This window comes from Rhea pennata, chromosome 5 (assembly GCF_028389875.1).
Source record: "Rhea pennata isolate bPtePen1 chromosome 5, bPtePen1.pri, whole genome shotgun sequence".
NCBI lineage: Eukaryota > Metazoa > Chordata > Aves > Rheiformes > Rheidae > Rhea > Rhea pennata.
Window position 1 is genome coordinate 60354267 of NC_084667.1, and position 72089 is coordinate 60426355.

At 42.3% G+C, this 72089-nt stretch overlaps 1 protein-coding gene across 1 annotated transcript; it reads right to left on the minus strand.

Moving 5' to 3' along the window:
• Window positions 1-10144: 10144 nt before the first annotated feature.
• On the minus strand, window positions 10145-18624 carry TMEM179 (transmembrane protein 179). Its single transcript, XM_062577574.1, has 4 exons — window positions 18323-18624; window positions 14990-15127; window positions 13369-13447; window positions 10145-10418 (listed from the first exon to the last, which is right to left on the minus strand). Exons 1-4 carry the CDS (start codon window positions 18622-18624, stop codon window positions 10239-10241), a joined length of 699 nt encoding a protein of 232 aa, XP_062433558.1. The 3' UTR covers window positions 10145-10238.
• Window positions 18625-72089: the final 53465 nt, after the last annotated feature.

The window sequence follows — 72089 nt, forward strand, 5'->3', positions numbered from 1 at the left end:
GGATTTCTCCTTACTCTTGTTCAATGCTGTTTTTCTGTGGGTGACTCCTTTGAGAGTCCATGTGGGAGAGCTAGGAGAAGCTCTAAAATTACATTAAATTGGCCATGCTGGGCAATATTTACTTTATTGGCCAAGCTAGGCAATATTTCCCTTCAGTATAACTCCAGAGAATTGCCCATAAAGAGGAAAAAGGGAAACGGAGTATATAATTTATTACAAATGGTCAGGATGCTCACATGCATTTAATCTAGTGCCAGGGTAGTGTAACTCTTTAAAAACCAGGATACCTGAAGACAACCAGCTCTGAGTAATTATTTAATCTGTCTTGGAAATGGTAGGATTATGCTTCAAAGGACAGAAAGAGGAGTAGTGTAGGACAGGACTCCTGCAGCATTTTTTGAAGCAGACAGCGGATAGGTGGGCTTCCCGGGAGCAGTGTGTCTGGGGTGGCCAGTGTCAAAGGGCCAGAAGACAACAGAAAGAGGTCTATGCACGTAAATGGGCTAGTGAGAGGGCCTAAGGGTGCAAGGGTAGAAGTGCTACCTAATATCCCTTATGCAGTGGGTATTAAATTCAGGCACAATAGAAACCAGCAGACCACAACAGCATGGGATACTTGCTATCTGACAGCGTGCAGCACATTCCTGCAGCAGGAATGGAAGGCAGCTGCCAACACCCTCTTCAGGGAGGCTCACCACATCAACAGCACCGGCAGGCGTATTCACACCCCTACAGTGGGAGGGGATAGAAAAGACCACAGTGAGACAACACTAGATTTTTCTGTATTAATCTTTTAACGTACCTAGCATTAGTGCTGGCAACAAACAATGCCAAACGCTTCTGCTTCTAGTCTTTCTTCCTTGTTTTGTCTCTCCCATCTGGCTAGCCTGGAAGCAAGCTAATGGAGCAGAAGCAGCCCATAGCTGCAGTTTTAATTGTCATTTCTACCTTTTGCCACTTGGAAGCAAGTACAAAAGCTGAAGCATGTGACTAGAAAAAGAATATTACCAGATTCCCTCAAGGAATAACTCAGAAATCACTAAGATAATAGGTTGCTTCTTATTAATTCCCTGCTCCAGGATAGCTTGGCTCACCCATAAGGGGAAAGGTTGGTGCTACAAAAAGAAAAGTTGCTAGTTGGCATTTGGAAAATGAACTTTCCCATGCAGCCCATAGTACCCCTCTGCACTGGGTAATAAGCTGTTTCACAGCTGCATATTGACATTGCGGCACCTTCTACTTGTCTGCTACAGTATTAGGACTCACCACTGGAAGATGGTTCCCAAAGGACTCAGGCAGATGAAGATGGTTGTTGCTATCCTTGGCCATGCAAGCTATGGCATGAGGAGGCTCCTGTTAAATCTGTCCAGCATACATGTGACCTCAGCAGTGCTGAGAGGGAGGTTCTCCTCCGTGACACGAGTCCTGACAGGGGATCAAGTCAAAGTCCAGAGGGTCTGCATCACTAGGAGCATTCCACAATGTATCTGCAATGCATTAACTACACAAGTCATGGTTCTGAAGAGGACAAAAAATAGACAGCAGTAGGACCAAATGGGGAATGAATACAAAGAACCAAGGTACCACTGCTGACTTTGGGGGCTTTTTCTGCTTGCATTGTAACAATTTCAACTGGCTTTGAAAAGATAGGCACAGAAATATTGAATTTTCAAATAATTTATTTGTATGTCACCAAATCATAAAAAGCCAATGCAGTATCCAGCAAAAAGCATTCGATATATAAAACACATTAATTCATTATCAGTAACAATAGCGTATACCACCTATATTGAACTCATTCCAGCTCCTGTTAAAGCCAAAGCAAACTTTTCCAATGGCTTCATTAGTAGGAGCGTTGAACTTGCAATTTTTATTTGCTGGATGTTTACAAATGGCTATATTAAAAATGCTAACAAAAGATTTCCCTTTTGATACTGTATCAAAACAATAACAAACATAACTCCAACTCTGTTTCTGTGAAAATCATGCAATTAATGCTCCAAATCAGCAGTCTTTACACTGCAAAGGACCATACAAAGCGTGAGAGATAATATTCAAAATATACCAAGCTCTGTTCTCAGCTTGTGCAGGCTGGCATGGCACCAGTATGGCCCACCAAGCTAAACTGTATGCATCAGCTGAGGATCTTCCCCTCTCCAGCTTTCGATGCTTAAACAAACTGTGAAAAAATGTTCTATTTTTGCTCCAAAATATCCATTATACAGGGATCTCTTTAGCAGCATAACATGGTGTTTAATCTAGACTTTTATAAAGCTTTTCTCAAGTGGCTCTAAGAGACAACAGTTCACAAATATATAAGTCACAGGACACACATTTTCAGAGAAGCTGAAATGCTTTCAGGCCCTGCACTGAATGTAAGCAATAAAGATCCATTTCAGATCTTTGCAGATGAGACCGCATGCCAGACAAACCTTTTAAAACTATAGCGAGGGTGTTAATGTGCTCCTTTCACTAAGGGCAAGTCTGCAGTGATTTAGGAACAGTCCTTCTGCCGTCACCCAAGTCACGAGCTGCGCAGGGCAGTGGGCCAGCTGTGGGGTTTGGGGAGCTGCTGGCACTGAAAGCAGCAGTTTTCTGAAGCAATTTGCCCAAATCTTGTGTCTCCGATGTCCTATGGTTTATTAAGTGAGTGTGAGTTGACTGTGACCAAACAGGCCAAGCTAAGCCCCAAATCAGTGTTAGTTCTGCCAGCTTGGGCACTGCCACACTAGGTCCCTCACCTGTTGAAATCTCTCATAGCAAACGCACTAACAGTTTTCTTCACTGATTTTATTCTGATTTATGGCACTCTCCTGTTGCCCTCAGCAGTGCTTGCCTGACTCTGACAGAAAGAGACATGAGAAATAAGGTTGGATCAGTTTGATGTCGACAAAGCCCTCCTGAAAGTTTGCAGGAATGTTTTAGAGAAGCAGCAATTCAGGGGAAGGAGATGTCAGTGGAACTGATTTTTCTTTTTAATATAAACCTGCAAAAACCTTTTAGTAGTGCACTTCAGATCACAATATATTGATTTCTCAGTTGTGTGACCTGGGCTGAGAAACAGCCTCAGTCTTATCCAGCGAGTGTTTGAGCAATACCACTTGGATGTAATCAGTGTGCGCCGGTCGTGGACCCCAGCGCAGCCCTCCTCCTCCCCACCCCTGAAGGACGCTGCTCAGCAAAGATCTCCTCGGGATGATTTGGCAAAAAGACTGTTTTCAACCCTTAAAGACTGTAGTTTGATAAGGAGCTTATAAGCACCTTCTGAAGTCAAATATTGAACACTGTTTTAACAGCAAGGGTTAAAATCATGGCAGTAGCCTTGAAAGTGGAAGTGGTTCATTCGTTAAAACAAGATCGAGCATGTTGTAGAAAGATGTGCTGTATTTTAGACACAAATTATTCGACTTCTCAGTGTTTATAGGGAAATAATAATAATAATAATTCCCTCTGCTGTAGGAATGAGTGGACGGAAAGCTCTGGACTGTGTCATACGGAACACTATGACAGTTGATTTTCAAACACTTTACTGCCTTACTTTCCTGATCTATGATCTAATATTTCACTAGTCTAAAACCACTGGGCTCCTCGAGGGAATGCTGGCACCAGTCATGTGAATCTGTTAAAATACTGTGTCACCAGAGTCAGGCCTGGCTTATATAAAAGGAAGGATTTGGCATCAGACTGTAAAGAGCCCAAGCGACAAAACAGAAAAAGTGGGAAACTTTTCTTTTTTTTTTCCCTAAAAGTAAAATTTGCCACAGGAACTGCAATTTCATTCACATTCATAAATCCTGTTCAGAACCTGTTTACACAGTCACATCAAATTTCCCCCAATTTGGGGAAAACGGGGGAAAAAACAGGGAGGAGATGAAGCATAGCTTCCTCACAGGGCTATTTACCCACTTGTGCGAGAATCCACCCAGGAGGTCAATGGTAAAATTGAACTTCATTCCCACCTCCTTGTAGGTTATCTCAACCCTCACCTTACAATATATTTCAGGGGAAAGGTGGAGGCAAAAACTTCTCTAACTGAGTTTCCACATTATACAAATAATTTAAGTTATTTCAAAGAGCATTTCTTGTTGCTGAGTGCTTTATCTCTTTGATAAACATCACAACCACAAGGCTAAAAAGTCATTATTTCAGAATTTTAAGCCAAGTGGAAAAAGCCCCACTGGGAAGATTTGAGGAACATATAGAACATTGTGGTGGGAGCATTTGGATGGTAGGTGGGGTTCATATCTCTTCAGCAGGGGAAGGGATTAAACTAGCACCTCTCACATTTGGGGTGACTTCTCTGTAGGTATCTAACTGTGGGGAAGGCCTCTTTGAGCTGTAATAACAAGACAGTTTATCGCTTCTGGCCCACAGTGAAATGCAACATTTCAGGTAACCCATAATCTTCTATGTCTAATAAATCATGATTGCTGGCTTTTCTTTTGAGTGAGAAAAAAACTGCAAGTGTCATTATCTGATCAATCAGACGGTTCTTTCCCCCGACTTTTAATTTGGTTCCAAAACCACCACAGCCCTTCTTAGGTGTCTATGCCCATTTCTTAGGGAACATGATCTCATAGTAAATTGGTAAGAGCTAACTCCTAAATTCTTAAGTCATCTATGAAAATAGAATTTAGACTCATATACAGATACGGTTCTTTTGACTATTGTAAGCAACAACAGCTCAAGCAATTATAGCAGCTATGAGAGGTAGAAAAGTTTAAGCACTCAGGTGAATACATTCACATTAATCTGTGTTTGCAATATCAGCTCAATTACACTCTTTGGCCTGGACAAAAGAAACTAAATTTCAAGAGAAAGCAGCTATATGAATATTCTTCTCAACAACAGAATGGAAAGATACTATTAATTACATACCTACATTTAAATAAACAGTACTTGCTATATATTATGCGAATTGCAGTCTAACCTATCAGAAACAACTGTGAAGTGTTTTGAGAGAGTGCAGTTGTGGTTTGTCCCTTCCATGGCAGGAGTATTTCAAAGTGCTGCCTTCTACACAGTTGTTAGATTCAGAAATTGAGTGGAATCTTGCCACTTTAAAAAAAAAAAAAAAAAAAAAAAAAAAAAAAAAACACAACTCTTGGATGTAAATATTAAAATACAATTCAAGATAGATTCACTCTTTCTTATGGAGGGCAAGAATAGAAACATACACTTTAGAGGATAAGGTGAACAGAAATACTTCTAAAACAATGTCAGTGCTCCTTTATCACTTTATCTTTTCTTCCACAAATAATTGACTGTCTGTTAAAAACAAGCTAGCTGTTTTGAGTCAGAATATTGCTTTGTGCTGCAGAAGAATATGGTTTGTAAACAGAGGGACTGAGACAGTTTTCAAAATATATTCTATTTGTCTCTTGGATATCTGTATTTTAAATTAACTTGAATTCGTGATAAAATCGTGTTTGTGACAGGCTCACTTGTCATTTAGGAGACTACAGGGCAGAATTCATGAACTGGGAATATTGTTCATAGGGAAATGTACCCTCTGGTCATGCAATAAAACTGTAACGTGCATGCTCTTATTTCCTTCAACTCTGCTTCCATCCTGAATACTACACAGGGTAAATTTCCTATGTTTTGTGTAGGTGGGGGAAGGCTATGAAGAGAAATGCAACTCTTTGTTCCTAGCAGGACAGATACCAGATAACATCAGAACGGTACCCAGAGGCAGGAGGAGTTAAAGCACCTTCAACCCTCCCCTCCCCGTTGGAAACATACTCCAGCCCTGCAGAGCTGGGGCACTGGCCAGTGCTTTCCCACTCCTCTCACATCATGCCCACATCCACCTTCGGGGGTCATATCCTAAGTGTCACTTCACAGACACTAAAGACACTAAAGCTAAGAGAAAGTCAGTGTAGAAAGTAAAGGCAACCTAACAAGTACTCTGATCCACTCCACCAGTTAACAGAAGAGCTTGTACCTGTATCATAGTTAAGCAATGGGATTTGTCTCTGGTATACATCTGTGTATATGCTGCATATACACATATGCCACCTCCCTGACACTGAATGTCTTCATGAGTGTATTCAGGTATCCATCATTGACGATAATAACAATTATTTTTCTAAGCAAAATTATTATTTTCCATAGTAAGCATGTATCCTTCAGTGTTTAAAGTGAATCATCAGGCTCTTACCTTTGTGATTCCTACTGAAAATCCATGGATGAAAGATGTCTCATAGATTCATGGGATAAGATGCTACACATCTTTTTTACCCTCAGGAGAAAATTCTATGCCAAAAAATAGCTTCAACTGTTTCTTAAAAAAAATAAAAGAAAAAACTAGTATTGATCTGAAAACTCAACCAAAACTTTTTAGCTCATTCTTTTCTAACCCAATGTACACTGCTGGCAGGGAATTGACGGGGAAGTTAAACACAGCTGGTAGCCAGGACAGGTGTAATATTTTCAATATAACAAAATACTTTTGTGGCAATACCGCGTGTTGGTGAGAAGTATCAATTTGCATTTGACAAGGTAGGGCTGTGCGAAAACTCTCACTGTCTTACTAGTAAGTTACACAGGCCAAAGCAAAGACTCATTGAGTCACAAGGAAAGTAGCATCCAAACAACTGCAATCCACAGTTCGCACCAGCATGGCCCACAGCTTTGCTGTGGGCAACAGGAGGGACTGCATGGTCAGAGGCCGCCAAGATTTTCCTTTTGGATCATATAGCATTAAAAAAAATGCAAACATAAATACCGAACAGGGAAACATAAATACCACACAGCGTTCGACTTTTTTAAATGGCCTTCTTGCTAAAGTGTTCCCAAAAGCCTACTTCTGGAGAAGGCAGATTAAAGAAGGCTTTGTAGTAGCACTAAGACAAACTCCTACTCCAGCCAAACTCTGCACTGATTGGCAACAGATAACTAACAGTACAGGTTAGAATGGTGCATATATGTGAATGTATATACAAATAATACTGCCTTTCTAACACATTTTGCAGTCTGGTATCAGCAAGTTGGCTGGGGTGTCCAAGCTTTAAGGGAAGAGTTTGCAAAAATCTAAATGCAAGCAGAAAAGCTCAAGCAGGCTCAGACATGGCATCCATGAACAATACCCATTTCCTCCTTCAGATCAGCCAGAGAGCTGCTCACCTCACACTCTTGCCTCTCAGCTGTTCAGCGGTTTCCTTCAAAACTAGTCTTGCTTTCAAACATCGGTGATGCTCCTGCTCTGGACACCTGCCTCCCTCCCTCTGGACAAGTGTGTGAAGCTGAGAAGGAGAAACCTTTTGCATGCGGGACTCAGAGCAGAGCCTCAGCATATTTCCATCTTACAGGCCAACTCCAACAGCCAAGGCATCATTAAACTTGCAGAGAAATGCAACTGGCTGTAGGAGAATTCTGGTAAATGAACCAGAGAGACTTAGCATTGGTATCAAAGCTAGTAAGTGAATTTGCACATGTCATTTTGGGGCTGGGATTTCCAAAGGCAGCTAAAGATGTGATGTATCTCATTCCAATTGAGTTTTTCTTGGAGATGGGTTCCTGCCTGCCTGGATGCTTTTAAAAATACACTTTTTGTCTTTTGAGCTGCAGAACAATGAAGACTGTGTCAAGGTGACAAATATTAATGAAAATGCTACCCACAAAACACAACAAGACTAGAAACTCCAGGCTGTTTGCTTCTCACGGAAGTAGAAGGAGCAAAAGACCAGAGACAGGAAGGAGTAGACAAAAGCATCAGCTCTGGACAACCTCACTAGAAAGCAGGATCCTCTTCCTCCTCACTATCAGTGACTGAGCTCTAGCTCACATGCCTAGAAGGAGAGATGATGAAGAGACACTTGCTGCCCACTGCCTCCCTGTTCTCCAAACCGTTAGGGAAGGAACAGGGAACTCTTGTCCCAGTCTACAAGTTACTTCAGCCTAAGTGTGATTTGCAAAAACATATTCTACGAAGCAGCAGCATGGTCCCATGAGAGAGATTAGGTACACACTGAAGTAATTTGTGGGAGGAGACGTCAGTGCTGACTCTGAAATGAAGGCAAGTTCGGAAGGAGAAATAGAGTTCTCTACAGTTGGAGAAAGAGCTAGGGAAACAGCTAGCTGAGGAAACAGGGCAACTTTCAGGCCCTAACTCTTTCTTCAGGACATGAAGGGGAAGGCTCCCTGGCAAAGCACTTAGGTGTCTGCAAGAGTCTCTCTCTTACTAGATCAGCTGAATTTAAAAACTATTCCAACAGTCCTGATCTTTGAATTTTAAATTGGTATTAACAAATTCGATCTCTGAATTGTCTCTCTCTGAGGATTCCCTCTCTTTTCCTCTGGTATCAATTCACAACTGCAGAAAAAATCACAGCTGTAAAGCTTTCTCAGGAACTATCTTCCCTCATGGGCAGAAATTAGTGCTGAAAAACAGAATCTCTCAACAGGCAGCCTTGACCAGCTATGATTATGAGTGGTGGAGGTTATCAGGGCCTATTCCCTGCTTATAACCCATGGAGGGTTTTTGCTAAGCCTATGAGAGCAATTTGGCTATTAAATGTAATCTTGGATTTTATGCCCTAAAACGCTTAAAAATTCAAGAGATTCTTAAGCTTTCAAATTCTGATTCAGCCAAACATTTAATCGGGTACTTATCTTTAAGCACCAAATAGTTCCCAGAAGACAACAGTAAATCTGCACGGTTGTGCTAGCTACAGGCTGGAGCTCTTGTTCAGAGCCAGAGTACCTGTTCATCCAGGCTGTCTGCGTGCTGGCTTGCACAAGACCTTACGTATGGAACAAGACAGCTCTCTCTTTCGACAGGGAAACTGAAGATAGATGGGGTAGAAGTTTGCTACCTTCTTTCCCTCCCCCACCATCCACCAGGCAGTATAGATGCAAATGGTTTGCACTCATAAGGCAGTAAATTCAGTCTCAACTCAAGCAGCAATGTCAGCATACCCACCAAAAATCTTCTTGCACCTAAACTTAACTGCTGGCTTAAGTATTCTGCTGAATTATGGACTGCTGTGTATCTTGTACCTGGGGATAACTGTCTATATTTTAGCACAACATTCATTCTCTGCCATGCAAATCCCATGTTCATCTGAGCAATTCTTCTTAACTATTGGATCTCCTTCTCACTTCAAACAACTCACCTTTTTTATTGAAGCACTGGCCAAAAGCCCCAAAGCAACAACAAAGTCACTAGTGAGCTTTGTGAAAATTTAAATTCTTCTCTCTTTTCACAGAAAAAATCGTTATCCCTGGTACTCCTGCCTGTGAGTGGGGAGAGTGGGCCTATTCAGAACTGAACTACATATGCAAAATTTTACAATAACTTTGCATACCTTCTATGAAATGAATATCACACAAATTCTAATACTCAAAATTGAATAGTATACAGTAATAGGGACCAAGTTATATGTATGAATGTGCAAGCATTAATATTATATATTCAGCTTAATCTCTTACTATGCAAGCTGCAGCAGTTGCTAGCTACATTGCATTTTAGGAAGCCATAATAAATGTTTGTCATGCAAAAATCAAAGAAAAAATAAAAACACAAGTATTCTCCACCACCCCTCCAAATGATACACAGCTTTTTACAGATATTTTAATAATATAGTGCTTTCATGAAATTCACTACAACTGTCTAAGACTAAGAATAAAGTCAGGAACAAAGGTCCATATGTTCTAAACTAACTCAAAATCAGAGCAGGAGCAGCAGGTTTGTCAGCACTGTGTCCACACACAGCGAAAGCAGAGACAGCGAAGTTCCATCTGAACCTGGATCAGAGCAGCAGTTACTTAAAAATAATGTGAGAATGGGGGCAGCGTTACTGGCAAAAAGAGAGAGGGAGAGAGGAGGGAGCGGGGACTGGACACAGCCCCAATTACAACTGTTGTTGCAGTATGGTTTGAAGAAATAGTCTAGATTCTGTAGCCTGGTCTTGCCAGCACAGTCCTCAAAAGCAGTCACTTCCCCCAAAGGTCGGTAGTAGCATGTGGGAACTCTGCTAGCAAGAGCCAGTTACAGCTAGTGCTGCTCCATACATGTGCAGGACAGTTTGTTGCATTAATGTCACCTGGGACAGTTCATTATCTGTGTCCTAACAGAAGTACATCTGCCAAGAATTTGTCATTAAGAAACTGGGTGGTTCCCAAATACATGTCTTTTCAGGAAAGAAAAGATCTCACTCAGTTCTCTGACTCAACTTTAGCTCACACTACGGAATTACAAAATCTAGATCCTGCCCTGGAAATTTGCTTACACTTTAGATCATGCCACTTTTCTCATCTTGCAAAGAGGTTCGTGAAGAGGATCTTCCTAGTAACAGCTCCTTCTCATGGATCAGGCTATCTAGCAGGTCCTCCTGTCTGTAGTTCTGATAAACCTTCAGGAAGGCCAGAATGGTAATTCCCAGCCAAGTCAACCAGGCAGCCCAGAGACCGAACTACAGAAGAAAAGAAATGGTAAAGAGGTCAGTACTGTTTTGTAATGTTGAAGTCAACCATCTAAGTAAAGACTAGAATCTCAACTCAGCCAAAATCTATGTAGTCACCCCAATTTCCACCCCGTGAGGTCCTGGCCCCACAGTTTCTCAATTCTGTCAAGTTATTCCTAGCTTAAAGGAAAATCCCTTTATTTACTAGAAAAAAATAAAGTAAAAAGTATTAAAGACAATAATAAAGATTTCTATATAATCCACATGCAGCTGCCAACCTTCCTATTTTGACACTTTGGCCATCCCAAAGTTCTTGGGATTGTTTCATTTTAGTTTAGTTACTTTGGAATTGTGTTATATTTAAAGAGGCTTTCAAAAACTTTCTCTCTATGTTCTTTTGGCCTTGCCATTACCCCCTGCAGAAGTAAATACTTTAAGGCACTTCTATACAAAATATTATGGAGAAAATCTTATCAATAAACCTGTTACATTCCAGGATAACTAATTACATTAGGATGAATAAAGAGAGCAAGAGTAACCCATTCCAGTGCATTCAAATGCCTACTGGCTGTTTTATACGTGGTATGAAAGAGCTCAGCTTAAATCCCTGAATCTCCAAAAACTCCCATCACCAACTGATCAATCTCTCTTGTTCAACGTTTTTTAGAAATTGATTCAGGTACTTGAATGTAGGTCTCCCGTGTCTCAGAGGAGGTTCATTTGTAATAAGGTTTTCTGGCAGAAATTCTGCTTTGCTTCTGTTACGCCTTTAGCAAAGAAACACTAATTGAATCCCTGTATTTCAGTTTTGACATATTGCATTTTTTATTAAAAATATAAAAACAATTTAAACACTTCCAGATAGTAACACAGCTATTTACTCTAATAGCCAATTTGGATAACCAATGGCACTGTTCTTAAAGGGAGTTTATGTTCCTACATAGCTTATGCACTTTGGCAAGTCTCCTAAGCACTTCTTCTGATGCTTACAGCTTTCTCAGTTCACTAGGAAAAATATTTTTAAGTTATTCTACAAACTCTGTGATTAAAAAGATATTAATCTGGCTTTGAATTACAATATATAGAGAATTGGAAGCCTTGTATTCATTTCCTAAGTGCTATTTCATTAATGAAATGTTATTTTAAAAACATTCAGATATCTAATATTTTGTTATTATTGGCATATTTGATATGAAAGAATTTGAATAGATTTAGCCAAGTTCAGTGAAAGCCCCAGAATCTTTCTGATGTGATGGAAACGTCGGAATGGAGGGAAGCAGAGAGAGGCGGGCTGTGTGTGGGCGTGTGCTTGTTTCTGCATACATACATATGAATTAATTATTCTGCCCGTTTTTTCCCTTCCAGATTTTATCCAGATGTAATTCTTAACTTGTAATTCTTAAATTGTCTCCATTCAAAGCACTCCTAGTAAGTAAAGCCTGCTGTAGGAAACCATTGCGCTCACAAGGAAGGAAGTTTGTTTTCTGCAGCAAGTCTGGTCTGTTCTTGGGTTTCTCATTCTACCTGACTCAAAGAAACTGATTTGCATTTTGCAGACGGACCCATTCTCCTGCTGTCATTCAGTTCTGCTTACCATGTCCCAGATACTAGAAGACAAGCAGGATTTGTGCCCTGCTTGGTTCTCTTCTCCAATAATCTCCTTCAGGGTTCCCTTTGCCACTGTCAGGTTCAGCTCCTGCAGCTGAACAGTGTTTCCTTGGAGCTGTTCCACTCCCAGCCTCCTCAAATGCACTTGTATGCAAAGGTCACGGGAGCACAGGCTGCACCTTGCAGGCTAACAGCACTCACATCTGGAGGGACATGGACTGGAAGAGGGGCTCTGATCCAACAACTTAGTCTGGTCGTTCTGCACTGTGCTGTGTTTAGCTGTCTTCCAACGGCAGTGCTATATGCGCAGACCTTGACTTTTTAGGTATGGTTCCCTGTTGGAGAAATGTCTTCTCCTACATATAGATTATCCACAATCCACCCTGATATCACAGCTGGGACTTTAGTTCCCATGAACTCAAAGCTATGCCTGATAAACAGGTTCAATTCTGTTATCTTCCCATTAACTGGCAGGTTATGAGCTAAATACAGCTCCTGGCAAAATCTGCTAAAATACAGTCTGGTCATGGACTAGCATTATATAAAGGGGTCACTTTTATGACGTATCTCTGCCCTACAAACAGAGATGTCGGAGCTGGGTCTCTAGACACCAGTGCTGGCAATGAAAACACAAAGGTAGCTTTTGTCCAAAAGGCATAGCTGCCTACAAGCAGTGCCCCAGGCAGCCTTGAGCAGCATTTGTATGAGTGCAGCCCTGCATGAGTGGGGCTGTTCCACTTGCCGAGCTGTGCCTATATATACTCATCTAATTCAGTCTTCAAAGGACAGTGAGAATATTCGCTGACTTTTAGTGTTGACAGAGCTGACATATTCAATAAAATAGTCTTATAGCCTTAGGGGTCTAATTCGCAAAGATGCATTGGAAAAAAGCCCTATCTAAATGACAGTATTTATTCATTATTTTCATTGGACTCATATTTCTGTGGGTTCAAGGGTGCTCAAACAAGCTCATAGAAGAAAAAGTTAGATGGACCTATGGTCTGATGCAGTTCAAGCCTTCTGTTTTTATTCCCAGCAATAAGGAAGGGCTCCAGGACACCAGAGTGCTGAGTCCTTTGTAGAGCTTATTCTTTGCAGAAATGATAACTTTTCCATGGTAAGTAGTAAGATCAGTGGTAGAGTCAGGTTTTGACATGTTCACATTTGAAACTATCTGTTTGGAATTTAAAATACAAATGTGTCGCTCACTCGTATCCTGATTCAGCGCTTACTGAAGTCAGTGTAAACATTCACATTGATTTCAGAGGATGCTAATTTAGATCCTACAATCCCAGGTCAATGAGAAAATGGTAAATGAACTGGAATAGAACCATGACCTAGTCTGACCTACCTGTGCAATAGCAAACTGGTCATAGAAAGCAGAGTTTTCTAAGTTCAGTTCAAGATCTATATCCTGTAATTCTTCGCAGCTACTCAAAGAAGGCATTTGGGGGAAAAAAAAGAAAGTTATTTCAGAGATTCCAAACAGGTAAACCAAGCGTAAAATGAAGCAACATCTTAAAAGTATTTCAAACAGTCACAATGACATATTCTATCAAGAGATATCTAAGTTTTTTCAGTAACTAGGTGACTTGCCAATTTTATCTAAAAGTAGGCTAAAAAAGGCATATGATTACTTAAAAATACACAGTAATGATGTCAGTAATAACACCAGTCTTCCATAAAGTGGCATTATTAAAGTTATTATGAAAACAATTTCCCTAAAACCTTCTTCTCTGACTCCCCCAGAGCCTGCCGCATACACATATCTGGTGTCACCCCATCTTGGTCACTTCACCCCTCCATGAAACAAAGTGTATGAGCCTCCATTACCTTTTGACATCATCAGGAAAGCCTCAGAAGAAGGGAGTGTGGGGTGTTTTTGTTTCGGCTGCCCTCGCAAAGAGACGATACTCTGATGGTGAGATAGAGGCTGCCTACAGATTTTACAAATAACTTGATCTTTTACTGGTGTTGTGAAAAAAATCCCAGGTTTTTGAGGTTGGCTTTCTATCTCTTGGTTGGTTTCTGCAGCCTCTTCTCTGTCCTTTTCAGTGCTGTCGGTCATCTTGGGTTCATATCCGAATATTCGATTAGGCGGTTTTTGTAATTGAGATACAATTTTTAACCGAATATTCGAATAATTCAATTAATCGTTGCAGCCCTAAACAGAACATTTACTATGGCATTTTACAACATATGACAGTGTGCAACATAAATGTATGCTTTACATAGTACTGTTATTCAATATCATATGACATAAAATGTCACCTTTTCCTCTTTTTGTTATTTTTTGATAGAAAAATCTATCTCAACCTATTATCCGCTTCCTACACTAAGCATAAACACTGTGGAACACAGCAGACCATTTTAGCCCCTGTACATTTTGTACATTGTAATAAAGTACCAACCAGCTGTACTTCGTACTCCTAAAGTACTTTCCATTCTGAGGATCTCAGGGTGTCCACAGCACCGCTATGAGGCCAGCATCTTTGTACCCATTTTTAGATGATGGTGCCTAGTGGCACAGGGAGGACGAGTGACTTGCCTAATGTCCCACAGTGGATCAGTAGCAGAGCCAGAACAGCAAGGCACCAGTTCCCTGACCTGCTCACAAGACCATACTCCCTCCCTTTGCAGAGCATTTCCAAACATAGCTCTCCTTTGGAAATGACAGTATTTTTCTTGTTGTTTTTGCATATGCTGGGGACTCTTTAAGAGGCCATGAAATACCACAGAAACAATCAACGCCGCTTTGCTTTTTGGGAAACTAAAAGCAAAAAAGTTTCAATGTTTTGATTCTAGAGAAAAAAAAAGTCTAGATGTCCACATTATAGATGCCTTCTCCCCCTTGCTCACCTTGCATGTAACAACCACAGTTTGTAGCAACACTGTTCATTTGTGTATATACCAAAAGAAAGAAAGAAAGAAAGAAAGAATGAAAGAAAGAAAACATATTCTTCAATACTAACCTATTTGGCATGCTCCCTTTTTCGGTAATTGCATCACACCACATGTTAAATCCTACACTCACTATAGTGCTAGCAATAAATGTGATAAACACCACAAAGGCGCTGATCAGCAGATTCAGGAAGGCATAAAAGAAAGAGCTGCAATAAAAGGGAAGAAAAATGTAACTCATAAACAGCTGAAACACAGCATCAGCAATCTCTCTAAGCAGCATACCCTGGGCACAATCAAAGATACCAGTTTCCATTTGAAACACATCTGCTTTAATTGAGAACACCTAACATCATTGAAAAACTATAGATTATGATTTTGAGTCACATTATCCTCATTTGTAAGGTCTTTTGCTTTTTACATTTACTTTTTACCATAAGAGGATCGGGCTTTAAATCAGAAATACTAAGCAGTGATTATTCATACACAGCATTGCTTTCATTAGCCATAATGACAAAAATCACCATTGTTAAAATAAATGTTATTAGCTCAAATTATATAGTAACTGGAGCTAAAATTATTTCATGACTAAAGTGATAATTGGGACAAAAATTGCCTAGGAGAAGGAAACTAAAAATAAAACAATATAGTACTGATGGCTATAATCATTTTAAGCAATGTAACTCAGGGTACTGGCATCATATGACATGAATATCGGTTTTATGGGCAATTTGCAGAGCAGGCCAGCTTCTCCTGGGATATCTCTGGCTTCAGTGTCAGTATGTTACTTTCTACTAGCTGAACATCAATTTACATCAGCCCAGTTAGTCTACACTTCCAGGGCCAGCCCCAGGCCCGTGGTTTGTATATGGGATGGGATGCTTACAGTGGTCCCATAAGGACAAGCAATTGTCCACTCATTCTCCAACCCTGAGAATACATGAAAGCCCTTAATCCTCTAGTAGGGTGAACGGAGGTTCACTGAAAGATGAACTGTTAGCTGCTTAACTCCACCACATAATTCTTGTTAATTAAAACTTTCTAAACCCTTCTTCATTCATCTGACCAAACTCTTTGTTACACAAAAATGCTCTAAGTAGCACTTGGAAATTTTCATAATCTGAAATTCAGACATCTGCTCTGTGTTGGAGAAAGACTGACCAGTCCAGGAGGCAGGTCATCCTGTCTAAGTTAGATGGTAAGGGCAAATGCAACAAACTGCCCACCAGTGCCCAGTCATTATTCTGAGGGTAGAAAGGGTCTCCACACTCCAGAGAACACAAACCTCAATCATTTATTTTCCATGATTGCTTATTAAATGGAAACTTAAAGTCTTTCTAAGTGATTGATTCTGGTTCAGGGTTGAATGATCCTAATTTCTACAGGTACAAGGTTAAGACAAAATGAGATAGGAAACATTTCCCACCTGGGCTAGGATATTTGCCCTTGGGTCAATGTGGCTACAGAGGGGACTGCCCAGGTTCCCCCCAAAGGATCTGTCATCCCATACCAACACTGACACAGAAGTGAAATAAATCACCTTCCAGAGTGCCTTTACAGACTAAAATGGGACCTGCATCCAGGGACATCTGATTGCTAGATGAATGCTGAGATCAGTCTGATTCTTGCCCATCAGCTTCACTGGACTTTTACTGAATCAGCTCATAACTTCAGAGTGCCAGAGCTACCTACCGTACAGCAGAGAGAGCTAGTGTGAGCACACTACAGTTTTACATGGGCACTGAGCCTGTACTGATTTCACACCTAATCTAGGTTTCGTTCCAAATGTTGCTAAACTCAAATCCATTGTACGCACCTTATTATGGTATTCTGGCCTGAGAGCTAGAAAAGGCTTTAGCTGTCCACTGAATAAAAATATAGCTAACATTAGAACTAATAACAGCTCTAGAAATAGAGCTGTTCCTGAGAATATTCAGTGCACTCTCATGGGACCTCCAGTCCTCACTGTAGTTCCTACCCTGAAGCAAAGAACAGGCACCAAGGTCTAGAATTTGATCTTCCACTGATGAAGCAGAGTTCAGTGTTGCACTTAGGCCTTAGGCCAGGCCATGCTAGTAGAGAGTCAATATGGATATGGCTCTCTGCCTCACCTGTTTTTCTGTTTATAACAGAATTTACCTGAAGAAGGGGAGTTCAAATGTATTAAGAAGTCCCTGGTTAAATTTAGATCTTCTAAGGTAATTTTTAATACGGAAATAAATTTCTGCTCTATACTTGCTACAGTATGTTTTAGGATTAGGCAGTCCAAGAGTGGCTGGAAAGAGTCAGAGACAAACACTTCATTCAATCCCCAATATTACCAGCATCAGGTTATTACAAACCCAGATGTGAGTGACAGCCTGTGACTTGAGAAATCTCTATTCCAAAAAAACTGCAAGACAAATGACTTGCTCTTGGCATGGTCTCTGTAACAAGGGAAAAATGGCTTTCCTTGTCTAGCCAGCCACCAGTGCTTGCTCCTACCTTCCCACCTCTGTGTAGCTAGATACTTAGAGGGCTCTGGCCTTGGAGCACCCACGTCCTCGGTTACCTTTGCTAGTGGCTTTACCAAGGTTGCAAACAGGTCACCGGACGGCTGAGTAGAGAGGAGCTCTCCTGAGCTGCTGCCTGGATTGGTACGCCTCTCAGCTACTCTTGCTCAAGTCTTATGCATCTTAGTTTGTCTGAGAAAGGTACTCGACTGTCAGTGCAGCTCTACTCTTGTTGCAGAGAGCACTCAGCTTTGCACTCACGTCATAGCTAGGCAATAAACATTGTTCGCAATAGTTGCCATGTCCAACACAAGAGCAGGATAAAAATGGGGAGGCATTTTGCAATTGCTCCCTTCTTTCCCCCTCCCCCATGCAACCGTGTTGCTTCAATGTTTTTCATACTGATCAAACAGCATCCAGTGTATAGTCGGAGAAGGCCTCTGTCCTTCTGCAGGGATGCGTGGTGGCACGGGAGTACCATGACCAGGGAGTCCCAGCCCCAACATCACCCCACAGCAGGCAGGCAGCATCCTCGCCGCGGCTGGCTGCCTGATCCATCTGGACACTGCTCACAGCCTAGCCAAGGGCAGCGAGTGCGCAGTGGTGAGTCTGGTCCCTGGCCCCAAACGGCCGCATGGGAGCATCCTCACCTCCCGAGAGGGCTGTGAGTGACAGTTCAGGGGATGTACCTTGTGCATGTGTGGACAGACACAAGCAAGGTGCTACCTCACCCCAAACCCCCTCCCGGGGAGCAGGAGGGTCTGGATGGTGAAAAGCCCAAATGAAAAAATGGAAGAAAGGAGAGGAAAAGGCTTCCAGACCCCAGCTCACCTCTCCTTCCCCAGGCTGCTCCCCCTGGCCCCAGCTTGTGGAAGGGGTGGCCAGCCCCCTGCCCTCCCCCAGGGTACTTACTCCTCGTGCCCTTTGCAGAGGAAGAAGAGGGTCCGCCAGGCCTGCACTGTGGCCAGCAGCAGGGAGAGGAGCCCGGTGAAGATGCTGAAGCGGCAGGCAGCCTCAGGCCCCCACTCCTGCACAGTGAAGCGCTGCCTCTCCACTGTCAGGTTGGCGTTGAGCCACATGCCCTCGGTGAAGAGTAAGCACCGGCCGTGGAAGTCATTGCCGTTCTCGGACAGCGGCACCACCACGATGAAGCTGAAGAGAAAGGCCAGGAAGTAGCAGATGCACTGAGCGAAGAGGAAATTGTTGAGCGCCATGTCTGCAGCTCTGCGCAGGCAGAGGGAGGGAGGGAGAGAGGGAGGAGGAGGGGGGAAGGATGGAAGGATGCAGGGAGGGAGCGAGCTTGCAGCAGCAGGGGGTGGGGAGGGAGGATGCGCAGTGCAATGCAATGCAATGTAATGTGATGCACTAAGATGCGATACAGTGCATCCTCTGGGCACAGCCTCTGCCTTTTCCACAGGCAGAGATGCCCCTTCCTCCTAAATACTGATGGCTGCAGGGTTGGGGGTGAATAGAGAGGAAGGGCTGTTGCAGAGGATCTCCTTTCTTCAGGAGAATCTGACTGCTGATATGTCCCAGCACCCAAGGGGTTAAATAATCAGTGCCTCCCCAGCAGAACTGGGTACCAGCTCACTTGGGTATGCTCTTAATCACATAGGGCACTGGTGTCACCTGTACTGATGCCCATGACAACTCCCCTTTCAAAAAAAAAAAAAAAAAAAAAAAAAAAGGACTCATACTGGCTGCTGGATCCCAGTAGGTTTTGGCCCCTGCTTCTAATATAAATATAATACATATATAATATGTAAATAAAACATTACTGGATGATGACGCAGACATCAAGCATCCATGACTGCACTCCTGCTCCAAAGGATGTCTGAAACATTCAAAGCACAAAATTTGCCAGGGTGCAGCAGCCTGGTGTCCCTTAGGTCCTATGGCTCTTTCTCCATGAATCCACAGCAGAAGCCATGAGCAGGGAGGAAATTAACCATCCCCAGCACCTGATCCCAGCACTACTGCAACCCTTTCGTGCTTGAAACGTCTGCCCCAGCCACCTTTCAACCCATGCTTCTGGCCACCAGTCCAAATAGGGGCAATAAGGGATAGGGTGCACAGGGACCCCAGGATCTTCAGACCCAGTGGTTTTGTACCTAGCCCAGCTGGTCCATCTGACATATAAGATATGGCAAGTGCCAGCAAGGGCCCATGAGAACTGGGGTTGAGCCTTGGTACTGGTGAGGGGCTGCCCAGGACTTGGATCAGCTGCATTGTCTCCTGGTGGGCAGATGAAGTATGTTTGAGGTAAAGAAAATTAATCCCGAGCAGGATCAGGACACAGACCAGGCTGATCCCCTTTCACTGCATTTGCAACACCATTCCCAGGGTTCAGTGTTTTAGAGAGCGCAATCAAACAAGTGAGGCCCCAAAATATGGCAGGTGACCAACGCACACATGTGTTAGAAGATGTGATGTAGTGGATGCCAGAGAGGGACCTGCTCTGGCCATATCCAAAACAGCAGCAGGGCCAGCCCCAGCTCAGCAGGGCTGAAGGCAAGGCCACCTCCCTCGGGCACAGGGAGCTCCCTGATTCACTCCTCTGCCACAGCTCAGGCTGGGCATGGAGCTGATGAAGGACCAACTCCAGCTCTGGGAACAACAACTGGCACACAACAGCATCACGATGCCTGGTGGGGATGGGCATTGCTTGCTCGACTCCTGGCGTGGGCATCCACTGTACTCTGCACTGCCAGGACCTGTTCTCTGCCCCACACCACTCTTGGAATCTGAGTTTCATTTTTCTATCTAAACATGATTTCTTCTTCCAACATAAAACATCACAATTCATTTCCAGTACCAGGTAAAGCCATTTCCTGGTCTAATTTCCTAATCAGATCCAGTCTGAGCTCAACCGCAGGTCTCACATCACTTCTTAATCCCAGGTCTGTATCTGCTCATTTAAGGCACAGTGACATTTCCTGAGTAGTGTTTAGAGGAGCAGATGAGTGACAGGGACCCTGATTATATTGCACATGGGATTTCAGGCTGATTTTTCGACTGGGCACCAAAACAATTATTTTTCTATGCTGTTAAGAGGTTACAGATACAATTCTGAGGCAGAGGCAGGATGGCTTCTCAGTGAGGACATTATTTCAACTTCCTCTTAAATCATTTCCAATGAGTCTTATCTTGAAATCTTTCTCTATCTATACAGGGAAGATGTTTTTTGTGCAGATTCTGCTTCTTGAAAAAAAAAATTTTTTGTCAGTATACCCCTGTCTGATGAGATGTGTCAGGCCATTTTTCTGATCCTTACCCAACTCTGATCATCAAAGATTGTATTTCAATTTTGCAAGATGAGTTATAGAGCACTGGCCTGACCCTGTGGGAACAGACATGCATCCTAATGGAGAAAGATTTCATTGATGTTTCAGAGTCTAATAGTAAGGAGGAAAGATTATTGCTCTTAACCTTACTTCCAAGCAAAGATAGGTTCCCAAAGGATTTTGTCCTTTATCTGGAAGGAACTCAGACCTGGTCTGAGCTGGAAAAATCTTTTCTTTGAAATCTGATGCATCAGATTTGCCAGATGATAGTTTCTGAAGTTAACTTGGGAGGTCAACACAAACATAAAAGCTGAGTTGTTGCTTACAGCACAGCCCACAAAAGGGGCCAACAGATGCTCAGGGCACTTTGCCTGGGGAAAGCCCCGTGCTCATATGTTACCAGCAGCAACTACAGGGCTCTGCTGCAAGAGAACAACTGCAGAGGTGGAAAGTGAGGGTGACTTGCAGAATATGTACATTTGTCTTTCCTCATGAACAAGCTCAAAGCAGCATTTATCTGAGATTTTCAGAAAATACAGGCATTTGCAAATGTTAACAGACTTGCAAAACATAGCTGCACTCAGGTGACTGTCAGTCACTGACACGCAGCTCTTGGTTGGGTGGAGACACCAGGCACAAGTGCACAGAAAGGTGAGGTCCAATTGTCAGCTGTCACTCATTTCACAGCCAACCGAATTTCTCACACCCTTCTCTCATGTGACACCACGCTAGGCAGGAACTTAGACTGTCACACTGAGCTCTTTTATTGGAATACACTTGATGGTGTTTTACAAAGAAAACTTAAATAGGCTTAGTCTCTTTAAAATGGCAGTACTGGGGTAGAGAAGATATGACAGAGGTCTGTAAAACCAAGACAAGGTCTTGATCAAGTCAGTTCAAATCAAGACAATTCATTCTTTCTCGTATCACAGGGAAAAGAGTACATAAATAAACAGATCAGAGATCAGAGAGAAATTTTAAAACAAAAAGGTGAATATCTTTCACACAGCACATAATTAGCCTGTGGTGCTCAACACAAGATTCTATAGAGACCCAAAATAAATACCAGTTCAGAAAAAGGTTAGATAAGTTAAGGGAAAAAAGGACCACCAAGAGCTATGGAACACAGAAGGGAGGAAGCAACCGTCAGCTCAGGAAGTCCCAAAACAACAGATTTCTGGGAGTGTATAGGTGCAAAATTACCACTCTGCATTTACCAGAGTCCTGCATTTGTCACTAAATCAAGCACGTGCTACTACCTGCCATTGGAGATGAGATCGCAGATGGGAGGGTACTTTGGTCTGACGCCACAGCCATTTAATGTTCTCGTTACAAGGCCCGACATTACTAGCTCCCCGTTTCAGCTTTGCCATCCAACTACAGAGTGCTATTCCTCCAAAGAGTCCCCCTCTGTGGACATTTATCTCCTGAGGCTTTTGGCAGCCTTAATGTTTGCAGCCTCACCAGCAAGCAGCAGCACCTTAACATAACATCTCAGATCTCCAGCCTGCAGCTCAGAGGGGACCTACAATGCCAGAGGTTTCTGCAGAGAGCTTGAACACCACCTCCTACAGGCAGTATGCTGCAAGGGGTCCCTGTGCTGACGTGTTATGGGAGATGGGTTGCTCACCGATGCGGAGGGTGATGTCCAAAGACTATAAATTCTATTAGTCTGAAAAAAAGGGACAAAAATAAAGCATGCTGTGAGATCAGTTGTGATCGCCACCTCACTGATAAGCAGAAAAGCAACATGGATAAATCAAGATCAGATGTAACAGATTTGTCGGTATTCCCCTCTGTCCCATATCTCCATCTCATTGCCTGTCTAAACCCCTGCGGATCAAGTAACAGTGTGAGCTGGACTGGCATGGGATGACTGATGGGAACCGTGATTTTGACTGTGCTGCTCCATGCTCCCTCTCAAGCCATTAATTATGCCATGTGACATGAGCAGTGCTCTCAAGTTGATATTTGTGAGGCAAGTGATGAATTTCCTCTCCTCCTGATAGCTCATTAGGACATGTTTTATTATGGGAAAATTTGCTGAGGAGTTAATTATTCAGATAAAGGCATTTTTGTGAGCAACTTTACTTATTCATATATTTCTTTTCCCTTGGATATATCATTTCCATGGTCCAAGAAAAATAATGGTTGCCTGTTTAGAAGATGGCTACCATCTTGGTATCAGTGATGTACTGTTTAACCTCTGGGGAGAAGGCACACTGCCACAGCAATATCTCTGCAGACGGCTGTCTAGGGAGCAGTATGTCAGTGCTCTAGATAAAAAGATCCAATGGAAATAGTGCTTCAGAGCCAGCCCATCTGCCACTTGAAGCCAACTTCTCCCTGCTTTACTTGAGCCAAATGGCTGCTGGAGCCCATTTTATCAAATGGTTTAGCAAATGCAGCTTATCCATTAAATGTGGCAAGCCAGCTCCAGAAACTAGTCTGTTTTATAATTATATTAATCTATTATCATTATTCCACAAGTCCTGACCCATAATATCTGTCCCCTGAGACTAATAGAAAGGACATAGGCATCCCATGTCCTCTTATGGCAGCTACCATAAGTACCACTTTTGGGGAGAAGCTTCTCATGATAATCACTATATTTAAGAAGGTGGCTGCCACTAGTTCAGAGGGATTACAGACAAAGTACCTAACTGTCATTTGCCTGTCACATCTACATTTCTTCACAGCTACTACAGCATCATGAATCTCTTAGGGCATCTCATCTGGGGACATCTTGACATTTTGCTTTCTTTTTGTGCAAGCATTTTTTTTTTTAAGTACTTCTTTTCTGCAAAGAAAGCTGCCTTGTCCACAAAGAGATTATGGGCAGAGAAGATGCCATGTTGATAGACATTAATGGAACAGTTATCAGGAAGCAACTGAATGTCATTAATGCATCCAGATACAACAGCCTCTGTATTTTGAAATCCCCTCCCCTCCAAAAAAAAAAAAAAAAAAAAAAAAGAACCACATACAGTTCTGCACATTCTCAACTGATCAAGGCTGGATTGTGGTTAAAATATAAATTAAAACAAGGAAAAGGATGCTTGAGTTTTTCAGAGCATCATTAAGCTAAGCTTTGAGCAATCAATGCATGTCAAACTTCACACAGCACTATACACTCTGGTAGAGCTATAACAGCTAGGTAGTCTCAAAATTGCACCTTATTTCTTCTCTTGTGCTCTTTGAGGGGTCGGAGGTAATGGCAAGGGTAGCATGAACTCTAGCAAGCCTCTAATCCTAGAATCTACATTTAGCTGCACTGCACAGGCAAAGATCGGATCAAAACACAAGCCCTGGAGACTGCTTAACAAAATAGAAGGAATGGAAGGGAGGAAAAAGACAACAGACGAGAAACGAGTAAATTAGGAACCTACAGAAGATGCACGATCAAAAGCCGGCTAGATTAGAAATGTAAATCCACACCACTTTAGATTAAAAGGTGCCATTGCATATCACATCAGCACATCACATCTGCAGCTTAACCTGTGACCTGCAAAGTCTGCAGCATTGTGGGCCCCCAACGCCAGACAGATGATGAACCCTGGTGCTTCTGACAGCACTGGATCCGCTCAAAAATCTGCACTTCAGAGTGTAGGCTTTCCCTACTTATAGACATTAAGCATCCAAAAACTTGCAAGCTTGTAAAGGTGTTTGTCCCAGTCTGCTCTATGCCAAATGCATTTTTTCTACCTGCACTCCCCTAGACAGTTACTGGGGTATGCTATTGTCCTTGATAAAGAATAGCTACTCTGTGCCTCTCTGAAATGTCCCTGGCTGCTCCATAGTGCAGGAGACCCTGAGTGAATCTGCAGGCAAAGTTGTGGCCTCACTCCAAAAAAAAAAAGAAAAAAAAAATCAGCAAAGCATCTTGCGCTGCCTGATTCCCACCTTCTATTCCTACCTCTGGCAGGAAGCTGCATTTCCACAGTGACAATATTCTTGTGCCGTGCAGAGCTCCACCAAAAACTTTGGGGAAGTTCTCTGAGCTGCTTTATCCACACAACAAAATTGCCTTAATAGATATTTACACTTTGCAGAGAGTGCTGGTTGTAGGAATGCAGGATCAAATCTCCAGCTGGTGTAATGGGGTTCAATTCCACTACTGTAGGTGGAAAAACAAGGACTGCCACCAGAAGTGAGTCTGGCTTCCAGAGCCTGGCGTGAAGGATGTTAAGCAATCGCAATGTTGCTGCTTCTGAAAATTCTCCTTATGAAAATGGTGCTTCTATTTTTTTTCCTGAAGATCAGTCAAATACTTTCCAGCCCTAATAAGACTTTGAAAAAGAATTTCAGCCTTTACTGCTTTTGGCTTTCCTTGTAAATCCACTTCTATGTGCAGTCATTAACTAATTTGTATCTTAAGGTCAAATAATTTCCCTGCAAAACTCTAAAGGTCAGTAGTCAAGGGTCCATCACAAAGTCAGCTGAAGAGCAGCAAAGGAAATCCTCCTTCTGTAAACCATACCATATTTTTAAATGATTTATCATTGTGGTTAAATAGGTTTTAGGTTACAGGGGGAGATATATAGCAAAGTATCTCTGCTGCTCTTTCTAATTAAATGTAAGTTGAATCATATTTTAGAAAAAGAAAAAGTTGAAAATCCTTGTCCAAGCAACTTGATGCTGCAGATCAGCGTATCTCAATTGTCTTCAGCGCTGCTATAGTAATTTATACTAAAGAAGGTTCTGACCCCCCTGTCTTCAGCCATTTCTTTTCTATACACAGAGACATATAAATTAAGAACAGCTAACAGATAGCATGCCAATTAATAGCACGTACTTGCTTTGTGTGTGACATACTGTACCATGCATTGATTTTTAATCTGCTCAAACTAGTATTTGTCATGCAGGCTGGAAGTCAGATGTGAAAAATAGCCTCTTCATTTTTCCTGACAATTATTAACACCAAGCTAATCCTCACTGCTCATGCCAGAGGCAACTGCTCCTGCCAAAAATAAATGCAAAGACTAAGGAGGGAGCTAGTTTTCAAAATTAAACTCTGTCTCAAAAGTGAATAAATCAGGACAGAGAGGCAGATCATTATTTCCTGGAGAGAGGAGGATCTCCACAGTGATCGTTTACCTCTGATGAGACAGTGAGCAGAAAAGAACCCAAAACATAAAGACAGGCTTTGCTAAAGCCTGTGGACAGGACAGTGCAACTCTAATGGGGAAAAGTGGATTTATACTGATTCTGGAGAAAGGAAATGAAAATAAAGGAGGAGGGCAAAGAAATAGTGGGGTTTGCCTATGGAAGGTTCTAACATGTTGCTGTAGGGCTGTGATTTTCATAGTGTGGTACACACAGCACAGTGGCCACGCAAGGGACTTCAGAGTGGTGTGCAAAGCTGCCCTGGACATCCAGGTGTGCACGTGGGGAGAATGGCTGGTTGGGAAGAGAGCCCTGTCTGAGCCACCAAACACATCCTCCAACCAAACCTGGAGCCATTGGCATGGCATGGCCTCTTGGGAAGAGAAAGTGAGGCTAAGGGTATGTGGCACCTACTTGCAGCCCCCATGGTTGCTGGAGTTGATGTGGCCACCACAGCCCAAGTCTTTGCCTTCGATGGTGGAATCCAGGCAGACTTCCTTTAGTAATTCCCCACTTAGGATGCAAGCACCTTCTTTGGGACATGTGGAGGGTCTCTGTCCTCAGGATCAGTGCACAGGACTGAGCCTCATGTTCAAGAAGCATGAAGATAGGACTGCATTTTGCCTATACACTAAGGTTAAAATACAAGATGTTCATGGGCTCTCCACCTAAACCCCCATACAATCAAGAAACAGCCTCCTTTTAGCACCCTAAAGACATATGCTGTCAACCAGAATAAGTCCAACCTGTGAGGTTCCCACTCTACAGACAGCTGTGAAAGCTGAGAGTCTGCTCTTATAAAACATCAGACACAAGGTTTGGAGGGAACTGAGGTGACTAAGGCCCTCAAATTCCTCCAGAGTACATTTCAGCTCCATTAGTCACATTGCTCATACGCAAGACAGAGCTGAATGTTCCTTAGCTCAGCTTCTCAGCTGCAGGCACTGATGCTATCCCATTTATTGGAGGTCTGACCTGGTACAACATCTCTCAAGGCCACTGAGAAATGAGAAGAAAAGGCCCAGGTCACCAAACTCCTGTCTTATGAAGTTTTCAACCCAGTGGATGAAAGTGCATAAACCAGGTTGTTTTGCAAAACTTCATTTCCTCATTACAGTCCAAGCTAGAAGTATCAACCATTGTTTTTTGGGGAGTTTGGTAACCAACACACACTGACTGGCCCTAGTTTATCCCATAGATGATTGGCTCTGAATTTTCAATTTGCATCATTTTCTATAACTGAATTTAGTTATTGATACTTAACAGAAAATTGGATAGAACTATTTGGCTTTGCAAACAATAAGTCCATGAGTTTTCTGAAGGTCAGAGGACTCCCAAATGTCTCATATCATTACTACTTTCCTATTATTAGACTCTCTTGCGATGTAAACAGAAGTTTTCAAAATGTAATTCCATTGGGACTTTAGAAAAATCACAGGTTTAACTAGTTATTTCCTTTCTCAATAGTGTTATTTGTTTGCAGTGAACTGAAGATCAATTATAAAATTATGTGATGGAGTTGGTAGTGAAAGCTCTGTGAAAGGAGGGTAGCATGTGAAATGCATAAACACTTACTGCTGAGATAAATCCTGAGATCTCCAGAAGTCACTAGGCAGCTGATGTGCAGCAGTATCACGCAGCTTTGTTGCTAAGGGTCTCAAAGATTCTGTAGACTGCTACCAGAAAAAAAATGAATAAATAAAAATAAAGTAAAAAAAAATGATTAGCAAATCAGAGATTCTCATGAGAGCTACCTACTTTGTAGGTTTAAACATACAGGCCCACCTTGTGTCAGGGACACTTGCATTTTGCATTGATCAAAGCAGAGCTTTGAATACTTGTCATAGGAGGTGAAATATATATCTGTGATTTACAAAGTAAAAAGACAACAGCAGCAATAATGAGACATCAAAATAGATCTGAATGTCACACTCCTGGGTGCAGCCATAGTGATACCTTGTCTTATGGCAGGGATGAAAAGACAGGGAAAACAAGTTCATTATTGCAACAATTATTTTAATAAGCATGTGAAAAGGGGGTATGGTGGTTGAGACTTTTTCCTCTCTTGTTTCTTATGCTGTTTGGTATTTGTTCTCCTTGTGATTGATCAACAACTGACAAATAAAAAACTCACGATATGGGCAAGATTTTCTGAAGTGCATAGTGATGCTTGGATGTCCCACTAACAGAACGGCTATAGACAGTAATAGACATCCATTCACCTCTGACCATACTCTGAGCTTTCCATAACCAAGCTACATTTATCTAATACGTTCATGTGAGAGTCTCCTCCTAAGAGATGCAAGACATGCTCACTAGGACACATTGCAGTTATATAACTTGCAGGGGGATTCATGTCTGTCTGCATCCTTCTGTGTTGCTCTCCCCTAACGCATATCCCTCTTTAGAGTAGGGAATTAAGAAATCTCCAAAAATAACCCTTCCTAGGGAGTTTGAGAGTGATAAAATGTGATATTCTAAAATCAATAATTTTTCACAAAATATTTCTCTCCACTGTTTCAACAGTTATCAGCTACAGTGCAGTCCAAGTTCTATGGGATCTCCTGTCCCTACCAAACTTCCAAATACACATCTCACAGTAGAAATAGAAAAATATGAAGGGAGTAGGAGAAGAGAGTAGTGGAAGAAACTCAGCAAAAAGACCAGTCATTAATGACTGTACTGAAGGAGGCCTAAAAATCCATCTAACATCAATTTATTCTGCTGCAAAGGTCAGCTCACTCATGGATCCTACCTTTCATAAAGCAGAAAGCCAGCCCCACAGAAAGATCAACATGTTCATCAATGTGGAGAGATCAATGTTCATTGGCAGCAAAATCAGACAACATACCCTTTCATCTACATCAAGATTCAAAAAGTTACACATAATAGCAGAGACAACCAGAAAAGTCCATCAGTGTAGTGCTAACCAGAAGAAACTCATTACGGTCTGAGGACAGCCAAATGCAAGACAACCAGCATGGCTGCAGAGTCATTCTTTGGTCTTTGAGACTGATTTTTGGCCCTGATATCATAGCAAGGCATTTTGACATGAGGCCCCTCCTTCATCATCAGGCAGCTTCTGGCTGGTATGTGCTATGGACACAGCTAATATATCCCAGCCTGAGTGCCATGGACACAAATTAGACAGGGCCAATTGGTCTCAGGGCCAAAGACTGCTCCCTGGCCCTCTTTTACCAAGCAATGTATATGCAAGGAGGGATTCTTCCTTTTTTCTGATGGATTTTCTGAGCAACCTTGGTCAAGTCAATTTATTGCTGTCTCCCCCATCCACACACTGTCTTTTATTTGATTTACCTGCAATGGCAATAAGCTCTTTGGAAGATTTATCATGTATTATGCAACACCTGGTACAGTGGGTGAAACATTTGTCTCATAATTTTATTCTGCTCTTCGATATTTCAAACCATAAGGCTGTTCCTTTGATCTTGCCCAGCACACAAAGTCTCTTCTTGAACTTAACCAGCACTAAGACCCAGGCCTGGCAGAAAGAGAGAAGGAGAATCTATTAGGCAAGTAATTGCTTAGGGGGAACAAATATTTCCACCAATATCTCACAATTGCTAACAAAAGATATTCCAGTAACAGCCTCATTCATGCTTCATGACTATTGCTACAGTGTTTGGGCACTGACCTCAAAGGGCATCATCTAAGTGATGCTGGCAAGAATATTTTCAGGAGGAATTCCAGCTGGGGTCAGCTCACCTAACAACACCAGCTGAAAGGGCATTGGGACTGGCAGGCAGAAACTTTCTGCCCTGAAATGCTACAGCATGCCTATTCTTCACGCGCTGCTGTTTCTATGGGTGGAGTAGCAACAGACATCTCCTGAAGACTCCCAGGAGTACGGGAGGGCTGTAGAAGATTCAAAGCACGTGGCTTATGATTGAAATCAGCTCAATTTTAAAAAGTGTGGTTTTCAATCTGGGTGAAAATGACTGTGACTGGAATCCCATTGGCTTCCCCTGGCAAGGTCTTTCCTTGGTTCCCTGTTTAAGTTCCCTTAGGGGAATTGAGTGGATGCAGTTTTGATCTATGCCTGTAAATTAGTTGAAATGCTGCAAGCTGTTCTCATGGGGCAGAGAACTTCCTTTATATGTGTGGCTGTTTTTTCCACCCAAGCTCATATGTAAATTCTTATTGTTTTAACAAATGCTCTGTAACCCAAAGTAATACAAAATTTAGTTCTCAGTTAGGAGGTTTCTGCATTCTGAAAATATGTTATATAAATGTGCGATATCTTTATTAATGTTTAGAGGAGAATTGAGTGCTATATTGATGCTAGAAAATGTACTATATTATTTTTATACTATGATATGCAAATATGCTCTGTGTTATTGCAGATTAGGAAACCGAATTTGGTAATGTCTTTTAATAATGTTTATTATATTTCTCTGACAAAAATACCCATTAAAATACCACTTAAAGAACATGAAGACTGCAGATATCTGAAATTAATTCTGATATTTAAGAAAAAATAAAGTTTTAAAAAATCAAATATGTATTTTTCTGTTTTTACAAATAGCCCAGCAAATCAATATTTCAGGAGACTGAATCAGTATTTCAGTACATTGTGATATAAAGTAAAAAGAATTGGTCTATTAACATCTTTTTATTAGTGTGTCAATTGCAGTGTACCAAATTTGCACATACGGGTAAAGAAATTGTTTCCTGAAAATGTGCAAATTGCTACTTCACTGAATGTAAATTAAGTGCTAATTGCTCTTTGCAAACAATATTTATGCAAATTATGCCCTACTACTTACATAGCAGTGTAGATTTTGGACATTTACATTTGTCACATTTTTTCTTCGCCCATCTGACAGTGCCCGGACATCAGGACTTGAGCTATTACTCACTTTTTCTTCAAGACATTTTATGGAGATGTGAATGGGTGAAGAATAGGAAAGCAGACTGCAGACAGCAATACATTGTGACCTGGAAGGGCAGAAGATCTAAATCTGTTTTGTTATTCTGGTTCATCATTCACTAAGCAAAGTATTTGCACTAAATGATTTATATCAATCTTTGCCTTTTATTCTGATTGTCTTTGGCCCCTGGTATGTTGGGGAATTCTCTGGTAAAGGCATAAAAAAAAAAAAAAAAAAAAAAAAAAAAAAACCTCACAGATAATTTCCATGGGCAGTCCTTTCTCTGCAGGATGTTCCTAAAAGAGCAATCACAGCTTGTGAGATTTTTTTTTTTAGTCCTTCATTATGGCTCATCTTCTGTGAACAAATACTTGTTTAAATAATCAACACAAACTACATGATGTGAAATTTTGTAGCCAATGATGCTGTCACAAGTTCCTTCTCATAAAATTTGATGCACGAGGTTTGAGGGTTGCTGGACAACCTGCTCTATGTGACCCTGCTTGAGCCAGGGGATTGAACTAGACGATCTTCTGGGGTCCTTTCCAATCCCAATTATTCTGTGATTCTGTGAAAAGACTTTTTTTCTTCTTTCTGATGGGAGACCACTCTTAAGAAGCCTCTGCTCTTCAAAATATACAGAAAGTAGATTCAAGTACAAATAATATCAGACCAAATATTGAATTCAAATGAACATATTTGAGTTGGATTATTTTTGTTAATGTTAAATTAATTTAATACTTTTTTTCCATTCTTTTTTTCCTGTTAGTATACCGTTAATTCTGCCAAGTCAACATATTGTGTCTAGAATTTCAGACATAAGTAAGTAGAGTCTTTAATCACTTCTGAACACTATCTGTTTTGAAGCATTCATGAACATTGACCGGAAATTCTCATCTTGAACCCTTGAAAATTTTCTATATACTTATAAACATTGTATTTCCTGAGGTGAAATCCTTGTCCACTTGATTTCATCAGTTTTGCCACTAACTTTGATGGAATTTCGTTATTTAGATTCTTGAAATTTCTGCTCTGGTATAAAACATGATTTTTTTTTTTTTTTTTTTACAATGTTTTTACTGGTTTCAAGAATTTCAAAATCTCTACTAGTAGGACCAGGTCGCTTTATATTCAAGGACTTGACATTCATTAATCTCTAGGTTTTTAACCTTAGAAGATGGGATTTTGAATAAGGCCCTGAAAAACTTTGCTACAAGTTTCCTTTAAATGCCAGAGACAATCTTCGAATTCAGTTACATCCTTTAAAATTCTTGCTACAACAAACTTATGCAGACATAGCTATCCTAAAGCAATGGAGTTATATTACTCGGTTCCAGATGTATGGAAGCTAATCAGCCTCACAAACATGGTAATATATATGTGTATATTAATACATGTGCATATTTATTTACGATATTTTAAATGATTTTTAGTTGTGCTGAAATTTGGCCAATTTTCCAGGAACCCTGAAGGAGTACACAACACAAGGACTTGCACTGTACCAATTCTTTCTATTCTGTTGTCCAAATGACAGGAAAGATAGCCTATGCCTTTATTTTCTCAAGTATAATATATTTGTATGGGAATTTATTCATATAATTACACTTTTTCATGTGAACATCCATTTGTAGTCCTCAGGAAGCGATGCTCATGTGAGTGAAGACAGGCAAGTCACAGGAAAGAGGACATATGAACAGATCTGTTCACTGTGCAAAGTACGTTTAAAGGAACATCTCGTGCAGGCTTCAAATTTCTCTGACACCTTTAAAAATGGAAGGCAAAAAATGAGCAGCATGGTTTTATCTCTTTTCAGGTTAAATGAATAGGACACACCTACATGCCACTGAGAAGCCATCTGTAATACAATTTGAAAATAAGTACAACTAGGAGAAGAGAACAAATAGACCAAGGGGAGCTGCTCAGGACTCTCACACATAATTTGGATTTGTTTTTATTGCTCTCTCGAGGCAGGCAATCTGCCTTCTCCTGGCACTGCCATATGGCCTGTGTTACCCTTTCCAGCTCCACTGCTATTCGTGGCTGATTGGGCACGTCATCCATGCCAGAAGGATTAAATGTCAAATCCTTCCTCCTTTTGTGGCACTGACAGGTCACGCTCCATCCTGTGGCCATCGGATCCATCCCCAGCCTCGCCAGCCCTTGGAGAGGTGCTCTCCCAGCCATGACAGCAGTCTATTTTCAGCAAGGTTTCCAAAGAGTTGCCTTTCCGTGCTGAGGACAGGGTAGAGAACAATTCTGTCTTGAAACCCTGTCTTACAGGACAGAAGGAAAAACAAACAGAAAAACAAATGCAAAACCCCAAAGAGCAGCCTTCAGTCTGCTTTTAATTTGAGATTTCTCTGAAGCAGAGGGGGTCTGTCGGGTACTATGCATTCAAGTGCAAGTGATGTTGCTGAGCTAGCAAACTGCATCCTGGCCAGAAGGTCCTCCTGGGTAAGGACTTTCTCATTACATGTTAGTGGGGTCACAACATGCTGCTGTGGTCTTGCTTTATTGAGGTGTTTGGTTTCACTACAGCTGGTTCAGTATCATCAAGTGACAATTCAAACGCAGATAGGAAGAAACATTTTCCAACAGTTGTTCTTTTTGTTTTCCATAGCTGGTGGAGTGTTGTGATGAAAGAAAAAAAAAGAAAGTATTTGAAAGCTGAAAGGTCCACACAGAAAAAAAGACATACGAGTAACCGGTCATCAAAAACTACAACATTTTTAATTTCCTAGATAAAAAGGAACTCTAGTTCTTAACAGTTCTATTTTTACTATCTGATTAATTATTGGAGTTTTAGCTTTTTTTGCCAGAGCATCAAATTTCCCTTCCCTTAAACTGATGAAAATAGAGCAGACATCCTGTCAAAATATTCCATGGGGAAAATCCCTTCCTTCCCAACTGAAAGGTAAGCTAACCAAGTGCAAACACTATGCACACCCACAATCAAGGACTCTTTCTTCTCTGCTTCCATTTTAATCAAATCCTTATAGATGAGCTGAGCACATGGTCAGGATAAAGAAAAAGTCAGCCATTTCACAAACAAGTATTTGGGAACCTGTATTTGTTCACAGGAGAAGGAAGACTGAGTAAGAGGAGTCTCACCTGGGATGTTTGCAACTAGTGGTAGAAACTCAGCCATTCTGAAGCCAATTGTGTCCTCCATCTCCCCCCAGCATAGACTTTAAATGAAGATTTGATTTGCATGATCCCCACTAGGCTTGGACCTGGCACAGAATAAAGGTCCCTGAGGTGCCACAGAGCACAGGGACGCAGTTGTTCTGTCATCCCAGATTCAGAGACTCCTATTTCTAATCCTAAGGGAAGGAAACCTTAAAAATTAGCAGAATGTCTCAGTAGCTCTGAAGAAGCACTCTTGAAGAGGAAGTTACTCAACAAATGAGTCACATTGATTCACCAAAGCAAGTTGCACTGCTGGAAGCTCTTCTGAATTTTCATTTTAGAGTGTCTCTGAAAGCTTCTCACTCTGAAAAGTTCTCTCACTGTGGGTACTTTCACCCCAGTCAGTTCTTTCTCAATAGAGCTGGGAGACAGGAAGCTCCTCCCTTTTTTGCAGAGCTTTCCCAGCTGTGATGCTTGAACTTCTCTGAGGAAGTATTGTGTTTTTTCTTATAGTGCTCCTGCTGGTAGAGAGAGTCCATGAAGTGTAGTTTATGTAAGAGAAGCATGAAACATCTTCCTTGGGCCTTAGGGATTGCTTTTCTATCTCCAGGGATGTCCAGTCCTCATAGATTTCTTGAGGAAATTCTCATATGCCCCTCAAACTCAGCTTTCGTTCAGCAACCAGAATTTCCTAGGTCTCAGGCACGCAGCTGAGCTCTTAGGACTCAACGAGTTTCCTCACATCAGCTGAGGTGCAGCAGCTGTTCCTGTCCAAACACGAAGCCACCTGCAAGCACATCCTAAAATGTCTTAAATCAAACTTTTGTGAGAGAGCTTTAAAGTAATGTGGTTTGCTCTGTGTGAAGGTACCAAATAAGTCTCCTTTCCTCTTCACTGCACCCTCTTTTCTGATGCTACTCCTTTAAAACCACGTAGCTGAATATCAAACTGGTCCCCTTTTATATGCATTTGGGACCAGAGACAGATGATTGCCTTTTTAGTACTGGCTTGACTTTAATTTTAGGTAGCTGCCTCCAGCAAAATCAATCATGCATTGGTTCTTTGTAATGACAAAGTGTAAATGGACTTCCTTGTATCTGATCAAATCTTTCCTGCATGAATATGAAAAAAAGGGAGTTAAATTGCAGCTTAGCTCATGCTTGGAATGGGCTTGCCACCCCCCAATAGTTTTTCAATTACTTTTCTGTTCACTTCTCCAAAGATCCTGCTCCCATGGCCCTCATGCAGGAGGTGGTTCCCCTTGTAACAGATCTCACCTGCAACAAGTCAGACTATGTTTATGATCAGATTTTTAATTACTCAAAAGAACATATGTTAATGCCCATTCATCTTCAGATCAAGGAGCATTGCAAAAGTCTAAAGCCATATGGCTCTCATCTGCAGAGAAAGAAAAGGTATGTCAAATTCTTCAGTCCATTAGCTCCCAACAAAGTTAAATTTACACAGCAGAGTTGGTGCCAGCAGGTTCTGGGTTGGGAGGACGAGCCAGGACACCATGCGCGTCCCTTCGAACACGCAGCAGTTTCCTGCATGGGTCCCCGAGCGCACTCATTTAAACAGATGAAAGTCACAAGGGCCGTGCAAGCTGAGTCTGCAACCCTTCACATAGCAAATGCTGCTGGGATCGAGGGGTGCCTGGGAGCCTTCAGGGGAACTTCTGCTCAGGAGAAAAGGGAAGCCTGAAGAGACAGGGTTTAGCCACGTAGATAAGGTGGTGGAGGACAAAGACATCACAACCTTGTAGTCCTCCCACCAGCTGGCGAGGCATCCATTTCTCTTCTACCTCAGTGAGCAGGTACAGAGTCATAAAAGATCAGTGGCTGCTTGTAGAGGTACTCCAAAAATACAGATTGCAGTTAAAAAAAAAAAAAAAAAAAAAAAGTTCCTGCAGCTCAATTTTAATTACCTGTGGTGAGCCAGACTCATTACACTTCCACCGGGATGGGCTTACACAGTTAGATGTGTTATTCCTTTATTTAGGACCAGAAATCTTGTTTTTATAAAGGATTCTCCACATTATACAAAGTGTTCTTTCTTTGGAGACACATCTAAACCTTTGAGAATTTACCACGGCCTCTGAGCTAGAAGAAAATCCTTGGGTTTAGAGTCATGGCTTTAAAAAACAGAAGCTTCAGACTTAGCTTTCTTTACCCTCCCCCACCTAAAATTTACTTATCAGAGAGAGTAACATCAGACCTCAACATTTGTCAGTCAGGTGCATTCAAGCACATCTTGTCCTCAGAAGGTAAAATTAGCATCCTCTCAGTAGATTAATAATATCAGTCTAATATTACTACGTCATGTAACATTAATGTAATACTATATGTAATCACAGTCCCATTCCTTCCCCTTTAAATGTAATTGTTTTGATTTTATTTTTCTTTTAATGTCCATAGCGACATAATACAAAGAGAGCGATCTGGGTTCAATCCTTCCTCAGGCACCCAGGACAGAGTTGGCAAGATTCCTGCGAAGGGCTGATGGCTTGCAGATAAAGTGGTTGTGGAGGTGTCACTGAGGGCGCACTTTGATCTTCAGGTTTTTATTATTGGCAATGATACGTGAGAAGGCAAGGATGTTGTTCTCTTGCAGACCTGAGATTGAATTTCTAGTCCTGGCAGTAAGGGAGGAAAAAAAAAAAAAAAAAGTTATCCTTGGAAACACACAGCATCTCATATGGCAACCAGTGGAACACAAAGGCATATTGCTATTTTTAAAGCTGTTGTTCTGAGTAGAACTGCAGTTTAAAATATATGTATAAATAGCGATCCCTAGAGCCTGCTAATGCCAGTCTCCTCCTGACTCAGTAGCTTCCGAATAGTTTTGGTAGAAGGTGTCAGATTCCCTAATATCTCACAAATTAGTGTAAATCCAGAGCTGCACATAGACACCTCAATGTCAAAGCAGGTACTTGGGATTTACACTGCAGTCACGGAGAACAAGCTCCAACCCACAGTGCCCAAAGGACAAGGGAAATACATGTGGGGGAAACATATGGGAATTGTTATTGTTTCCTGACAAGGCCCCCGCTCTCCTCGACCCAGCACGGAGAGGAGGCTGCCAGCACCTCCTGTGGACCTGGCTGTCACCCGCACAGCAGACGCCCGCTCCCAGCAACGTGCCTTGAGCTGCTGCAAACCTCCGGCGTTGTTTGAAACAGGAAAGGTCTTTGAAATGGGGTGGGGGGAGCTTAAAACACTTCCATCCCAGAGGATATTCACAATTAGGATAACCATGAGCGTGTTTCACTCTTTCTTTGCTCTACAGGTAGAGGAGGGTGCTCGCTTTTCCCGGAACTGCCATCTGTTCCCTCTTCTCCCCTGCACCAGAGGAGCAACTTTGGACTGAAGCAGCCTCAAGCTCTTTCTTGTTTCGCTAAAGCAGCTCAGGCTTTCAGGTCATCAGTATCTTTGCAAAAGAAATCAAGAGAAGTAACTCGCTGTAAATAAGTAGTTCCCCTAATGCACTGACAAACTCAGGCATTGCAAGAGAGGTGTTAGATGTCCAAACAGAGGTGGAATTACCTACTTTGAAGAACAGCCGGTGCTCAGTGCTGGGGCCATAATTAAGCAGGAAGGCATGGGATTCCTGAAAGATGAGAGCATTGAGTGAGAAGCTGTCTAAAGGAATGAAATGAAAATGCCCTGGATTTGGATGCTGTTGTGTTAATCGCTAGCCACTGGGAGAAGAATTATCTGGGATGGTAGCAATCTCTTCTCACCCTGGTTAGGATTGCACTTAATGGAGAGTGTAAGTGTTGCAGAGGCTGTTTGTACTGCCTTCCTTTCCTGTGTCAGACTGCAATTGCAATGCTTTGTTTGACTTTACAACAGAAGTTATTAATAAAATGTGTTACCAGGGGTGCTGTTTTGCTGACGTGATTCAAAGTCTTCAGTCTAATGATAACTTCTCTACTGTGGAATTTAATTTGGAGCCCAAACCCTGTCAAATTCCCAGAGACTGCTAAATTAATATAATTTATTCAAATGAAAAAATAGACTTCAAGGTTTTATTTATTTCAGTAAAGCATGTCTCTTTTCTCCATTTCCATTTCTAAGTCAAAATCCTGGAGATGTTTTAAAACAAATATACAGACTACTCACCAGAGACACTCACTGTTCAAAAACATCCACCAAAAGCTTAAATTAGCCTTGGTTTTAGTCTTTCAGCAAACTCACAAATGACCCATTTCCAAAGGAAGGAGCAAGTTTTAATCAGCCTCAAATTCTGATTTGTTACATGATGTACTTTTCCAAAAGCTACTCTCTCTCTTGTAATCTTATAATTTTGATTTCCAGCTAATGAACATAGGTTAAATGATCTGCATACATTCGTCACCTCTGTATTTCTGCCAGTGTATTTTTGTGAAGGATAGGCAGCTTGTTCCTGTAGAGGGGAATTCCTTCTTCTGGCCTGAGCACATGCAGCAGAGGAAAGCCATAGCAGCGCCAGCCAGGAACCTCAGTAGAGCATCTCTTTCCTGAAAGCTTCATTGGCCATCAAGTCAGCTCCGCAACTGGACGGACTTCCAACATCCCAGGTGCTGTCTCTTAAACCAGTCTTTTCAGAGGTCACTTTTTCTCTTTCTTAGGGAGGAAGAAGGTGGAAGGAAGGCAAAAAGCCCCAAATCCTTCTGTTTACGAATATATATAAGCTAAAAGGACTCCCAGTGACTCATGGCCAACTTACAGAGATGGACAGTAGATAATTTGTCTTATAAAATCATATTAGCCACGGACAGAAATATAAAAAAATTTTGCTGCTCTTCTCTTTCTCTTAGCATTCTGCCTGACTGTGCTTTTTTATTTTCCCCATAGCAGTACATGACTGCACTTCACCCTCACATATGGAACACTTAAAACAATGTCAGTGATGATTTCTGTTGGCTGGGCTTTGTTAGATAAGTTATTTAATTTGCATAGTCAACTGCTTGTGGAAAGAACATTTATCAGACCACAGTGATCTATTCAATTAAAAGTATCTCCCAATTGACACACCTACCTGCTTTGCTTTGTTTCTTGTAAGGTAACCCAAGCAGTTAGCAGTTTAGATAAGGCCACTTGTCTTCTCTATGTCTCAGTCACTCATCTATTTTCCACGTGGAAGAGTCCTAGTCTTTTTAATTGTTATTCTATTGTCCGTTTTTGTATTTTCCTTCATCCATAGGATACAGAGCACAGATATAAAAAGTTTTCTTCTAACAAGTGTTCATGCAAAGTAAGACATCGTTAAAAGTAGGTTTCCACTCCAGATTCCCCATCAACATGGCAGTAAAAGCCTCCATCTGGGACCAGAGAGGAACAGATGAGACGTGAACGGGGGGTTTCATTTCCAGACTCTCTCTTGTCTTCTCCTTTTTTTCAATGAAAACTTCAGAGACACTGGTTATACTCTGATGCAAAAGAAACTTTTTGAATGAAAGCAAGTACCTTCTCCTAACCTGCTCTAACAGGCAGCTGTGAGGTAACTACCTTTGCTGGTGGGGGACTGACTTCTGAAGGTCTCTTCTTGTACTCTGGAAAAGCAGCAATTTTGTTCTCATTGTTCCTGCAGCAGAGTTCATAAAAGAAATGCTCCACGGGCTGCCCCTGGGCGAGTTTGATTTTGTACTTTTTATGCTGTTGAGTGTCTTCATTTTAAATAAAAAAATCATTTTAGCTGAAAACATGTAACTGTTCTTTGTGTCTAGAGAACATAATGCTATTGTGCATTCTTTGGCTCTAAATGTGCACCTATAAATATATTAACCAGGCACTCAACAACATACAATTGTTCCTCACATAGCAGCAGAAACTGTCTTGCTACCATTCGAATTTGAACCTTAGAAGCAAAGGAAATGTGAAGTGGATACAGAAAGGGAATGTCTTCCATTCCAGCTGACAATTCAAGGTTATTTTTGAAGTAAATAAAGTGTTGCTAAACAGATTTCTCTCTCTCTCTCTCTTTTTTTTTTTTTTTTTTTTTTTTTTTGATAATAAAGTTGCTCTTGCTGGATTTGACTGCTTTTCATTATATAAGAGTTGAATAGGTCAGACAGTGGGCAAGTTCAATTTGTTCTTTCAGTGTAAGAGTACCAAACAGCTTTCTGTTATGCTGAGGGAATTAACTAACCTTCGATCTCCCTTAAGTGCAGACCACACTGGCGAGGTTTAATAGAAAGCAGGCAAATTCTCAAGGTTTCTCTTCCTTCAAAACGTCTCCTTATTTTCACGGATTTTAGAAGTCAGAGAAGGGAGCGAACATCAAAATTTCAAAATATATGAGCCCTGGCATCTATACAGGATGAGGAAAAGCACTCAGAGCCAAGGTCAGCTCTGCTACAGCAGGACAGCTTCAGCAGACTGTTCAAGCGTAGCTGAGAGCAGCAGCAGGCCCAAGGTCCTGTTGCGAGCAGTTGGGCAGAATTTGACTGACTGACGTGTCATTTATTGATGTCCTGATCTACAGAACAGTTTTTCTTCTTGTATCTTACAGGCAATTTCTGAAAAAGAGATGGTATATAACCTCACAGGTTGTGGGTCCATGACATCCCTTCCAAAGGAGAGAGTTCCAGGAAAGAACTAAAGGTGAATATTTAACTACCAGACTGTTCAGCATCTGCAGAGAGTAGCAGAGAGTATTGTATGTGCAGACCAGCCTCCTGCGAAGGAATTTGTATTCCATCTATGTATTGGTGGGGAATACGCACAAGTAGCTTTCTCTGACATCCTTACATTCTTTGGGTGTTGCTTTCTGCCACTTTCCTTCCTTTCCAGCAGAATTCATAGCTAGTGATGAAGAAAGAAATGAAAAAATAGCCTGATAATTTGATTTTGCCCTGGGATGTGAGAAGCCTAGAGTTAATTCCTTGCTGCACCACAGACTTCAGCCTGCAGTAAAGTCCCTTAGACTTAGACCCTCCAGGATACGCATGTGCTGAAATGCTCATTACTGCAACAGCTACTGCTAGGTGCCTCCTTCCGGCACTCCCAGCACTATACACAGATACTTAAAGGACTGTTCGAAGGCACAGCTGAGGCAATGTAATGTGTAAGAAGTGGTAATCCTGCTGATGGTTCACCATTGCTCAGCTGGTTTGGGAGAAGGGGGACAGAGAGCAGTGAAGCCGTGTGGTCACCATGCTACTGCTCCACGGATGCCAAAGTCACCAAGACAGAGTGTGTCCTCTGGGCTTCCCTCCCCAGCAACTCCCAGTCCTGAGCTCCAGCGCTGGAGTGGGCTTGGGATTTGGCCATTAATGAAAGGTCAGACCAAGTGGGACTATTATGGTTATGGATAGCAGTGGAAAGGGGAAAGTAGGATTACCGGAGGTTAGAGATGTGGCATGAACAATCCCTTACTGAGTTTTCTTAGTGCATTCCTAGATTGTAAGGAAAAACAATTAAGTGATGTAGTATCTAATATTTTAAGTTTGCTTTAATAGTCCTTTACATCATTACAATCAGTGCTGTGAGTGCATAAATATCTCCATCTCTTCAACATTTTCTTCTTGACAGGTTAGTTTTCTACCCACAGAGATATTGATGAGACACTTTTGTGCTCCAGATATGTGCATTTTTCTGCATTTTCAAATAGGAAGCACCATTATCTTTTTGCAAGCTGAATATTTTTTATACATCATTTGCTAGTGACTAATGTGTGCTTCAGCCATGGGCTCCAAGGACCGTCATTTATCTTCCATAATGACCACAAGCTCTTAAACAACCAGCAAAATACTGGCTGCAAAAGATGATCACAGAAGACTCTTAGTTACAGAGAACGGAAACAGAAAAAAATGTATATTAAAATATTTCCCATTGGAAACAAAAATCCTCCTTTCTCCTGCGTAAAATGCAATATAAAATAAAATAAGGTCTTAAATCATACAGAAATATACATATTTATTTATGTTTCTGAAGTCATTTCCTCATCTGGAAAAAGCCAGTCTAGCTTCAGCAAAAATCGAAGAAAGTATAGCAATAAACTTACTAGTGTGTTGGTTGACTGTGATCTCTTACTACCACTGATTACTTTATATATAAACATTTTATGCAACAATATTTGTAAATATATTTTTGTCACTGTGGCCATAGGATGCACAGATTAATTCTGTGATCAAAGATCAATGCTGCTATATGCAAGCAAATTAGATGCAGTTTGCCATAGCAAAGCATGTATCATTTTAAGAAGTCAGATTAGCCATACAGCTTTTTCGTGGGGGTGTTGCATAGTCAAAACTGCCTAGGTTTGTGCCACAGTACACACACCTACACCACAACAAGGGAGGAGCACCTGCGACAGGGTCAGTAATAGAGGCTTGAGTACCCACTAGCTAGCAGAGCATGTAGCCACATTTCCTGAAAGGTCATACACAATAAAATCTCCCCTTGGGTTAAACATGTGCATGTGCTGTGACTTACAGACAGGGCTCACCATTCAGGCCACACAAGCTGAAATGCACTCTGAGCAGGCCGCTCTGCTCCTGTTCCCTGGGTGGTAGGAAGCTATCAGGTCCTTACAAATGTGTTGTATTTCTCACTGTTGTTTGAATCCCTTCCAGTGAGAACTTGGACTCATGTTTTCAGGTGCTCTCAATGACTTCAAGTGCCCTATCTGACTTAGATTTTCATAGGAAGGAAGCTCAGTGCTTGTCTGGATGTCTTCTCCTCTTCTACAATTTTATTGGCAGCTCAGCAAACAGTTTCCCCAGTGCCAAATGGTTCAGCTATGCAACAATTTTTCCACACGCTCTCAGATGCTATAAAACAACTTTATCTCTATTCTGCATGTTGATATTGAGTTATTCTTTAGTATCTTTCCTCCTATTAATAAAGTGCAATGGAATGACAAATGTGTATTTTGCACAACACTATACATCACAATATATGTATATCGTTGCTTTCAACAGGGCAGCCACCTCCTGCTGTATACAGCCTCTTCCAGTAATCAGGCAAACCTGCAGAAAGCATAAGCCCAGACAGTCTTTCATCAGCACCATCAGTCAGCTGATGAGCTAGGCTGTCTGGAAAAAATACGCAGAGTTAAGTACAAATCTGAAGAGAATTCCCATTACCTTCTTTGAGACATTGCCGTTCAGTAACGTTCACAGCAGTGCAACCTATATTTCCTGGTCAGGCATGCCTATAATCAATTGCATTATTGACAATATTGACATCAAGTGAATACACTAATGATCAGTCTTCACGTATGTAGCCTTGGCAATTGCATAATTTCTGGTTTCAAGTACCTCACAATTTGCTGTTTCTAGCAAAATATGTGTTCTAGTGTTTCTAAGTTTTAGCTTATTTCTCAACTTTGTGAATTCTTGTCCTATCTGCTGTTCTGTATCTGTCTGCAAAAATCTGTCCTTACTGGAGTAGGGTGTCTGATAAAGACTGTATTTTCCTACCTACATAAACACCCTTCATCCTTTCTGAGTGCAGAATCCACATGAGTAGATTAAGATGAACATTTTCTATCCTGATTGTCAATCTGGAATGCTTATTTTGGGGGGTTATACATGCACAAATATCTTTAAGAAATTAAAGAGATCTGATTTTCAGAAATTGAGTATTTGGAAACCCAAGACCATGGAAATTCAAAATCCCTAAGAGAAACATTTCCCACTTTTAAAAGTCACTAATTGAAAAATATAATAGTAATAAAGAATGACTTCCTATTATGGTTTGTGGATGTATTTGCCCAGGTATATATCTTTTGCTCCTCCAAAATATAGTCATTGATAGAGATGAATGGCTGTTGACAAGGAACATCAGTCATTTTCAGAAATCTGATGAAGCAACTGTGCACTTAGGCAGTTTTCCATGAGCCCAACAAATGCTGAGTTTGGAGAAGAGTATCCTTGTCTGCATGTGTGTTTTGTAGCATCAGTAATATGTACCTTGGGAGCATTCAATCTATAGTATCAACACTATTTATGGTGTCTGGAGTTTTACATGGCCAAAGTAATTACTGTGATAAATGCCAGCAATATTTTAAAATTAACATTGAAGTTTACTTCGATTTAGAAGCAGAAGACACTTAATTGGCAAAGATGGGATTGCAGTAGATTCTTTTGCTACTCAGGGCCTGATCCTGCACAGCCAATGTACAGAGGGATCTGTATTTTCATAGTGAAGTCAGTTGGTTTTCTTGACTTCTGGAGTGCTGGTGTGGCTTGAAAACCAGGTCTGATGACTATTTTGCTGGTTCACCTCCTGAGTGCTCTCAGTTTTAGCCTATTCTCCTGATCTAGAATCAGCAAGTCTTCAGTGCCTGGGAGCATAACTTGCAGTTTAGCTGCCAGACAGGTAGGCAAGGCCAGCTCCATCTAGTCCTCCTTCACTGTGGAAATATCACACAACTAATATCAGCAGACAGACCCAAGAAGGTTCCCAACTTCCTTCAAACTGCTCCCAAAGCACCCAAGCACAGACATAACTCCCGCAAAAAAAAGGCTCTCACCATACGGAGGTCACCAAAAGATCAGGACATTGCCACGTGAGTCACAAGTTCACATCTAAGGAGAGCTGGAAACTGTCACTGCCAAAAAGGAAAAGGATAATTGAACTACTCTCTTCGAAAGGGGCAGGTTCAACCTCTTCTGGAGAGTGCTTCAGTATTTCAACAGCTCCACTGGCAACCCAGGGGAGTTTTGCCTGAGAAGGGATTATAAAATCATGGTATAATTTTTGTTTGGAATCTCAATAGATGAAAAGACAGTCCTAGATCATAGCACTTTCACTGAATTGGTATATTTAATGGAGAATCCTGACTGTTGTGATACCAGCAAGTTACCTGAGACGCAATACTTTCTCTGAGACATTTGTATAACAGGTGAGTGCTTCTGCTTTCCTCTTTGTGGCTAGTGGTTTCCCCAGCCCTTGTTGAACTGACTGAACTCGCTAACCTGGCAGAAAACTAACCCAGCAATAAAGTTGGGTCAGCCCACCCAAAGGTCAGACTAGCAAGCCAGGGCTACTGCTGGAGTGAGCATGAGGAGGAAAGGAAGGTGGGAGAAAAAGGAAAGCTTTCTTTCTAGTGAAAATGTAACGTTGGGTGAGCTTGGCTGTGCTGTGTAATCTTGCCCTCCACTGGTGAAGGGAAATCTCTGATTCAGAGGGTGATAAGGAATGCAAGGTCTCCTCCACTTTTATCCGTTCACATCTACTGCAAAGTCACAGGAGCTGAGAACAATCACCAGGCAGTAAGACGATGCAAAACAAGTTGATCTACTCAGTCATGATCCAGCTGGTCACTGTCTGACTGTAATAGTGGAGTCACAGCAGAGTGGCTGTTATTTTATTATTGTTATTTAATATTTTTGCCTGGGCCAACACTACATTTTTAACACTACTTTGTTTTAGTGGTTATCTCTGTGGAAGATACTGATATTCACACTGGAAAGGCAGAACAGAGAACTCTCAACTGCTCTTAATTCATCTCTTTCCACAAACAGTGACAGTGGTTTAAGCTCAGGAAAAAAACAGTAATTTCCTTTTTTTTTTTGCCAAATACCTGATCTGGCTCACTGTAGTATAGACCTGCACCGTCCTTATGGACAACAGCCCATAAGCCCTAGCTATTCCTTACAATCAAAGGAAAGCTATTAACATATAAACCACATTATAAACTAAATACTATATGATATACAGACAGAATTTCCCCCTCTTTACTGCCAGTAAGTAAAAGGAGTCCTCTTTCACAGGCACGTCGAAGAGCTATAGTTCATGCCTGTGAGAAAATTACAGGATAGTTTTTATAGTGATTCAGCCAACAGAACCCCACTACGTAAATAAAATACAGCGGGTTGATGCAAGACTTCATAACGCCCTTGCTCAGTATTTCATCCCGAGGAGGGGCAGTGAGTGGCTCTAGGAGCTCTGCTGCTTCCGCAGAGGCAGGCTCTGCCCCCGAGACCGGGCTGCAGATCTCCTGCCTCCTGCAAGGCAGGTTTTGTCGACGAGCAGGAGAAGGTGGGTGCAAGCCGCCGGAGACGGGGCAGGTTGTTTGCCTGGTCTGTGATCCGTGTTCCTAGGCTGGCACAGGTAGGGGCTGGGGACACTCTGCAAGCGTAACTCCATCGAGATTTTTTGGTTATATGCTGTTTACTTTATGGACCAAGCTTTCTGCTTAGTCTGTGTACTCTGTCTGCTGAACACTGCTCACAGCCAGCTCCTGATATTGTTGATAAAGATCTGCCATGTCATCTCACAATGGAAAAAAGTTTCAGGCATTGAGCAGAGCCAGCAAATAGCAGAATGTATGATTATATCAGGCACAAAGTCTTCATTTAACCTGAACACAAACTGCAGGGCCTTTCCCTTTTTCCTCAGGAATTACTCCTGTTTTGCATTCCAGAACACTTGTCATCCTAGTGAATATTAATTACAATTTGTAATTAATTAAAATGTCAATTAATTCCTTTATTTTATTCTTCAGGGTAATCTTGTATTCCCTGCAAGAGAGGGCGGCAAGTGGAGCTAACCAGAATGGAATAAAACAAATCTCAGTGTAAGTGCTACATTGTGGACTCTGAAAGAAATGATTGTCTGGCCAGCATTTGGTCAAAGGAGGACTAGGGCTAGGGAATACATCCATGAAAGCAGACAGACAAGCACATTGTGACAGTTTGGGGACCACCAATGTACAATTTATGAATTCCAGTTGTGGTTTTATGAGCTCTCTGCATGTTATAAGTTGTGCCTGTCATTTGTTACAGTCTTCCAGCTTATGTTAAAGAGAGATAGGATTGCACCCCAGTGTCCATCTTCGAAACAGGAGGTTGTGGAGGTCTATTAAAAACTGAGTAGCCTTGCTTTAGCAAAACAACATCTGGCTATAGCCTCAGCAAAACTGTTTTTCTAAGCCTCAATTCCACCAGGGTAGAAAACAAGCAGGAGGTCACCAGTCTGGTCCCGGAGATCACAAGGAGAGATGGGGGACTGGAAGCCAACAAGAAGAGGTATATGCCAGATGGGACTGGAAATGGTAAAAGGACCAGGATATGCCACTATGCAGCAAAAGGGAAACCTGTGCTAGCAGAATGAAGCACAAACCAGGAGACATGAATGCTGGATTGCTTGCTGGTCACATCCTCACCCTCTGCCCAGCAGCTGCTGCACTGGGGAGCCTGTCTGGTTTAAGGTCATACTGACTACTGAGAAACGTACTGTACCAAGAGCTACATGAGCTCTCAAATGGTCCTGAGCATGAGCAGGGAAGGCTGGTGAGGTTACTCTATCTGCTATGGAATTACTGTAACTTACAGTAAAATGTTATAGTGTAGATCATCACAGCAGCTTTTTCAATGCTCACACACTCCCCACTGTCTATGCAGAGTGGGCGAAACTCCAGCTGAGCCTGAACTGTTGTGATCTGCAGAGTCTGAGGGTCATGATCATCCATCGAGAGACGTGTTCAAAGGGGTGGCGAGTGCACACAGAATGGCTCCACTGACCATGACTGGACTTTTTCTAGGCAACTTGGCTTCTGGGAAATGCACCAATAACTGCATAACAGGCAGCTGGGTAGCAATGGAATTGAAAGGTTTTTGAATCAATGCAAATGTGAATGTGGAATAAAACTGCAGAAGTGGGCTGAACTACAGTAGTTGCCATGAACAGCTTGTGCAATAGTAGTTCACTCTGAGATAGCAAAAGCCTTGCTCTCTAATATAGAATTATCCCAGCTGTTTCTGGGCAAAAAATAGACATAGAGGTATATTTTCACGTACAAACAAAAAAGAAGGCAACTTTCTATTCAGAATGTCACTTCTTAGGAGTCATTATTTTTTACATATAATACAGGAATTCTTATCAATTCCTTCCACAGTTACTACAGCTAAGCTCTAACTTGTTTTGGAAGGAGAACACTAATGGCAGTATTAGGCCTGTGAGTTTAATAATGTAAGGATGAAAATTCCCATACATACATAGTCAACACAGTGGCATGTTGTTTACCTGGAATTGTTGATCTTCTACTCTGTTATTGTTTCATTTCCTTACAAAGTTCCTCAGAAACCATAGTTATTGTATCTTGCTTCCTCTTCTTCCTCTCTTGGGATGGTTCTTTCCAGATCAAAAAAACAATGAGTTTCTACAGCATCCTCTCCAGACATTATGAACTATAACTCTGCCAAGACCTTTCCTGCCAGCTCACCCAGATGATTCTATTGAGAGGCTCGAGATGCTTTTAAAAATGTGCATTTGCCTCTAATAATAACTGAGTACAGAAGGCTATGCAATATAAATATATTCTTTCCTTCCCTAATTTGTGTTCTCTGATATTTTTCTAAACCTGTTACATCATCACCGCAGGCAGGCTTTATCTGACCAAAAGGAGAAGTTAGCAATCTGACAGCTACATCTGATCTTTGAGTACAGACAGAGAGGCATTTGCAAGCATCATTCAGCTCATTCTAAAATAAATCAGATGAACCATAGCCTGAGATAACTTTTCCTCTCCATTCACTGCAGCAGTGGTCTTGCACAACTAGGTCAGATGTAGACATAGGCGTTACAAGCAAGTGAGATGAAGCCTTTTCTGCATGTCATTATTGGACAGATAAAATCCAGGTGATGAGCTTAATTTTTGCTTATAATTTCAGTTCTGTGATCTTCTTTGATGATTGAGCTTCTTATAATGCAGGAATATTACTTTAGGTAAAAATACACAAATTTGTTTCTTCTGCTAGTCTTGGATTTTATTCAAAAATTGCAGAGATCAGCACTAATCCAAGGTTTCTGAGGAGCTTTTTCAGGCTAAAGAAAATCTGTGGCATTTTGAAATGAAGATTGTCCTATGATGTGGCTGTAGGGCAATGCATGCGACAGTGCACGGAAAACATGTGTTGGATTTGTCCTCATACAAATTCAGTCCGGAGTTACACTCAATCACCAGAGAAACAAGGGGGTATCATGCCATGGCCCCTTACAAGTAAGGGGATGTTGAAGCTGGAAGAGTCTCTTAGCAAGACGGACTGTGTATGTTTCCAGATCAAAAAGAGGGAAGATACTACTCAAAATGAGGACTTCACATCTTTTAAGTTTCAAAGACTTAAGTCTGCAACCCTGGCTGCCATCTCTTACTGCCTAACGTTGCACCTTATGTGAAATGGCCGGCTTGCCTCCCTGCCTATGTTGTGTTTGCATGGTGTTCCCCAGCAGCAACTTTCCCGAGGGCATTTATGGGCTATTTTGTGTTTCTCTCTGTACCAAGCCAGACTGAATGCCAGTAGTAGGTGGGATGGATAGTTTGACGCAGTATAGACCCGTGGTTAATAAAAAACACACATCTCCTTTTTTTTTCCTCCTTTTGTAGGGTTATTTTTAACCCAGTCGGCTGAGTTCACTGATCCGTTCCACAATTTGGCCCCTCAGCCACATCTGCTGCTGCAGTGGAGGAGATGGAGACCACGCAGGAACAAACAGTCCCGGGCAGGCGGGATGGGAACCCCTAAAAGCAGCACTGCTGCTGAGGAAAAGGCATATGAGTTTGGACTACATCAGATGCCTCTTCTAAGTTTTACTGACTGAGCCCCTTGTCTAGAAAACGCTGCCTTCAAGGCCCTCGCTAGGATATCAAAAAGCAGCATGAGAGTTTGGATTTCATTCGAGTCTAGGCCTGTGGATTGACTGATGGATCCTGTCTCATGTATCTAAAGGCACACAATATACATCTCACATATAGAGAAAATAATGTTTACAAACTACAGTGCAATTTACACCAATCTCTCTGCAAGCTGGATCACATCCTTCGTGTAGCTGGAAACTATCCTAATGCAGCTCAGACAGGGTGTCACTCTGGCTTTCACCTCCAAACAAGCCCTGTCCCCCTCAGGTTTCTTGCCTGCTCTTTTCAGACAATCCGTCCTGACAAGGTGTGCGGAGCAGGAGGAAAGCTGAGTAAGAAATGATTGTCTTGACAGAACTCTTTAAATAAGAGTCAGTTGACTGGAAAAGTGAGCACCTGCCTAGGGCTCCTTAGTCTGGAAGGACCCAGACTACTTTGCTGCACATCTGTGTAAGAATATTTGTCCAAGTTTCCTCCTGTGATAACACAAAATGACTGTCTAATTGGGGAGGGCAGAGCACCACACAGAACACTGAAAAACATCCCAACATCTGCTGCCACAGATTTGCTGACAGCTGTTTCTGCAGAGTAGCTGGAAAATCTGATAATCCTGAACGTGAAATTTCTTGTTATCTGTGCAAAAGCAAGTTCCAGTCTCTAACACGACCTTAAAGGATGCTCTGCAGCTTTAAGCAAATGCTGCCAGCTGCACCTTGATGTCTCCTTCAGTACCTCCTCCTTCACTACCAGCTCAGCTGGACGTGGCTGAACGTGCTGTCTCTCACAAGGTGACACACAGGGAGGCAGTTTTGGCCCCCAAGAAGTGTTTTCTGTGCTCCATCATTTCATTCTACTTGCAGCTTCTGAGGGAGTCCAGGCTGAACTCCACTGCAGGAGTCAGCCCAGGAACGATGTGTGACTGGTGCACACTTCAAAAGGACCAAAAGGTTCTAAAGACTGGTTGTAGATCAAGCACAAAATTTTTTCCTTCAGTGGGCAGTAAAAGTGGGCCACTGTACTCCACTGCTCTCTGCTTAACCATCTGGTGTATACCCAGCCCATAAGGGATGGGGGTCTTTAGCACAACGGACACCACAGCTCACTGAAATGCAGCATCTTAGATATGAGAGCTACTTGTTTTGCAATTAATATTTTCTTTTGCAGGCTCTTGTGGAAAACCAAGGCAGGTGCTCAAAAGGTGAACATGAGCAGAGACAGAAACCAGCGACAGGACCAGGCAAAGAAGTCTGAATTCTGCTGCTGCCAATCTAGGTTTAGTAGGAATAGTATCATGGAGCTTCCCAGGACTGTAGTGCTGTCATTCATTCAAAATTCAGCCTGAAGCCATAAAAACTTATTTCTTCTGGATTCCATGGTCACAGAGAGCCTCTCTTGGTGGCACAGGACTGCTTCTCACTGCCTCAGGCCACCTCTCATCTACTATGGAGGCTGTGACAGGATCAGAGTTTCCTCTATGTGCCAGTGATCCTCAGCATCAGGGAGATCTTGGAGGGACTGTGGTAGCAGCAGAGGCAGCTCAAAGCTTCTTAGCAGCATAGAGAGAATTGGAGGATTGGGCTGGGACTCATTCCTGCCAGAGGAAGAAGGAAAAGAGGAGAGAAAGGAAGAAACAGGGTGCAGAGCAGAGGGTAGGATCCATCAGGAGACTCCTACTTGCAGCTCCAGCATCCACTGAGGGGATCAGACAACTGGACAGAGATGGTGCTCCTCCTCATGTTTGTACAGTCGTCACCTCTACCCAGGCCTTCCCTCAGCAAGAGTAGCAGCCATCCTAGTATTCCAGGGTTATGGTGTAGGCAGCAAGCAGTGGCCAGTTTGCTACCCACTGCAGGCTGCGGTCCCAGGCAGACACCTGTTTTGACCATGCTTGACATGTAGCTCTGGTTACAAACACAGGCTACAGTATCATCAAAGCATCTTCAGCCTAACCTGAGAATGGAAAAGTCTCCTAGTCTGCTCTGGAGTCAGCCAGGAACTTACTCCCCATACGGTATACGCAATCACAATGATGTAAAAACACCCCGGAAACTTCCTTCCAAAATGCCTGTTTTCAGCCCCAGGCTGACCACAGCTTGACCATCTCACAGGCTACTTTACTGCATGTGTGAAAAATCAAATGAAAGATAGAGAAAATATGCTGTCTGGAGATTTTCTGATGAGCACAGCCTTATGCTGAGACTAGGGTACAACATTCAGTGGCAGCAATTTATTTTAATTTCAGTGTTTAAGAATGAAAGTAGGCCAAAACTGAGAAACTGTTCCCTTAATTACATTTTAAAACCTGCTCTCACTATAAATGGCACACAAACACTGATAATAGCAATAGTCAATCCTAATAACAATTGTGCATTTTTGCAAATCACAGCGTTATCTGCATGGCAGCCCACAATCAGTGGTAGTGCCAGAAATGTGTGAAATCCCAAGTACATGCACTACTTAATAGGCCCATTAAACACAATATTCATTCTTGGTTTCACAGGTTAGTGAGTAGCTGCCATGCCTTGCTATTTCATGGCCAGGCAACACGGAGCGAGAAGCAGAAGTTCCTTCTGTGATGGGTGAACTGGGCCCTATATGACAATAGGGAGCATGTTTAACCCTTTAAATCACAAAAACGCTGCAGAAGAAAAGATTTTAATGCTGTGAAAAGCAGTGTTGAAAATTACCAAGCACTACTGTAGTGGGTCTACCAGCTCAATGGACAACAGAAATATTTCTACTCTTGGTGTTTTGCCGGCCTGGTTCTGTGGTGCTGCCTATTCTCACACTGTTACGTTTTAGCTTTGGGGCTTATCATTGGTAAATCAAGGGAATATCACTCTGAATGCACCTCTACCAAATATGTTGGTGTTTCTATCAGTTCAGAATTTGCTTTAAAGACAGAGTTTGCATGTTACAGATCCAATTTATGCCTCTTAATGATGCAGTTTTTGCATGGAGACTGCCAGTGCCCACTGAGTTTTCAAACATCTCTACTTTTTTCATATCTTGCACAATGAAAACTGTTGTCCTCATGCCAGTATACATCAAATTAATGCAGAAGAGACACCATACCTCACAATTGGCTGTTCCAATCAGCAAAAACAGGGGTCAATTGGAGAAGTCAAAATATGTGTGTGTTATCTTTAAGCCTACATTTCTCACTCAAAAAATGCCAGTAAATTAAAACTTTACCTGTTTCAGTTGGTTGAGTATCTATGTTATCACTCTGCATCCACAGGTGCATTCCTCACCCTCTTATTACCAACTCTCCAATTTGATGGAAAAAGCAACTCACTTAAGAAGCTCCTTCAAGAAGTAAGAAGCTGAAAAACTGAAGGTAATTCCACTTCAGTATTTACACAGAGAAATGATCACTATGTTCAAACACACCTGAGTATTTCCCGTTACTGTTAGTGTCATAGCAGAGATCAACTTGCCAGCTGCTTATGGATGTTGCAATAGAAGGTCCTTATTGCAATGTGGCCAATATGGTCCTCTGCACAGACCTCCTCCTGTGGCCTTACAGTGACAGTGACAGCTACAAGAGACTTGGGGAACCAGTCGCAAAGAGTGCCCCATGGTTACCAGCACGGTAGAGCTCAGCTCCACAGACCTCAGCATGCTGCTCATTTTGACAAGACAGCGGAAGCAGATGAACCAGCTCTGAAGGTGCTAGAGTGGTGGTACCTGTGAAACAGCTGGATTTGCATGTATTCGCTGCTCTTTCCCAGGTTCACTGTAAAGTGGGCAAAGATCCCAATGCAGCGTGGAACCCACAGCTATGGGTAACATTTCAGTTTTTCACAGTGACAAATAAATTTAAATGTTAGGTAAACATAGGGACATACTCCACATTCAGCTAAGACTTAATCTTGGAAATAGAGCACTCCAGGAGAAGTCATCATTACATTCACATATCTGTCCCTATACACAGGTTAATTTTTAGACCTTTCTTCCTAGATAGAGATTTTCTAATTTCAGCAATACATAATTTTATTGCATTAGTTTATTGCAGTAATTATTTCTGTTATTTCACATTTTTGGTGTGTTGTAATTAAGCCAGAAGCTGTGACAGAGAGTGAGTTACAGTGCAGCGAGTCATACCTTGTATGTTGTTACGCACGAGCTGAAGGCCACACGCCACTGAGTAAATTACATATGAATTTACTAGGCCATAAATGATACCTTTGTGTGCCATGTTGGGAAGATAAACCAGCCCACAAAGCAGAAAATTTCAGGACTATGGATAAAAGTCTGTCCTGGTCCCAAAAACTGAATTGAGAGTGTTTAAAGAAGATCATTCTCTGAGTAGTACACAAAGAAAGTCAGGAAATATTAAAGGGTTACTACTACTTTCTTGCTATCCTAGAAACATTACTGTGGACTCCTGTTTCCTCCTCAATCTCACACACAAGATACTCTGTGGATGTAAAGGAATGAAATTTCAAGACACCAGGTCTTATTTATTGAGCCCTGTGGTGCTCCATCAGCAGAAACCAAGAGCATTTTGGGGCTATCCTGTTGAGAAGAATATGATGACTATCTTTCCAGCTGTGAGTAAGTCTGATTTCCTAATCATGATCTCACAGACCTGAGAGAAGCCAAAGTAAATAAGCTTCTGAGACACATAGACACTTAAATCCCATTTTAAGCATAATTAAGATATAACTGCCTAAGCCTCACTGATCTCCCTGACTTTCAGAGACAGTTCAGGTTCAAGGTCCTGACAGAGTGTCCATCATTTAAAGAGTCCCCATTTCATTTATTTAATTAAGACATATGCTTTGTTGTGATAACGGAAGGTCTATTTTATTCCACTGATTTAGGAAGATAGACCCCAGTCTCAGAATCAACTTAGTGCCTGGTACTTTAACTTAATGAGTTTGCGTAGATCAGGAAGCTGTGCTGTGCTCATGTGAGATAAAGCGAGATAGCTGGTATCTCTTTTGAGGTGCTTGTTAGTACATTTTGCGTTGCATTTGTCCCTGGTTAAGAGCATAAACACACTCGGAGACACCCTGGCCTTCCACAGTCCAAGCAAACTTTTTATGCCAACAGCCTCTGAGTGTCCAAACCACCGCTTAAAAATGAGGCTTGGCCTCCCAGCCCAGTAAAGCAGCGAACCACTATGTTGCTCTAAATAAAAGAGAAATAATATTAATATAGGTTTTGGGGTTGAGCACCTTTGGAGCTCTGGACACCTGTATAAAAACAAAGTCTAATTTCAGAGCTATATAACAATCTGTATAATCATACCGCAAAGCACAATGAGAAAACAGCTCTAGTCAGCCCTTGTCCATAGGCCAGCGAGGTAGGAGAGGAATTACCAGGATCTCATCTGGACAAATAACCATGCTCATTTGCAGAGCTCCACAGCTAGTCAGCTCTTCTTCCCCATCTTTAGGTATTTTTAATCTTCTTGCCGTGGAAAAGACAAGACAAAACCTCCACAAAACCCAGTGTCTTATCCTTTCACTATGTCTCCGTAGGAGGCTGTCTGCTCTGCTCTTTACCACATAGCTGCTGTCTTTGTGGCTCTGGGAGACAAACACGTCATTTATGTTCTTATGAAGTATTCGTATTTTATATATGATGCATTCAGACCAATCAATCTTCTATCTTGGTGGCTTGTTTAGAGACCGAGGGAGCTGGCACTGATTAAATGCCTATAATAGAGAGCATTAATTTACCCGTCAGTGGAAAAATCACCATTGTAAATTGTCCCAGTCAGTTTGTATATCACTGAATGATACGCTGCATGTTCTGGATGTATGTACTAAACTGCACTCGTACATAAAGCATATTCAATTAGCAGCACCAGCTTCACTTCAGCTGGCAATAGGTAAGAGGTCTGGGTTTGATTCTGCTGCCCTCTTTAGGATTTGTGCCTTTGACTTCCTACAGTCTAATTAGAAATGAAGCATAAGATCACTCATTATCTGGAGTCCCATAGGTAACACAGAGCAACTCCAGGGACTGGGCATGAAAAAAATATTTTTGATACATTCCTTTCTTTCAGTGATCATGCTATAGTATGTAATGCAGATTTCTTAAAGTTCTCAACTTCCTCCCTATCCCACATCACAGCTGCAGCAGCCTGTGGGCCCAAATGTGTGTTAATCTGAGATAAAACCAAATTTTCTCAAGGGGTACCAGTGAACATCTAGCAAAAGTGAGGCCAAATGAGGCTTGACTTTTCGGGCTTTTTTTTTTTCCAGGCATCCCACAGAAGCAAAGGACCTTCTTCCTATGAGTGAAATGTCATGCCTTGCGTTTTCATTTGCAAACACAGTGATTTCAGAGCAACCACAGTTTGTCTTCACAGCTTGACAGCACCACAAATTTGCCAGCATAACTTCACATCTACTTTCCACCCTAGGGCATGCAGGAGTTAGAGACAAGCACTTGGGCTTGTTGAAGTAGAGTTGCCATACAGACCATCCAAGGACTTCTTTATTCAGACCTCCTGGTGTGTAAGTCAAGATGTGATCTTTCTAACTGTCAGCTCTGCAAAATTAATCAAAGAGATGAAAATCCCCTCTGCCATTCATCATTGCTGATAAAGGTCCTGCCATCAGAGCTGAATTCATGATTTTGCTGCTGATGCGTGAGGCAGGAGATGATCCTGTTCATTTTTGCAGAGCAGTCTTGGCTCTATCTCCTAGATGCTAGAAAAAGCTTGGATGCAGCAGAGAACTACATCAGCATGACTCCAAGTTACTTATATTGGGTAATATTGCCTGAGTTATCCAGGAAGTACCACCCTTTTGAAGAGTAAAATCAATGTTTTGAAAAGCAATTCATAATTTCAAGCACTCTTTTTTTTGTGGTTGAACTGTCTGAGCTATTTTTAAAGGCTAGTATTTTCATAAAGGACTAAAGAGTATTTGGTACATTCCAGAAAACAGATCTTTTCACAAGCACAGTAAACCACTGAGTGCAAACACTACTAAGCTCTGCTGCTCTCTGAGCAGGAAGGCACAAGCCCAGCTCGGGGTGGAAGCAGTTGAGCATCATTAGCTGCCTGGAGGCAAAGTGGAGGCAAAGCAAATGGTTCAGGCATAGTCCAGCACTAGTCAGACTGAGGCTGGTTCATCTCCCTAGCTCCAACTGCATCCAGAATTAACTCTCAGCTGCCTGGTCCTGGCACATGAAGCTAAATATTCAGAGATCAAGCATGCAGTATTGGCAGTAAAATTTCTGAAAACCCAGCTCAGAATTTTGTCAGTCTACCACTGAGTGCCCAGCATCTGCTTTACACTAGCTGCAGTCCTTGCACAAAAGGTTAATTTATTTGCAAATCTCCATGCTGTGTACAAGCAAATTCCAGTGCATTTTTACTAGCATGATTTATAAGCCAAGTTTAGAAAAGCTGGTCTGTGAAGTCTGTTGTCAGAGTTAATGGAGCAAGAATATAAACTGCAGCATCTTAGGGTTACAGTCATCTTTTGATAACATCTTTCTGACAGCTTCAAATCCAGAATTCTGCCACATTTATACAGGTTGCAGTTACACCTCCAGTTTCTGTGTGGAAGTGCATCTCCTGATAGCCTGGTGTGCCAAAGTGGGACAGAGATTTCTTCCTGAACTTCCCCTCACAAGGCTGAATCAGTTGCAGCAATATGAATTGTGCATGAGTTTTCCCTTTTGTATCATCTTGCAGAAATGGAGCAAACAGAACTCCTCAGTCTGGTGCATACTGTACATTGCTACCCAAAATGAAGGAATGGAGATGACAGACACAGAGAGGGTACAAAGCGTGGTGTTTTGCACTGCCATGACTTCTTGTATCCATGACAGGCAGCATGGGAACTGTCAGGCCTCTCAGAATAAGGATACCACGTACCAAGACCAAATGCTGTGCCACGAGATGAAGAGACTCATTTTGTATCTGCATACTTGAGAGTGACTCAAATTGCTCTGCAGAAACCCACTTACACAAGATTGCTTCATCATCTGACAAATTCCCTGAGATGCAAAAGGATCTCTTGCCTGCTTGATAAAAGGCTCTGTAATAAAGAAAAATGAAAGAACTTCTTTCTATAGGAAGGAAAGGCAGGGAAGAGCTAAAAGCATCCATATAATCCCAAAACTTTACTCTCTAGCTCCAGGAAGCACAGAGAAGATGTAAGCAGCAGAATAAAATGCAATAATAGCACCAAAAAAGTATCTGAGTATCAAGAATGAAAAATACAAAAAAGCCAAATCCTGGCTAACAATTAAGCCGCTGATATGTCATTTTCTGAATTATCGGGGAGAAAAAAGACTCAGAAACATACCAGCTTGCACACTGTGATCTGTGCCCAGAAGCAGGAGCACGCTCTCCAATACTATACACTAATGCTTTCTTTTCTATGTCAGGATCAAGAAGCTGACCATGTCCTGGGCTTTAAAGTCAAATCAGCCCCCAGTCAAAAGCAGTAATAAAATGAGTACATAATGCCACCTTCTGGCTACAGTTGGGGACATAATGAAAATGTTGGCAGAAAGATAGTGCTCTGTCCCTCCTGCACTGGGGTGGATGATATATATCACTTGCTTGTGGAAGTCAAATTTCTTTTGCTGACTTAATCCCAGAGCCAAAATTAATCAGACATCCTAGCTAACAGGATCAGGAAATGCCATAAATTATGCTGCCTCCAACCTAACAACAGCATTAACAGCATGAAGAAGGTGGAGGTTTTTTTTGATTAATCACTGTTTAAGTTGCCTAAAGGACCTATGAAACCTCCTGCTGGCTGACACAATGAACAACATTTTATATTAACCGATATAGGGAAATGTCTTTAACAGTGATGAATTATGCAGATGTGAGCTGGAGATTGTGTGATGTGGTTACCTAATACTATATGAGTTGTATGACAGCCCCCACCACTGTTCTTACCCTAGAGCTCTCTTTCCCACACCTCCAGCCTATCCAGGAGAGGACACTCCTCACCCTGGTATCTGAGCACCCTCAGTAAAAAAATGCAGAGCATGATGGGGTTTGTTGGATCAGCACTGCGCCAAGCTAGAAAGTCTATGCAAACAAAATCCCTCACTGCAGTGGCATGTTCTGTGTGTGCATGAACCGGTGAGCTCAGAGTCTAAAGAAAGGACAGCACATGGACATTTAATCTAGCAGGATTTCTGCAGCACTCTGCAGAACAATGTCCCTCTTTTTTTACGCACTGAGAGGCTGAAAGGTCACCACAGCTTCCCTTAGCCCCAGGCAGATACTGCTGTGCTGGCAGCACATCCTGCACTGGGGCATCGAGCGGCCCATCCGGACAGCAGGGCCTGCAAATACACGGGCTGTGTTCTAGTGGAAGCTATAAATGCAACATCCTTCACCAAAACTGCTGTCTTCGCTGTTTTACAGGAGCATGGAAATAGAGCCACCTCAGCCCTGGTTTCTGCTGCAGTGGATATGTCGAGGTTCCCATTTCCTTCACATGGGGGTTTCAAATCATTTAGCGTCAGCCTAACTCCATTCCCACAGAAGTGAGCAGCCTCCCATCCATTTATCAACGACTCCCTAATTTTCACTCTCCTGTTCCACTAGAGAAGTCCATTTTCTGTGTAATGTGTTCACGAAGCATCCTCCACTGTGCTGCCTTGTACACTATCGTGTTAAATCTATACAGAACAGGTAGCTAGCCCCTCTCAAGTGGAAAGGGACACATTTTAGACTCCTTTTGCCCTAGTCCCATCAAGTGCAATACACACAAAACAGGTGAGAATAAAGTCCTACAGTCAAGACAGCCCGTTATTTTTGCCAAAACCTCACTGTCAGATGTGATCAGGGCTGGAGAGATCCGTATGGGATTTGCATAATTTCAGGTGCACACTAATCAATCGAGCAAAGCAATTTTGTCATTGGTATTCACCGATGAGCATTTCTACACAGGCTGAAGATTTCCACTGCTGTATCTTTTGATGATAATTTATCCAAAGTGGCAGAGAGACAGTTTCAGAATAGAGGTAAATATCGCTAGAAGACTTGAACTCTGCAAAATAGTTCAGAGAGACTTCTCCTAGTAAAATTTCATATCCTTTTATGACCTGAGTAGACTGGTCTCCTCCCTGATCTCCTGGACTATGTCTATCTGCTCATCTCCACTGGACACAAAGCATAACTAGAAGCCTGTTCTTGCTCACTGATTTAATATCCTCTTTCCATATAGTCAGAGGCTCTCTAACAGCTATTTCCCTACTGGTACCACCTCTCTAGTACGGTGTCCTGACCCCTCATTAACTTTTTCAGGTCAGACTCTCCACTGGCTCACACAGCTATATCAGTTCTAGTCTCTCATACAGCCTGTGCTTTCCTTAGGGCTCTTCCATGCACCCTGACTCCTACACTTAGTTCCTGTTTGACCATCTCCAAATGCCTGTGCTGTTTTTTCCTTATTGGATTGAATAGGGTATGATTACCAGTCATTCCCCGGGGGCTCTACACCTCTACAACAACAGGCCAGACTCAAGTCCCTACCAGCCCTTCCTCCTGCAGCTTAAGGCTACGACTCCAGGGACAGTCAGAAGAATTGAGAAAAATCATCCACAGGAATGACTTTAATCCTGCAAGGTAAATGCAGTGGCAAGAAACAAGGTCACTTGAAGCATGACTGAAAACAGGGGCATTTAATGGGCCTAAAATGATGTGCACATGTTTTGGACCTGATCCATCTTAACTTATCCTGAGTGCAGACACACTTTGGAGGCTACATACTCCAAAGAGAAGTACCTACTCTCCTTCAAGGTTTGGAAAGCCCCAAGCCCACCACAGAGGCAAAGTAGTCAGTAATACAATAACTTTGCATTGCATTAGCACCTCTAGGGAAAGAGAAATGACTTTTGCTTACAGGGATGACCTTTCCTTTCTGGAGTCTTGATTTCTAAAATACCTATTTCACTCTGTGTATACTCGCCAGCTTAAAGTGAGACTTTTCCAGCCTCATGGTCAGGACTGCATGGAGATCAGCTCTTTTTTTACCACAAAGAGCTGCTTTTAAGTGCAGTAACACATCAGTGTGAAGGCAGCAGGCTGTGTGGCAGCCACCCTCCTGCAACTTCAGAGTCATTTGGGCTTGCCTTGCCCCATGGGGAGGCCGAGGGTGCCTATGTCAGATGCCCTTTTCACTGACAGTGCCAATTAAACTAGACAGGTCAATGCTTTTGCTTTTACTAATTGATGCAGTGAGTGCATAATTAAGCGACTCCCCATCGCTTTGCAATCATATCTGGCTATTTGGCCAGGTGGAGCCCTATCACATACCCTCCTCTCAGCCTGTTACCTGTTTTTGTATCTGCCAGTCTTCAGATGCCACCCCTCCACCAGGATTCAGGACGATGAATGCTCTCCTGGCTGCCCTGCATATCAAAAAAATAGGAGGTCAGATACACCCTCCACTGCCTTCTCCTGGTTTGTCTGATCCAGCAGACGGATTCCTCATTGCTTTTGTCTGCTCTGACCTACTTCTCCCTTTCATCATCTGTTGGCTGAATCTCTGGGGTATCTGACTTGCCACAGATGTGGGGATGCTGTTCCTGTCCGCACATACCTCCTCTCTCTGCTAGAGTTCAATTAACCCTTCATTTTAGAAAAGGAGATGGCCTGTACTACTTTCCCGAGCCAAACCATAATCTCCCAAGCAGGTTAAGGTCTCTCCTCACAGAAACAACAAATACTCAAAATTATCTGCTGTCAGACCACTCTAACCTTCTTCTGAAGCTTGGGCAAACAGCAGCCTAGGTTGTGACAACCTGCCACAGGTATTGCAAGTATCCTATGCTTTTGCTCCACACAGGGACTAGCTCCCCATCTGCAGATCAAGAGGCTCTGCAAACCCTGCTAGACTTAGGATGTGCCAAATGAGTGAGCATTTCTGGATACAGCAATGCAGACCTGAGATCAGCAGAATTTCTCTCAATCAGTTCATTTCTCTCAAACTGGATGACCGAGACCACTGACCGCACAGGACTACCAGGCTCTGGTTGCCCACACAGCTCCTGGAGGAAGACAGGCACTCCTGTCTGTGTCCTGTACCACAATGGCCTGGTCTGAACCACAGGCAGTTTGCACCACTCATCTTTCTCTTACACTTGGATGCTACAGAGGAACCTGAATCCATTTACGGTGCCATCATCCCAATGTGGATATCTGAATCGCCCTCAAGCCCCATCAGGCAGGAGGCAAAGTATCTGGAGCCTGCACGCATCACACTGACATTCACTTCAGTAAGGCTGAAGAGATATCAGACTTTGACTCTCCAGTATAACGGAAATGTCTGCCTCATTTTCCTCTGCAGGATGAGAGTCTCATGGCAAACAGGCACAAGCAAACAATTTGTTATCTGGAACCACCACTCATTGAGGAACCCTTGGAGTACTGATATGAACATCTAACATCCCGCTCCCCTCTCTGGTAAACAGAAGGTCAGAATTTGAACAGAGACACTTCTCATATTTTTAGGACAGTCTAGTGTCCTAAAGTTCACAACCATGTCCAGGGGACACTATGGAGGCAGATGCATCAGTAGATGCAGGTTGTCCCCAGGGCCTCTGGCCATAAGGATCCCAAATAGTGCAGAGCAGAGATTCACAGGCTGAGCCCAGGGCATTGCTGAGCGAGCAGAGCTGGGCTGGCATAGACAGAAGGCATCTGGACTCAAGCCCTGTTCTGTCTGCACCAGGCCACCTACCCTGGCGCATGAGCATGAAAGAGTGAGTTAGACACACAAGCTGTGACTTCTCTGAGGTCTACCAGAAGGCTCATCTCTATTTTTCTTCTGTCTGTCTTGCTATCTGAAGAAATTCTCTTACGCCCTTTCCTAGAGTTAGCAGACAGACAGCAACAAGCAATCTGTTACTATCAACTTACTGCCACAGCTATGTCTTAACCAAGGATCAAGCATGCAAAGTATGCACTGAACTCACTGTCTGCTTTTAAAATGGTGGTAGCTGCCAATAGGAAGTTCTGAAGGAAGGAAATAATTTTTACTGCATTAAAGGTTGTCTTTGGTTCCTGTCACATAGTTATTTTAGGAACTATAAAACTTGAGAGATGCGTAAGTAACAGTTATTTTATCTCAACTGCCACAAATTCCTATCCTCTGCCTTCCGTGTGTGTACTCTATCTAATATGGCTTTTATAGTCTCCTATAGAAGAGACTATATTACGTGGCCTTGGAGCTGCACGTGTTGTAGGAAAGAGGATCCTTGGAAACCCTTTTCCTCCTGCAGACTCCCCCATGCTAGGGGCTACTCCCAGTAGCAGATTTCAGCCCGAATGCTCTGTGCAGAGATATGGAAGCAGAGGGAGGGTGGGAGGAAGAAGACTGAATTTCCCCAAGGCACTTATACTAAAAGATTAGAGGGAGCTCTGAAATGCTACATAATGATATATCCTAATGTAGACAGAATCCATAGAGAAGGTTTTACCAGGAGTCTCCGAGCCCTTGCACTGGCACCATTAAGGGATGGATGCCGACAGGTACATATTAGCTGTGCTACAGGCACTGAGCCAAGTCCCTCTGAAGGATTCAGACTGAGTCTCAGCTTAATTTCTTTTTGCTGAGATGTATTGTGAACATTAGCATAGACACATTTAGCAGGAGAGCAACCAAGCACCCCAAGACTTAATGCAAGAACACACTGACATGGAAAACAAGTGCTAAGAATTTTGATTAATTACTATGTATTAATTTGTCACCGCAGCGGATGGAATATTTGCTTCAAGCTTTTCGGAGAGACAGCATGAAAATGTTTTACACAGCTGACTGGCTTCTCAGGGAAGCCCATTTGCTGTTGGTTAACTCTCAGCCCAGTGTTACTGAATGAGCAGGACAAGAAAAACAGCTTTTTGCTTCCTAAGGCAACAAACCTCACTGACCTAGCATAAAAAGAAGAGAAGTATACCATTAGCTAGTTCAGATACAATCGGAGAGCATGCAACTCTCCTTTAAAAGCCTGGCTATTTCACAAATCCTCATTTCATGCTTTTTTATAAGGAACAGTCTCATGATTTACACCCAAACAACCTAACCAGAGATAGTGCCAGCTCTTGAGAAAGAAATTCAGGGCTGTAGAAACCTGGAGCTAAGCACGGACAGGTATTTTAAAGGCAAACACTTTCATCTTGTCAGGAGTGTTTTGTTTGCATCTTATCCAGAACTGCAAAGAACCATAACCACAAATACTTCACACGGTACTTTGAATTTAATAGCTCACATGGGCTACTGTCTGAATTATTGCCTTTTATTTTATGACTAAATTAATATTATATACACAAGAGCACATTTAAAATACCCAACAGGGTAAAAGAAATGATTGCTATGTTGAAAAATATAAATTTTTATGCACAGAAGTTATTAGTAAAGCCACATTCCCCAGTCCATTAATGTGCACACATTTAAATTTTCCTTTTTTTTTTTCTTTTGACCTTTATTTTCAGATATTACAGCATGTTCTCTTAAAGCTTTAATAAAACAGTAATTCACTCGTGCTTTTTATGGCCTACTAATTTGTCTGTGTTGCCATATATTGGGTTTCATAACTTTTATATGCAAATCAATAAAAACTCCTTTGATTTTTCATTTAAATCATTGAATAATTAACACATCCCAGCCCGCAAGTCAGCTAAGCTGTAAAATGGAGAGCTAGCACTCACACAACTTCAAGTAAAAAGGGAAGGAGAGCACTAGGCATCGCTAAAATAAAACTTAAGACTTGGAGAAATCTTTTTAAAAAGCAGTTAGGAAATTTATGCTGATGCTAAGGAAGGGAAAGGCCTGGCAGCCACTGTCTTGCTCACGTAACGAAAGCCGCGTGTGCCCCAAACGCCAAGACTGCGGTCTGTGCCCGCAGAGAAAGCAGATAGCCCCTGCGAGAGGGAGGCTCTGGCTCAGGCATGGCTCGGGATTTGGGTCACTCCGGCTATCAAGCACACTGGCCTTGTATCATCTGCCTTGTCGGTAATAACACAGACACCTCCTGGTTTGTAACATCTCCGCTCCCGCCAGTCACGCCGACGATCTCAGGCACGTGAAGCCTGTGCGAGTGAGTCAGGCCAGAATTCGCAGACAGCCTGAAACCACAGCTTTGAACAACACAGTTAACTCCCCCGTCTCCACGGCCGCTGGTGAACCACACTGAATACCTCTATTTTCAGAGGTTTTCATTCTGATGAAATATTCTCGTTTTAATGAAATTCCCCACTGAAAGATGTTTTCATCAATACTTGTTTGAGTATCCGGAGCAGATTTTGTGCAGAAGACGAGCCAGAATAACCAATACTTCAGTGGAGCTGGTGATCAGGAAATTCACCTGAAACAAAGAAAACACAATTTTATACCTCTATTAGAACCAGGTAAGGATTTGAAGCCCAGTTACCAGGGGTTCTTTTACCTCCCCAGTGTCTACCAAATCTGTCTTTAGCTAGCTAGAGGTCTGCTTCACTCCTGTACGCTGTTCCTTTGCTAATTTAATATTACAATGTCATACTTTGAAATCTTAGCATTCTTCATGGAGTAAGTGGTGTCTTCCAGCAAGGCTCAGTTCAATTTACAGTGGAAATCTGCTAATGCAAATTCAAATAGTACTTAGCTTCTTCACTTTGCAGCTTTTTTTTTTTCAAGTAATAGAATCCAACAAATATAAATCACTATTCATTTCAAAAGTTTTCTTTAGCCATGGACTTCAAAATAAGAAAAAAGAAATTTGGAGATGTGGTTTCTTTATCCATTTTTAATTAATTAATTAAACGCACTAGTAAGGCTATCAGAATGGCTTACTGATTGCATCAGAACTCACAGATTTAGCCACTGAAAACAGGTTTTGACCACAAGTTACTGTAGTAAAGATCTATCAGTATCAAAAATTAGGAGAAAGCTTCCCATTTTATTTCTCACATATTCTTTCTGTAATAGTGGGCCCAGCTACGGTGACATTTTCTTACTACACACATTTTCTGATAAATCATGTCATTATCATTTGTCATAACTATGTAACCGTCGCTGCTAGGCCCAGATGCTGCCATGAAGGAAATAACGGAGTGGTAGACGTGTGTACCAGCAGTAAGCTTAAGGGTGAAATCTTTTCTTGTAGTCAGGTCTGAAAACCTTTTGTTTTGCTTGAGGATATCCAGTGTAATACAAAACTCTTGTTATAATTACATGTCCTGAAATAATATCATACTGCATTGCCACCGCTTTTTACATTTATGGTTTTTCTAAAGCTCTGTGTCTTGGAGTCCTGTGGAAAAGCAAGTCTGGAATTTCTTATTTTGATAGGTTTTATGTGTGTGTGTGAGAGAGAGAAAAAAAAGGGGGGGGGACACAGATATTGCAGATATAACTGCAAGACTTTCCCAAAGCACAGAAGAGCCAAGAGTCCTGTTGAACCAGGACTTCTCTGAGAAGTACTGACCCCGTGAAGCAACCTGCACACAGCTGAAGGGCACAAAGACGTCCCGATCCAGCTCATCCGTGGCCTCCACACGGGGGTCTGTGCAATGACCTTGGAAGTGGCTTGCCTGTCACCCGTGCCAAATTCTCCACTGAGGAGCCTAACCCTACCCCTAACCCAAACCTCAGCCTCAGGCTAACCTCGTCCTGAGTCCTCCAGCCCCATTCCTGGCTGAACATAATAATGTATATTTTCATCAGAGAGAAATCTGATGAATGCTAAGCCGTATTTCTCCCTCTGTCAGACACACGGGAATCTTCACCTAGATAAGCCACGGGGCCTCTGTTGCATTGACCATGACAGTCAAAATTTGTTTTCATCCTCTGTTCCCTGCTGAGGCAGCCAGAGCCCACTGCTCCTTGTTTACGCAGGAGAGGAGAGCGCACGGGCGGGCAGTACAGTGGCTCAATTGCTTTGAGTCTTGCTGGGAGTCCTGGGGTAAAGAGAGAGCCTTAACCTTACAGTCTGAAGGAGGAGGGCTTGTTTCTGTAAACACTTCAGTCCATGGCTGGCTTTACACTGTGTACTCATCAACACAGGCACTCACATTTCATTATATTAGAGAACATTCAGATTATTGCATATTTAAATGTCCTTGCTGCTCGGTCTGGTGTCAGATAGGGTAAGCCCCTGCCTATGTTGCACAGCCTTGCAGTTCAAAAATCATCTGGAGAATCCAAGAAACAACTCAAGATCACTGCGCAGTCATTAAAACGCAGAAATCTTTTAGACTTTGTATACCAGTGTAGTCTCCTGTTTAACTGCCATAGATGCAGAGGAAAGAATTAAATGAAAGGGAATTAAAGATAAACTTCAAATTTGTGTTTGTTTAGATAATGAGTGTTTGTTTAATTAAGATCTGTGACATGACATTAAAAGGAGAGCACTGTATTGAAATAATGGTTTGCATCAATGAATGATGAGTGACAGTGCTACAGTGTTTTCTATTTGTTTATGCCAACCAGAGGGTGTTGTCAGAGCCACTCTCTAGAAGTGCAAGTGCTTACTCAAGCGACACTGATTTAATTCTCTGTCTTTCCAGAGTCTTCCCCATGATTTCAGAAGGAGCAGGGTCAGAGCAAACCCGTTTGGTGTTGCGCTGACATTTCATCACCTAATAGTGAGGCCATAGATAAGGAAAAAACTAATCAAAAGAGGGCTGGCCTACACATTACTTTTTTATATTGCCTATAGAGAGCCACAATACAAAGCTAATTGTTAAGCAGACATATTCAAGGTTGAGGGTGCATTATAAGAGCTATCTGGTTTTACAGGGGCATTAGGAAAGTGCTCGGCCACTTTCACCAGTGTCTTGAAATAATTTTATGTTAATTCTTTAAATGTCAATTATTCAGATGCTTCCATGATGCACTTCTAACTGCCAAGTTATTTCTTTTAAATTGTTGCATACGCCATTTAACAAGGTTCTATAGTAAAGGTTCCATTTTTTCTTAATATTGATTTTTCTCTATATCTTTGCAGTACAGAATCAGCTAGGACTCCTGCCTGGTGTCTTCTCTCTGTTTTGTCTTTATTACTTCTGGTACATTTTCAATGTTTTACATTTAAATTTGTGCAGTTGATTTTATTGTGCTTGTAGCCGTTTTAATTTATTTTCTGAGTCTTTTTCTTCCTTCTAGTTAAATAGAACACATTCAAAGGCCATCTGCTGTTCTTTTGCAAAAGAACAAGCATCATTCAGGGGAGTTCATACTGGGGATATTTGGGGCTGCTGCATAGAAGTGCAGGTCATACACTTGTCTTTTCAGAACTTACAAATTACTGATCTCTGAATTTCAGGGAAAGCTTGGCTGATTTTGGTCAATTCATATCTTTCTAAGCTCTATCAAACTCAAAATGGGTAAGAAAATTGCTTGTTAAAGTCTTAATCTAGTAGTGTCACTTTAATTAAATGAAGCTTAAGATATAAGAGGATATAGTGCTACAATAAATCTTTTATCTATTCCCCTTCTTTTTAAAGCCCTGATCCTTCAAAAGCTTATGCATTTTCTTCCCCATGAGTCCTGTGGCTCACCTCACTGACTCCCCGGACTGTAACAGCAACAGCCCATGGGCTCAGAGGCATCACGGTGAGGCCATGACTCACCCCAAAGATGAAATGACTTGATCGGCATTACTCAGTGTTTTTCTCACTAACTTAATCCCATAATTACTGGCTTAGAAGAAGAAAGCTGCAAAGCAGAAATCCAAACCCAAACAACAGCGCAACGGGGGCTTCACTGCCTTTGCTGGTGCAGGATTGCACCACAAGCCACATGGCCAATGCATGGTGTGAGATTGCACAGAATAGTAGAGCTCTCTTTGGCCTTTAGTCCTTTTTTTTTTCTTTCTTTTTTTTTTTTTTTTTAACACAGATACCCCAAAACAACACCACAGCCCAAAGGAGCCTCTTAGGTCCATTTTTCCCTTAGTCTTGTGTCACTTCGCAATTACACCTCGTAATTCATCACCACCACAGTTCAAAAGAGCTCCTGAAACCACAGCTCAGTAGAAACATTCAACTGCTTCCTTTCTTCTCTATCCATCGCTAGATTAATGTCTTCTCTTCTAGCCACCATCCCCCAAAGGGCATCATTCTCCACAAGGCAAGAAAGAGCCTCGCAGCAGGGCCAAGGGGACAGAGCTGGTTCGTGCAGCCACAATATATTTGTGGGAGCAGAGGGCACCAAAGGAAGGGGACAAAAGAGCAAAGAAAAGAGGGCTAAAAGCCATGACAGGAGGCAGAAGGAAAGAGGCTAAGTGGACGTGGTGGAGTGCTGAGAGAGGAGCTGTCATCCTCTAGGGCAACCACAGGTACAGCTGCTTTCTTGGAGTTAGCTTCTCCCTGGGTGGGCGATCCAAGCACTCCTGGTCTGTGTCTGACTTGTAGACCTTGGATTTAGTGACCAACTTCTTTTTGATCTAAACCCTGGATAGTGGATAGTACTAAGGCAGACAGGGATGAGATCTGTCCTGAATGCACACTCCAGATCCTCACTGAGATCCGACAGGACCTCACAGAGCACCTATAATGCTAATGCTCTCTCACTCCTGTCAGAGATCCTTTCCCTCCTGCACCACTGGCATGTCCTTTTCCGTCCAGTAGTCCCAGACCGCTGAGGTGGCCATCCACAGTGAGGGTGGCTGAGCCTGCTCATCTCTCCAGAAGGCAAGCAAGTGGCAGCTCAAGGGACCTGGATCACAGCAAGGCACCAGGAAGAGCTGCTGGTGGATGATGAGAGCAGCCACCAGCTACATTTGCAAAGGATAATGCCTGATTTCATGCCAGCATTTAATTACAGCATTAAGAAACCCTCACAATAGTCCCAGAGTAGCAGAGGACACACAGAGAAAACAGCAAGCAACTGGATTAGTCTGTGAAGAGATGTGAGATACTGTGGGGAAGACTTAGCAGGAGAGCCACAGCTCTTCCAGGACTCGCTGTCTGTGCACCCTCCCTTTCTGTGTGGAGGAGGAAAACCCATCCCTGTAAACCTGCTTCCCAGGTGTGCTTAATAACATGCACCAAACAGCGATTCACAGGGACATTACAGACTTATGGACCCAAGCTACATTAATATAGAATGACTCACGGTAGCCTGCAAAAATTGCAATTGCAGGTAAGCCCTCAGGCTGTCAAAAGGCGTATAAATGCTAAACTATCGCTACAGGCCAGATAATCAGCTGATCTAAATGAGTACAGCCACTATAGGCAGCAGAGCTGCGCTAACTAGCCGAGAAGCCATCCTCCTCCCTCTTTGTATTGGAAATCAGTCAAAAATGTAGCAGCGATGCACAACTGGGAGTACAGCAATGCCCTGGTTTTGCCCAGGGCTCTTTTTAAATTTGTTATCATCTCCTCTTGGGAGAAAAAGGAATGAATTCATCCTCTCTTTGAGCAATTGCAATCAAAGCAAAAGCAAGATTAACCCAGGTTCTCTCTCACTCTAAAATTGTATTCTCATCGCTGCTTGACCAGAGTCCCAAACAAACCCAGTTCTCCAAACAAACAATGATAGCTTTAATATATACATTTAGAAAATACAAACGGTTTTGCTTTTCTATTAAAGTTTAATTACTAATTAATATTTATGCAGCCATTGGCTGGAATTTTACAAGTTACATAAATAAATATTAACTTGTGGTTGATTTAAAGAAAAAACCTTTGCATCTGAAATTTATTTGTGTAACTCTCTATTACTTATTCATTAATTCATGTATAATTCCAATTCCTCTTCATTCCAGATGGAGTGGGAGGAAAGGGAGGGGACACTCCCTCGGGACTGACGTGCCCAGCTTTAATTCTCATCGCAGTCTCCATCATGACAAATTAAACATTTAAAAATTCTAAACAGAGTGTTTAGCAATGCTGACATGTTGTTTGGGTGTGTCCATTCACAAGAATCGGTGTTTCTTCGGATATATAACGGTACAAGTGGGAAAGCTGCCATCACCATCACTCCATGGTGGCTTGGGGGGGGGGGCACACTGGCCTCGTAGGGACATCCCAGCTCCACAGGGTCGTTCCTGACCATGTCTCTAGCCCATTGCAACTGTACTGTGGCAGGAATGGTACAGTGGTGGCTCCAGGGCCAGCACGGTGACGTGGCAGGGAAGGACCCTTCCCCACCTCCCTTCGAGCACCACATATGACCCCTCAGCTCCTCTCTCCAGTGCTCCTGGGCCAGATGTGGCCCCATGGACGGGCTGCTCTTGGTGTGGGGTGTCCCAGAGTGAAAGCAGGACTCCAGAGCTGCTGTGAGCGCATCTGGCATGGGCTGCAGCACCAAAACGTGAGGCTGGAGCCAGTCAGGCAAACCTCAGTGCCTGAGGCTCAACAGACCTGCCTGCCAAGGCCATGAGCCTGCAGCTCATCCCAGATCCTAGTGGGAAGTGGTACAGCCCAGGGAGCAGAGGTAAGAGCAATTTGTTGCTATAACCAACATACTGAGTAAAGGAAAAACAGGGGTTGAGGCTGTAGCAAGTCTTGGAATTACAAGCAATGAGTGTGCTGAAGGAGCACCTTTAAGGGCACTACTTGGCTATTTATTTTTAGCATAAAAAAATTCCAGGGCTTCATATCCTCAAAATACATGACTAGGAGATTCAGGCTTATGAGAGCATCAGACTCCTTGGCCTTGCATGTCTTCCTCTGAAGCACATCATCGTGAGTCTCGCAAGGCTTGCAGCCCCAGCTGTACCCATTGAACCCAGTAAAGCATCACTCCTGAATTCAGGGCCTTGGGAAGTCCCTCACCATCCCATCATCTTACAGGGTGTTGGTCATTCACACTGTTCCTATTTATGTGAGTGCTATCTGTGCACCTGTGGCACCCATAAAGTCACTGCTCTCTGTACCACAAAGGTGGTGGCTTGTGGCCATGTTCATACAGGGAAGAGGGAGGGGGGGTGTGTGTGTGTGTGTATCAGGGGTACTTGCTCAGCTTTACTCCCAGTTGAATTTGGGCTCAGGAAAGCACAGCAGCCTGGCTCTGTGGGGTTGAGATTTGAGGAAATCCTTGGGTCTGAGATTTGCCAAAGTTAGCATCAGTGGACTGGGAAGGAGAAACCCTCTGGGTACTGAAAACCAACAGATTTGGCTTCCCTTAACAAGGACATCTGGCTGTGGACTGTGCCTGTTAAGGCAGCCCTTTGGAACTAGAGAAGGGGAGTGAGCGCATCCCAACCCTTTTAAAATCATTAAAAGCAAAGAGGTTGCATACATTTTAAATTTCTCCAGCCATCCCACTCCAAGGACTGGCCTCCTTTAGCATAGCTTTACTGTTCTTTCTGAGCTAAATATGGAGACCTGCAGTCACCTCTTGCTCTCTATAGAGTTACCTAATGAACATAGGCATCTGTGACCTTACGACCTCAATAATTGAGGGCTATAAATTAAGAAACAGATATTCTTCCAGTTAAACTACACTCTGCAAGCTGCCTAATAATCATAAACCACCATGGGGTAGGACATTAGACAGGAGAGATGAGGGACATTACTAGACAGTATAGGCAGGCTTTTAGGCTGCATTTTGCAAAACTTCCACAGTGCATATTTAAGCCCATAGTCAGTCATTTAAAAAGCTTGCAGAGATCAAAACTCCTGGCAGCTAAAGCGATGCCTCGCCTAATTGCCCCTGCTCCTAAGAGAATGTAAATAAGTAGAGGTGCTGGCTTACACCCACAGAAATCCCCAAGGCACTGACAGCCCTCACTTCTTTCTTGACCCATAAGGAGAAGAGTCCA

What these genes read in the sequence shown, in the direction of transcription:
- TMEM179 (XM_062577574.1), bottom strand. Translation starts at nt 18,624, where the DNA reads ATGGCGCTCAACAATTTCCTCTTCGCTCAGTGCATCTGCTACTTCCTG. An exon ending in AAAGGGAGCATGCCAAATAG is followed by an intron (nt 13,448 to 14,989) that starts GTTAGTATTGAA and finishes TTCTTTGAGTAG; the next exon opens with CTGCGAAGAATTACAGGATA. An exon ending in ACCAGTTTGCTATTGCACAG is followed by an intron (nt 10,419 to 13,368) that starts GTAGGTCAGACT and finishes TTTCTTCTGTAG; the next exon opens with TTCGGTCTCTGGGCTGCCTG.